At 43.5% G+C, this 72,089-nt stretch overlaps 2 long non-coding RNA genes across 3 annotated transcripts; one reads left to right on the top strand and one right to left on the bottom strand.

The window, feature by feature from the left end:
* Positions 1-16,868: 16,868 nt before the first annotated feature.
* On the top strand, positions 16,869-58,886 carry LOC122224803. Of its 2 annotated transcripts, XR_006204942.1 has the most exons (4): positions 16,869-16,957; positions 25,505-25,590; positions 56,724-56,864; positions 58,593-58,886. It is a non-coding gene; the product is annotated as an uncharacterized LOC122224803 (long non-coding RNA). The 2 variants fall into 2 exon arrangements; XR_006204943.1 differs by lacking the exons at positions 16,869-16,957; positions 25,505-25,590 and adding an exon at positions 46,944-47,013.
* On the bottom strand, positions 36,660-38,483 carry LOC122224804. Its single transcript, XR_006204944.1, has 2 exons — positions 38,269-38,483; positions 36,660-37,603 (listed from the first exon to the last, which is right to left on the bottom strand). It is a non-coding gene; the product is annotated as an uncharacterized LOC122224804 (long non-coding RNA).
* Positions 58,887-72,089: the final 13,203 nt, after the last annotated feature.

Below are 72,089 nucleotides of genomic sequence, written 5' to 3'. Positions count from 1 at the left end.
GATCCCACAAAAAGCTTGCGATGTGAGTCCCAGATGTAGAAGGAAGTGAATTTGCCAAACCATGCTGTCTGCACCTTCTTCAGAAGGCAGCACCCTTCCAGGCCTCTGATGAAGGGGTGAAGACAAGTCCTCTGTGGTGCAGGGGGGAGGCACCAGAATCTGGAGTCCCGGGTCCATCACAGCTCTCTTTGTTCCACATACACCAAAAGAACACAACGTGGATCCCGGGCACCTCACAGGACGGCTTGTGTCTTTCCGAGGAGCCCGCAAGTGCGTAAAAATGTTCAGGAGCACGTAAAACATTTGCTATAAAAGGGAGCTTTTCTATTCAGCTCCCTGCGGTCCAGGACCCAGTTCTTGGAGGCATGCCCCCCAAATAGTTGAACAGTATAAGCGCTCAGGTGTACTGAAGAGAAGCAAGAAAATGTAGTCTATGTTCTGGGTGAAAAATAAGGGAGAAAGCTCTTGCTCCCTACCGTGGTTTCTGTACATCCGGGTGCCGGTCAGACTTTGCCGGCATGTTTACCTTGAAAACACGGAACCGCTTTTGCTAGAGGTTTGAATGAAGCTGGTTTGGGACTGAGGCAAACAGCTGTGCAGTGTCCTCGGGCTCAGCACACAGATTCCTACAACCCGGGTGTTCTTTTCATACCCTCCTGCCGGAGCGTGCAGAGGCAATGACCCCCTCCCGAAGCTGAGGGTGTGATTTCTCTTGGGTGACTTGGAGTTCATGCCTGGCAAAGCCCCGTGAGCCCGAAGCAGGGTGGCATGGTCGCGGGGGGTGGCTGCCTCCATGAGGGAGCAGGGTTCTGAAACCAGCAATTTAGGATCCCGCAGGCTTCCCTTTGGCCCGCTCACCTCCAGCTTGTGGCTCCTGACGCCACAGTACTCACTCACGGGAGAGCCTCCTCTTGGCCTGGACGGTCCCATCACGCCTGCCCAGTGCCCCCAACAACAGGGCAAATGGTTGATGAGACCAGGGGCCCTGTGATAGGTCCCTTTCCAGCAGCCGTAGGACCCATCTTCTAAACCTGGCGCGTTCTTTGCCCTTAGCACACATGTACTTTAAGTTTTCTGGAACAGATTCCACTTTCGTACTACGGGTTGGTAAACAGAAGGCAGTCATCAGGAAGGTATTAAGACAAATGTCACTGTGCACGTCACTCTCCCCCAAAGCAACAGCAGCCTGTTCAAATGCCGAAGGATATCGAGAAATTGGTGGGGAGGAGCTGGAGGCAGAAGCCCAGCTTTTCTTTTCCTGGTCGTGCAGCAGACAGCTTACTGCCTTGGCAGCCCTCCAGCTCTGCTTTCTTTTCGGAAAGTTCTAGGTGCCCAGACTCTGCACTGTGCTGCCTGCTCATCCGGAGCACATTTGCACTCTGCTTTGAAGGGGACAGCCATAAGTAAAGCGACGGGGGGAGTCGTGGGCAGACTTCAGCACACTCTGAAAGAGGGGACCACCTTCTGACATGCGCTTGTGGCTGGCAGGTCACCTTTCAGTCTGCCACAGCTGATTGGCCAGAAGGCTTTCACCTCCATAGCCTCCAGCTAGGGTAGATCCATAAAAGTCGGCTTCAGAGTGGAGATGTCTCCCTGATCGACCGATACACGGTTTGGGGAAGGCATGCTAACGATAGTTATAGCCAGCTAGTTGTTTTCTCCCTCTTGCCTTGTATCTCCTCTGCCCCTGAGCACGTCTACGTGGCCCCAAGGCCCAGCTCAACCCTCCCTCCAAGATTCAGATCATATCCCTTCATTCAACAAATACGGCGTAAGCACCCACTTTTGAGCCATCACTGAGCTATCGGTCTACCAAGAAAGATGACAAGTAAAGAGTGTCATATGCACTTCCGGAGGATGTATCCGTTATGGGAGTGACTTCATTTGGGTGGGGTTGGGGGTCACAGAAGGATGCCGCCTCCTCTCCAAATCCTTCCTGGCTTTCCCGAGGCCACTGTCGCTCTTTCATTCCCATGTCTACTCAAAGGCAAGTATCATCCCATCGGGTTACTGCATGGTATTTCTAGACGATGCCTCCCCCACTCCTGCCATCCCTGCCATTTCGCTGAGGGGGCTTTAAGGTCACGGATCATCTCAATCAGTCCCCTCGGAAATGTTCAGTGAATGAGAGAAAGAAATCTCTACCCAGGTGTGATCAATACGCTTCAAATCTTGCTTAGGGCAATCTCAGAAGTGACAGCGTGTTTTACCATTTTGAACGGAAGCATGTAGATGAGCATGACTGAGCAGGTGAACAAAAGCTGAATTAGGTAGTGAGTGCAGGGGTGAGTAAATGGAGACAATGAGGTGAGGGAAAGAGAGCAGTGAATGCTTAGAGCGGCTGCTGACTCAGAGGGTAAACCAGCTGGCAGCAAGGGCTAAGACAGAGGCCAATGTAATGGCAAGTTTCACACAGGTATTTCTGAATCATTCACATCCTGACTACTAAAAACGTGTGAAAGTTATTTCAACGCCAGAAAGGCACTTGAAATCTTATTAACCTCCTTGCACAGAACGCCAAATGCTACCTCTCGACAGTAATTAGCCAAGCGAATGCTGTAATGAAACAGCAGTAACGAAACAATCAGCTGAGAGTGCCCCAAAACAGTGCTTCTCAAGCATCAGTGCGTATGTTAGCTGAGTATCTTGATGAAATTCAGATTCTGACGTAGCAGTCAGGCAAGGCAGGAGATTCTGTATTTCGAAAAGATCAGGAAGGACAAGTCGCGATTTTGACAAAAGACGCTATTACTCTCCTTTCACGTCTTTACTATTTATTGAAATTTTTCTAATTATGGAGTTAACACACAATCATTGTGGCGAATTTGGAAACTGTAAAATGTACAAGGGGAAAATCAAATCACCTTCAATCTCATCATCCAGAGAGAATCTGTATAAACATTTTGATGTGTTTCCTTTTCATCTTTTTGTTGTTGTTTTTACATCACGCCCTCCATAAATTTTTTAATCTTGATTTTATTTTCCTTTTAAATTGTGGGCGCTTCACATGCTATTATATTATTTGAAAACATATTTCTTACTAAGCCAATCAGTGAACATTTAGAAGAGTACATGGCAGTTTCTAAGGGTACAGCAGTTAAAGAAAGAGTCCCTGCCCTTATTTTGCAGTGAGGGGAAACAATCTGATATTCAATCTGATAATAAATGAGATCAAATGGATCTTAAATGACTGAAGTGTATTTTATTTTACAGCTGATCACAGTATAGTTAACCCATCTTTCCTTCAGATATCTAATTTCCTTTCTTTTGCTGTTATATATTTGTGCTATATATATATATATATGTACATATACATATATATATATCTTGCTGTCATATATGTATATATCAATTTTTGCATGTACTCCTGATTTCCTTCGGATAACTTTCTTTTAAATGGAATATCTGAGTCATCGAGTGTACACAATTTTTAAGTTTTTAATACATATTGCCAAGCGGATGCCCAGCAATGCCGTGCCATACACACTCCTACCTGCGATCGGGAGGGTGCCCCAAAAGCTTTATCACATGTTTTCCAGCATTAGTTGTCATTTATTTTCATATTTGTCAAGTTATTTTTATTTAAATTCCCTTTATACCCATGAGCTGAAACATTTTGACATGTGCATAAGCCAGTTGATATCTTCTTTTGTCAAGTGTCCGTTTCCTTTGCCCATTTTGCCTTTGATGTGTTTGTCTTTTCTCCTTATTAATTTGTAGCTGCTCTTTATATATTAAAGATATTAACCCTTTGTTATACATTTTGTAAATATTTTTCTAATTTATTGTTTATCTTTTAACTTTGTTTCTGGGTTTTGTTTTGTTTTGTTTTGTTTTTTGGAAAAACATTATTTCGAAGTATGTTGTTTAATCTCCACAGGTTTTAGGATTTTCCAGTTACCTTTCTGTTATTGATTTCTAGTTTAATTCTGTGGTCTGAGAGCAGGCATTGCATGACTTCTATTCTTTTAGATTTGTCAGGGTATATTTTATGGCCCAGAATGTCGTCTATGTTGGTGAGCGTTCCATGTCACCTCAGGAAAAACGTGTATTTTGCTGTTGTTGGATGAAGTAGTCTATAAATGTCCATTGTATCCCATTGATTGATGGTGCTGTTGAGTTCAACTAAGTCCTTACTGATTTTCTGCCTGCTGGATCTGTCCATTTCTGATAGAGGGTTGTTGAAGCTTTAACTGTGCTGGAGGATTCACACATCTCTCCTTGCGGTTCTATCAGGTTTTGCCTCTCATTTGTTAGGCACATACACATTAAGGATTGATGTCTTCTTGGAGAAGTGGCCCCTTAATTATTATGTAATTCCCTTCTTTGTCCCTGATAACTTTCCTTGTTTTCTTCTACGAAATTAATACAGCTACTTTCGTTTTCCTCTTATTAGCATGATATGGTTTTCTCCATCCATGTACTTACATAGATTAAGTGCCTTTATATTTGAAGTGGGTTTCTTGTAAAAAATACACGGTTGACTTGGTTTTTTTTAATGTTTATTTTTGAGAGAGAGAGAGAGAGAGACAGACAGAGCATGAGTGTGGGAAGGGCAGAGAGAGAGGGAGACACAGAATCTGAAGCAGCTCCAGGCTCCGAGCTGTCAGCACAGAGCCCGACATGGGGCTCGAACCCACCAACCGTGAGATCATGACCTGAGCTGAAGTCGGACACTTAACCGACTGAGCCACCCAGGCACCCCCCTAGTTGACTTGTTTTTTAATTCACTCTGACAACCTTGTCTTTTAATTGGTGCATTTGGACCATTAATGTTCAAACTGGTTACTGATATAGTTGGATTAATGTCCACCATATTTGTCACTGTTTTCTACTTCGTTCTTTGTTCTTATTTTGTCTTCCGTTCTTTTTTTGCCTTTTGCTGTTTTAACTGAGCATTTCATAAGATTCCATTTTCTCTCTTTTCTTAGGATATCGGTTATATTTTTACCTCTTTCAGTGGTTGCTTTAGAATTTGCAATATGTACTACAACTAATCTAAGTGCACTTTCAGATAACACTATACCACTCCACAGATAGTAGAAATACCTTAAAATAACAAAATAATCCTAATTCCTCCCTCCTGTCCCTTGTATCTTTGTTGTCATTCATTCACTCCGTACATATATGCATGCTTATATATGAACATACATAATAGAACACATTGTTGTTATTATTTCAGATAAACTGTTCACTGTTAGATCAATTAAGAATAAGAAAAATAGGGGCTCTTGGGTGGCTCAGTCAGGTAAGTGTCCAGCTCTTGACTTCGGCTCAGGTCATGATCTCACAGTTTGTGAGTTTGAGCCCCTCATCAGGCTCTGCACTAACAGCACAGAGCCTGCTTGGGATTCTCTCTCTCACCCCCCTCTCTCTGCCCCTTCCCCACTTGTGTGCTCTGTTTCTCTCTCCAAATAAATAAATAAACTTCAAAAATTTAAGAATAAGAAAAATAACCCTTTTTATTCTACATTCACTTATTCCTTCTTAGCTTTTTCTTTCTTTAGGTAGATCTGAGTTTTTGACCTATATTATTTTCCTTCAGTCTAAACTTCTTTTAACATTTATTGAAAGGCAGGTCTACTAGTAACAAATTCCCTCAATTTTTGTCTGAGAAAGCCTTTGTTATTCTCATTTTGAAGGAGGATTTCACGGGGTACAGAATTCTAGGTTTGCGGGGTTTTTTTCTCTTTAACATTTTAAATTTTCACTCCGCTCTCTCCTTGCTTGCATGGCTTCTGAGCAGAAGTCAGCGTAACTCTTGTTCCTCTGTAGGTAAGGTGTTGGTTTTCTCCTGATTCTTTCAAGATTTTTTTCTATATCGTCTTTTTCTGTACTTTGAAAACGATATGCCTACGTGTTGGGTTATTTTGTTTTGTGTTGCGTGGGGTTTTTTTTTTTCTTGGCATTTATATTGTTTGGCATTCTCTGAGCTGTGCTTTGGTATCTGACTTCAACTGAGGAGTAATTTTTAAGTCATCATTGTTTCAGAGATTTTTTCTGTTCCTTTCTCTCTTTCTTTGCCTTGTGGTCTTCCTATTGTGCATATGTTATATCATTTGTAGCTGTCCCACAGTCCTTGAATATTCTAGTGTTTTTGGTGGGGGCTGTTCTCTTTACTTTTCAGTTCTGGAGGTTTCTATCGAGATATCCTTGAGCACCGAGATTCTTCCCTCAGCTGTGTCCAATCTACTTATAAGCCCATCAAAGGCATTCTTTATTTCTGTTAAGAGTGTTTTTGATCTCTAGCATTTCTTTCTGGTTCTTCTTTAAAATTTCCATCTCTCTGCTTACGCTGCCTGTCCGTTCCTGCATGCTGTCTACTTTATCCACTAGTGCTCCTGGCATATTGATGATTATTGTTTTAAATTCCCTCTCTGATAATTCCAACATCTCTCGCATGTCTGGTTCTGATGCCTGCTCTGTCCCTTCAAATTGTGTGTTTTGCCTTTTGGTATGCCTTGTCATTTTTTGTTGGTAGCTGGGCATGATGGACTGGGTAAACTGAACTGCTGTATGGAGATGCCACGGATGGGGAGAGAAGCGTTCTATAGTCCTGTGATTAGATCTCACTCTTTTAGGGAGCCCATGCCTCTGGACCGTGAACTTCACAAGTGTTCCTCAGGTTTTTTTTTTTTTTTTCCTCATCAGGTGGGACAGGATGGCCAATGTGGGCTGAATCTGGGTATTTCCTTCTCCCAGGTGGAAGGCTGGAGCCAGCTAGAATTTGGTATTTCTCTTCCCCTGGGGTTAATTAGGCTCTGATAATATCCCGGCAGGCTAGGTGCCGGTTAACTCGTTTCTGCTGATGGAAGGCCTTATTAAGGAGAACAGAGGGCGCTGGCAGATTTCAAGATGGATCCTCTTCATCTCAGCCTCCTGGGGGCACATGAACTTTTTCTCCGCTATTTACCGTGAGAACCTGCTGGAGCTCCTGGAGGTAAATCCCACAAAACTGTGGGGTCCCTTCTATGACTGGACCTCCCTGGGGTTTTTGGCTCTCAGAGTCATCCACTTGGGGCATCCAACATTCATCAGGTGTTCACAGCCTGGCTTTTCCACCTGTGATTCTCTGCCCTGGTAAGCAGCGACTCCTTGCTTCTCTCATCCTGGGGGCAGTAGTCTGACCTGTGTCCTCCCCTCTCTTACGAATCCAAGAAGAGTTGTTGGTTTTTCAGTTCAGATTTGTGCTGGCTTAGATGGAGTGGCAACCTCTAAGCTATTTACATGTGGGACGAGAAACTGGACATTTGTTTGCTTTTTAAAAGCCTATATAAATTGCGGGGTGCCTGGGTGACTCAGTTAAGCGTCGGACTCTTGGTTTTGGCACAGGTCACGATCCCACGGTTTGTGAGTTTGAGCCCCGTGTTGGGGTTCTCTGCTGACAGCATGGAGTCTACTTAAGATTCTCTCTGACCCTCCCCTGCTCACACACACGTGTGCACTCTCTCTCCAAATAAGTAAACTCTAAAAGCCTGTATAGGTTATTAAGTTTTAAGTAAGTCCTAGCTATTAATCTTGTCCACTGTGAATTCGGTCTTTGTTTTTATGTTTGGAATAGCCTTGCCCTCAATAAAGTGAGAAAGTAACGGGTCCATGTTTCTATATAATTTGGTGGGGTTTTTATTAATTGTTTAAAGTGTATTTATTTTGAGAGAGAGACAGAAAGAGCGAGAGAATCCCAAGCAGGCTCTGCACTGACAGTGCAGACACGGGGCTCAATCGCACGAACCACGAGATCACGACCCGAACAGAAACCAAGAGTCAGACGCTCAACTGCCTGAGCCACCGAGGCACCCCTCCTTCTAGTTTTGTAAAAGTTTCTTACGTTATGTGTGTATGGGAAGGTTAGAAAGCAGTGTTGCAAAGATACTCCCCTCTCCTGCGGTATGGTTTGTCCAAATCTTGGTTGTGCAACAGGCTTCTCACTAAAGAACCAGGAACAGGGAAACACTGAAAGTCGACATGTTTCATGATTGTAATAGGAGTTGAGAAGCCAGCTTCTCTTTGTTCCATTAGCATGTGTACTTCTCCATAGGAAGGATATGATGGGATCTTTCATCTAACGTATGGTAGATGGAATCATATCCTCCAAAAATGTACATATCCTAGTCCTTGAAACTTGTGAATACGTTCCCTTCTGTGGCAAAGGATTTTGCAGATATGATTAGGTTAATGATCTTGAGATAATGAGATTATCCCAGAGGGCCCAAAGTAATCACAAAGGCCCTTGGAAGAGGGAGAACAAGGGTCAGAATCAGAGAAGGCAATGACAATGTAAGCAGAGGTCAGAGAGAAAGAAAGAAATTTGAAAATGCTGTGCTGCTGACTTTAAGGATAGAGGAAAGGGCCATGAGCCAAGAATTGCAGGTGTCTTATAGGGGCCTGGAAAAGTCCAGGAAATAGATTCTCCCTTAGAGCTTCCAGAAGGAATGCAGCCGTGCTGACACCTTGGTTTTAGGACTTCTAACCTTCAGAGCTGTAAAACAACAAATCTGTGTTGTTTAAGCCACTGTGTTTGTTTAATTTGTCACAGCAGCAATAGGAAACTAATATGGGATTGTCAGAGTACAAGTCAAGTGCAGGCCAAGTCCCCGCGGTGGTTCCTGAACACCACTGTTTCCTAGCCTGGGTCCAATTTAGTTGGCTGTTGCCAGGACAGTGGGGTTGATTTCACCACCATTGCGTGGTCTCGGAACCCTGCTATCTTACCCGGAAAGGGCCAGCTGGAGTCCTTTGCCTAAAAGTAAAAGGGCAGGAACTTGAGGCTTTTGGTTCTTCTCCTTGAATTAGCCCAGAAACATTCATAGGAGTCATCAGAATATGTCATTCTGATTAGTTTCTAACAGGGACAAACATCAGCCTCCTTTTCGGGTTACTATGAGGATTAAGAGTTAATACAGCCAGGTGTGGCCCTTAAAACATTGCCGGGCACTTTTTAACGTCTTTAGTAGGTGTTAGCGGTTATTTGTATTAGTCATAGTTCTCCAGAGAAACAGAACCAATAAGGGTGTGTGTGTGTGTGTGTGTGTGTTATACACATAGAGAAATTTACTTTAAGGGTTTGACTGACACAATTGTGAGGTCTGGCAAATCTGAAATCTGCAGGGCAAGCCAACTGACTGGAGACCTAGGGAAGAATTAATGAGGTCTTGAGTTCAAAGGCAGTCTAAAAGCAGAATCTGTCCTTCCCTGGGGACTTGAGTCTTTCTCTGAAGGCCTTCCACTGATTTGATAAGGCCCACCCACATTATGGATAGTTATCTGCTTTATTCGAAGTCTATGGATTTAAAAAAAATTTTTTTTCAATGTTGATTTATTTTTGAGAGACAGAGTGTGAACGGGGGAGGGGCAGAGAGAGAGGGAGACACAGAATCCAAAGCAGGTTCCAGGCTCTGAGCTTTCAGCACAGAGCCCAAAGTGGGGCTTGAACTCACCAACTGTGAGATCATGACTGAGTTGAAGTCGGACGCTTAACTGACTGAGCCACCCAGGTGCCCCTCAAAGTCTGTAGATTTAAAAATTAATTCCACTTCAGGGGCGCCTGGGTGGTTCAGTCGGTTGAGCGTCTGACCTCGGCTCAGGGCATGATCTCACGGTCTGTGGGTTCAAGCCCCGCATCAGGCTCTGTGCTCAGAGCCTGGAGCCTGCTTCCGATCCTGTGTCTCCCTCTCTCTCTGCCCTCCCCACTCTCATTTTGTCTCACCCTGTCTCTCAAAATTAAATTTAAAAAAAAAAAAATTTTTTAATTAATTACACTTCAAAAAATCATCATAGCAACATCTAAACGGATATTTGACCAAACGTCTCAGTACCATAGCCTCACCATGTTGATGTGTAAAATTAACTATCACATGGTTAATTGTTCCCTATCTTCTATCAGTGGCTAAAGCTTCCAGAAAAATATAAAATCCTAAAAGTAATCCTGGAGATCCGTATCCTGTTTCTAGTTCTGACAAGAATGCTGCCCAGGTCTTCAGTTGGTATCTCTATTAACTACAGTTAAGAAACTATTCTCTAACTCCACTTTAGTATATTTTTAATCCTAAATGGGTACCATCTGCTAAGATGATTATATAATTTTTCTCTTTTGACTTATTGAAGTGTTTTATTTATAGGTTTCCTATTAATAAACTATTCCTTGCATTCCCATGGTAAATCTTACTTGGTCAGATTGTAGTCTTTTCAAAGATGCTGCTGCATGTAATTTCTTAGTATTCCAGTTTGTTTTTAATTTGGATTCCTAAGTCGGTGTCAGTTGTCTGAGGGTTTGATTTTTCATGGTTTGGGCAGGAGGGTCTGTTTGTGAGACCTTTGTTAAAACGTGGTATTTCTGGGGGCACCTGGGTGGCTCAGTCGGTTGAGCGGCCGACTTCGGCTCAGGTCATGATCTCGTGGTCCGTGAGTTCGAGCCCCACGTCGGGCTCTGTGCTGACAGCTCAGAGCCTGGAGCCTGTTTCAGATTCTGTGTCTCCCTCTCTCTAACCGTTCATGCTTTGTCTCTCTCTGTCTCAAAAATAAACGTTAAAAAAAGAAAAAAAAAAAAAAAAAACGTGGTATTTCTGTTTTGCTCCCGTCACAAAGTGGGTTGGTCAGCATGCCGTGTTTCTGTGCCATGTGACGATTCATGAAGCATGGGACCAAACGTGTTCTTGTGGCAAGATACATAGACTGTGTCATTACGAAAGTAATCTGGTGTTTCCTTCCCTTGCAAATTCCCTTCCATTGGCTCTGTATTAACATTATATCAAGTTAATATTACGTTAAACACCAATATTTTTTAAAAATGTACCTTATCCTTACAACAACATGACCTTTCTTCTTCTGCCTTTTGGATCTCCTACATGCGTTCTGTAACTCTCTGTAAACCTCCCCGCTAAAAAAAAAATCCTGTAGGAATAGCCAGCCAGCTGTTTTTCAAGAGGGGTAGCCATCCAAACCCCCGGTCTCTTCATGAGTCGTCTTGTTTTAGGAATCCATCCTATGTTCTTTGACAAATGTAACTTTCCTCTTCAAAAGCACCACTGTGTGGAGCTTCTTCTACACTGAGACCAGCCTGGGCTGACTTGTTTGACACTTCATGTGGTTTCCTACAAAACGAACCCAAACAAAAGTCGAAAATATGTGTGGCCATTCCTGGCTTAAAAAAGAGAGTCAGTGTTTGGCCTGGGTGGTCCTAGTGAGGCTAGTGTAGAACTCAGGGCTTTTCTTCAGGGGACGGAGGTGCCACTTAGAGGTCTGGGTGGCTTCTGTTTCAATTTTTTTTTTAATGTTTATTTATTTTTGAGACAGAGACAGAGCATGAAGGGGGGAGGGTCAGAGAGGGAGACACAGAATCTGAAGCAGGCTCCAGGCTCCGAGCTGTCGGCACAGAGCCCGACACGGGGCTTGAACTCACGGACAGTGAGATCATGACCTGAGCCAAAGTCGGATGCTTAACCAGACTGAGCCACCCAGGCGCCCCTGGGTAGCTTCTGTTTCAGAGTGAAGCCAGCAGTTAAAACAGTAGATTCTGATTAACTAGTCACACAACTAAGAATTATTTTCACAAATGAGCATCATTGAAACAGTGCTCTGGGGCACGCTAGTGAGGTTAGTAGTTCTAAGAGGAAAATAGATTCCGTCTTCAAATAAACTTGGGACAAGGTGGGTTACACAAAACTCTACTGACCGCTTTACTGCACAACCCCACAGAGCTGTGAGTACGTTGATATTCTCTGTGACCTCTGAAACTTTTCCCCCACATTATGGTTGTTAACATACCCAAGTGCACTATTCCTGGGTGGAATATATTTTGAGGAACATTAAGTAATCGTCATCATCATCATCACCTACACTGAGTGCTTACTAGATATTGAGTACTGTTGGGGATTTTACACGCTGTGTCTCACTTAATCCTTTCAACATCTCTGGGCGATGGGCGTTATTCATCGTCCAGTGGTGCAGAGCACAATGACAGCACTAGTGAATCACAAATCCTAATATGCGTCCAGGTCTGTCTGATTCCAAAGGCTGCATGCTTAGCCAGTAAGCTACATTTGTTATGGCACTACTGAACTTTGAAATAGTCACCTCGTGGAGTAATACAGTGCATGGCATTGATATATACTTTCCTGATACTCTGAGAACTATCCTATCTTCTCACGCCCTGAGATCCAGCCTGGCAGATCCGTCTATCAGTGAGCACCTTCCCACCATGCTGCAGCCACTCAACCAATGAGAGCTGTATCAAGCATACTGGAAATGTGCGTTGCTTTCTTCCTGAGGGCCTCTCTGTGTGACCTCTATGTGCGTGTCAAGAGATGTCTAAATGATGGCATGCGACCTCCTACAGAAAAAAAAGCAAAAGACACCAAGCTGGATGTTAAAGTTTGATAGCGTGTCCGAGGACACAGTGGAGGAAACAGAGGGTAAAGATTAGTGGGCAACTAGGGGTTGGTGGCAATCCTTTGGCAAATGAAGGGCACCACTGTGGCCTGGGAGCAGTCACCAGCCATTGTGTGAAGCTCTGGCTGGAGGCTTGCCCATAACCTCAGGATCTGAAGAAGACAGAAAAGCTAACGCCAAAGAACTTGCTGGAAATCCCTCTCCACGGGGGCCATTCCGTGTACTGCCATGATTGCTCCCATTTAAAGACCCTACCTCCTGTGCTAATGGGACAGCCTTGTGTGGCTTCTTCTAATAGACTCCACACGTCTCAAAGCAGTGACCAGACTTCTTCCATGCTGCACTACAGTCTTCCACACCTAGGGATGAGAAGTTGACAATGATATAATTCTGCCTATCAGAGAACTACTCCCCGAGGGCCACGGCAATATGTTCTGTGGGAAGAACGCCCAGTCTGAAAATTTCCCATCTCAGGAAATCTGGGAATAAAAATGGCCAGACTTGGAAGACCTGGTTTAGGGGAACCCTATTCCTATTCCCCCCTCTCTTAAAGTGTCCCCTCATCTTCCCCATTCAAAAAGTTAGGACTTCTCCATGCATACGAATTAGGCTTTGTTACATAAGAAGCAGCCTCTAATGCTAGTGGCTTAAAATTGCTTGCACTTGTCTTTTATTATGAATCTGATTGGCTGGGGGAGTTCTGCTGATTCGAGCTTGACTTAGCTGATTTTAGCTGGGCATACACATGCATCTGTGGTTGACTGGTTAATCGTCAGGAAGCGGGCTGCCGTAGTATGGCCTGAGCTAGGAGAACTCCCCTCTATCTCTACCAGGCTAGCCTGGGTTCATTCTCATGGTGATGATGCGGGTTGAAGAGAGGAAAAAAGTAAACCCCCACATGTAAGAAGTTTTGAAGCCACTGGCTGTGGTACGTTTGCTAACCGTCCACCGGCTAACGCAAGTCTCATGATGAGCTCAAGGTCAGAATGGAAGGAAACAACTGTAGGGGGAAGGCCAAGGTAGGCCCTCTTAGACCTCAAACGAGTCTCTCGACTTGAATTTAAATCGTATGGTGAACAGAATGGTAAAAGTGGCTGGGTTACAGCTAAGAATCCTACCAACCGAGGCCCTTCGGTGACTTGTAATTCTAGAATTAGCCTAAAACCTCATTCAGAATACTGGATTGACCGCTTTGTGTAACTCTGACCAACTGAAAGAATGCAGTAATGCCAGAGACCAAGATATGCCACCCCCAAATATGCCATTTTGATATCAGAATTGTTTTAAACTGAAGACATTTGAATATAGCATCACAAATCACAAATCACCATATAGCATCACAAACCACAAATCTCTCTTGTTCTCCTAAAACTTCGTCATCCTAAAAAAAAACCTCTTTTTTTTCCATAGAAACGTTTTCTCCCTCTTTTTCCCCTATTAAGGTGTATGAGCCCCAATTCTAACCCCTTTAACTCCTCATCAAGCATGCCTCCATGTATCCACGTTGTGTGTGTAAATCATTTTTTTTTTCTCCTGTTAATCTGTCTTTTTGTCAACTTAATTTGCAGGACTCAGTCACTCCACCTAAGTGAGTGCAGGAAGGGCTTTCCCCTCTCATACAGCACCATCTCTATGACCCACCAGGTCGGGAACCATACTCTAAGAATGCCCTTGCTATTTAAACCATTTAAGTTGGAGTCTTCTGTTGCTCACAGCTACTAACATCCTATCTAATCGAATATTATGTTTGAGTTCCTTCTTGAACAACTAAAGGGAGATATCAAGGAAACAAATGGACATGTGAATCTATATTTGGAAACAGAGATAAGGGCAGGAGTTAGATATTTGAAGGTCCTAGGCATATAGATGTTACTTAGAGTCATGTGACTAGACGAAACCACATCGGAAGGATTGTAAAAAGAGCAGAGAGCTCAAAATGGTGCCATGGGGCACTCAGATATTTAGAAGTTGAGCAGGAGAAAAGCTCTCAAAGAGACTCAGAGTGACCAATGAAGTAGGAGGGAAACCAGAACAGGGTGCTACCAAAGAACAAAGGGGAAAAAAGGAATCTCAAGAGAAAAGAGGAGTTGGATTGCATTGAACATTTGTGAGAAATCCTGCTCTAAGCGCTTCGGGACCTACAGAGCTTCCTCTGTTCCAGAACCTCCACCCTTGCCCCCTATGCTCCAGGTTGCTGAACTTCCTCTTCCTCTGTGTCACATCTCAGGCTGTACTCTCCTTACCTCTGGCTTCACCTATGTTGCAACCTCCACATGAAACATTCGTCTCCCCTCTCCAACTCCTGCTGCTGTTCCAGGTCTCAACTCAGACACTGCTGCTTCAGATGTGGTTGTGGGGTCCCTACCCTATGCCCCCCAAGAACCCCACACTTCTCCTGTTGAATTTGTCTGGGCTGCCATAACAGAATCCTATAGACTGGGAAAATGGAGGCTTATTTTCTCATAGTTTTGGAGGCTAGACGTCCAACATCAAGGTGCCATCACTGTTGGTTTCTGGTGAGGACTCTCTCCTTGGCTTCCAGACGGCTGCCTTCTTGCTGTGCCCTCACGTGGCCTTTCCTCTGTGCGTGAATGCAGAGAATGCGGTGGTGTCTCTCTTTCTCATAAGGACATCAGCCCTGTAGGATGAGGGCCCCACTCTTAGGCCCTCACTTAGCTTTCCTCACCTCCTTAAAGGCCCGATCTCAAAAACAGTCCACTGGGGGTTCAGGCTTCAGCACGAAAATTGGTGGGACACCGTTCAGTTGATAACACCCATCGGACACGTATTGGAAGAGAACTTGTCTCTGTTGGACTGTAAGTGCTGTGGAGCCAAGTCCAGGCAAAGTGTATATTCTATTTTCTATTATCTTCACATACCACGGTGCCTGGAGGTGCTAAAAATATTTACGGCCCAAATGAATGAGATCATGAATGCAGGGTCCACCTCTGCTATACCATCTGGCTAACCCACATAGCTAGCCAAGGCTTTACCCTAATTGGGAATTCTCCCAGGAGTGTCCCATTTTCAGTGCTCAGTAAAATCTCACCCATTTGGAATAAATGGAGGGAAGCCTAGTGTGAATTAGGGAGAAATTATAGGATTTTAAAAGTTTTGGTATTTTCGAGGAAGCTCAAAAAAAAAAAAATACTGCTTTGTAATCTGTTCGCTGTTTGCCTTCAAACAAATGATATTACAATTGTTTCAAATGTGATGAAAACACCCTTTCTTTAGTAAATGAAGCAATCATCCCAAAATGAGTTTTTACTATCCTCTTACTTCGTAAATTCTACTTGCTACATACAGATGAGGCAAAGGTAAACTTAACCAGGCTTCCAAAAAAAAGAAAAAAAAAGTGAGTCCCAAATTCAGGATTCCAAAGGTCTCTACACTTTAGGAAAGCTAAAAATGATGAGAAGAGGGGATTGCAGATGGGCTCAGAACTGCAGTATTTCAAAGCTCTGTCTTTTGCTATATAAAGTCAAAGTAGTGAGTTTGATTTATAGATATTAGGATACTATCTTTAGAAATAGGAAGTCAGCAGTGGTATATATATTCTCCTTCCCTTGAAGATTGCACACACTTTTTTTTTTTAAGATACAAAGATGATTTGGGAGCATAGAGAGAAACTTGGTTTTGGTTTTTTTTTTAGGGTATCTCATTTCTAGGTTTTCCTAAACTCTAAAATACGTTAGGGGGGAAAATCTCTTAAGTTCCTAACCATTCACTGGTGGTAACCCTTCAAGGATGCCTTTCTTCCTTTTTCTAAAAATAGAATGTGTTTAGGTAAAGGCTGACTTGGGATGTAAATGCCTAGTTGCAGTTAGACAGAGAGAGAAAAGGCACTCAGCTCCCGGAGGGTTCCAGCTTTCTCTGTGGGGCTGGATTAGGGCTATTATCCCAGTGGTTGCCCGGTGAGGCTCAGTGACATGTGACAAACAAGCTGACACGCAGCCCGTGCTGACCCAGACGGTACTAACAATAACACCCGGGCTGCCACACTCAGGCCTGCCCCTCCCTCCAACCAAGACCGTGTCAAGTGGAAACATGGCTCTGAGACGCGGCACAGACAATACCTCTGGCTTTAAGGACCGTCACACGGAGCCGATTCCTTAAACAACTGTACAGCATCACAGGAAAGGGACAGAGGCCGGGAAAGAACTACTACACTTGTGTAATTATTTCAGCGCAGCCCCAATGCAATGTTACCTTGACTACTTTGACCCTTGGCGTAAACGCAGATTTGTGGATATCTCCTATTCCATGGGCGAGTTCTTGTGATATCATAAAGAGGAACACTATGGCCCAGGGATTTGAAGAGATTGCCCGGAATCAATAACACCCAAAAGGAAAGAGTACAGTGACCACGTGCGCCATGGGCAGATTCAGGGGTGGCCTCTTTGTACAGATTTATTGATAATTGTTCTCAGAGAAAAAGCCTCTGGCAAAAGCCACCTTATAACGAGTATTTTTCTCTTTGGCCCACAGGCAGTTCCCTAACGTAGCTGTAGCCCGCAGGCCCTGAATTATGAAAAGAGCCTTCAATTTCGTCACAATGCAGAGTTTGAAGGTAAGCATGACGCCATGTTTGAATTGAGAGAGTGTGAAGGTTTGGGGGGAGACCATTGGATCTGGTGGATATCTGTAGGTGAACGCGGTATCTTAAATGTCTGGATGCTCTTGGCAAGGTCCAATTTGGCCCCGGAAGAAGATGATGAGTCCCTCTCAATCACAGAGTCTGAGACGATAAGAAGCACACTCTGGTCCTGGCAATAACCCACCGATAAGATTGCCTTTCCTTGTCCTGATGGGATAAGAAAGACCTTGGCACTCTTCAGGCACTCAGGCTGCCAGGATAACACTGATGTGCACACGCGCGCGCACACACACTCCAGCCTTACATGTGCACCGGCCCAGCTTGCTGAAAACAGCAATCCTTGCTCTCCTTTGGCCTGGGACTCTCTCCTTCCTTCTCACTGAATTTATAGGCTGTGGAGACTGTTCCAATTTTAGTATATGTGCTGCCGAAGCGAGCACAAGAGACTGTTAAACTTATTTTTATTTTGCTCCTATCTGATAAATCAGAATCCCCTCTGGAGAGGAGCCTGTTCAATCAGCTTCCCCTTAGGAAATAGAGCATCAGTGCTTAGCCAGAGTATACTCACAAACGCCCCTAGGATTGATTTGCTTTCACAGTTTCCTGAATTTGGGCCTTAGTTTTTTCATTGTGCGGTGGGATTACAATCACTTCCTCACAGAATTGTTATGAGGCTTGAATAAGAGGAAACGATGTATATGACAGCTTTGTAAGCTGGGAGGGAGGGGCAGGCTGGGGGCAATAACCGTCATTAAGAAGATCCATTGATCAATAGCCAAGTTTATTCATGTAGATATAAGAAGAGGATTCTGGGAGCATGCATTCTCAGCCATTTTCTAGCGGTATGAACTTTAACAAGCTAATTAAATTCTTAAAGGCTTGATATTCTTACCTGTATTATTAAGAAAACAATGTCCACTCTTACCAAGCTATGGCAAGAGTTAAAAGGATACCTTCTTGGGGCACCTGGGTGGCTCAGTCGGTTAAGCGGCCGACTTCGGCTCAGGTCACGATCTCACGGTCCGTGAGTTCAAGCCCGCATCGGGCCCCTGTGCTGACAGCTCAGAGCCCGGAGCCTGTTTCAATTCTGTGTCTCCCTCTCTCTGACCCTCCCCCATTCATGCTCTGTCTCTCTCTGTCTCAAAAACAAATAAACGTTAAAAAAAAATTTTTTTTAAAAAAAAGGATACCTTCTTGCACTGCAATGCCTAACACATAGTGGAGGCTTTCTAAATGGTCGTTACGGCTGTTGTGTTCACCCAGAAGAAGTTATGGCTGTTGTGTTCACTGTACAAATAGAATATTTCTTTCTTCCCTAACTTGCTAGCATCCTTCTCTGCTCAAGAATTGAATCCTGACCTCAGTTATTGCTATGAGTGTGTAAGACTGTGGCCAATGAGACTGATGTTTGGGGCATGAAAAGAAATAATTCACGGACTGCGCTCTGAACACTTTGTTTGCATTTATGTGAGGTTTAGTATTTCAACTTCCTAGATTGAAAACAGAAAAGGTACCAAGAAACTTAAAATAAAAGATGGGGGCAGGGGGCGCAAACCAAAACAACTAACGAACCTTCCTAGTACACAGTTTGCTAAATTTTCTGTCAATTTTGCGAGAGGTTGGGTTCTTTCCTGACTCCAAGGTGAATGGGAAGAGTTATATATTAGGCCTACCAAATGATAAACTGTAACTTTCAACTTCTAAGTTTAGTAAAGGAAAAAAGCCCTGAATTCTTTCAATAAATAAGGTAGCTCTCAGAGCCATATTATGGTCTGTTGAGAGAGAAAGAAGAAAAGAGCAACATCAGGAAGCAGTGGGTGAGCTACAGGGAAACAGTCTTCCCTAAGGTAAAGATCCCATCGTAGGACCCTGGGATATGGCCGCGTCCCATATTTGCACCCACGTGCTTATGTGAGGCTACCTTGTCCCTCTTCTCACCGAAGTTACGTGAGACAGAACTAAACAAGTTCCTAGATGAACTTTTGTACATTTCTGCTATTATCCAGCACCCAAAAGAAGCTGGTGGGCCTGGGGACCAGAGTCCCCCATGGCTGGGCTGACACTGGATTCCATTATATCCTCCAAAGAAAACAGGAGCTACTGTTGAGGTGAAATAGCAGAAACCAAGGAGGCAGGAGTTAGAATTGCAGTGGGCTGAAAAAAAAAAAACAAAACCAAAAAACTGTAGCGCCTCCATTCCCCAGGCTCAGAGCTCCTCTCTGTCTCTTTCTCTCTCACACGCACTGAAAGGTGATATCCGCTCACTCTTGCCAGGATAGTTCCATCTTGGTGCCATTTTTGTGAACGCAGATAACACGGCAGTGCAGCGTTGGGTGCTGCGAAACTTTGTCCAGGAACGTAGTAACCTGATGCCCAGTTTAGGAGTTTCTCTTTTAACAACCCTGAATAGCGCTTTCTTATTTGTCGCTTTGCAAACAAACATATGGAAAAGACCGAAAACACTGTAGAGACTGCAAATAGATCTCCCCTCCCACGCCAACCCGCATCACCGAATCCTGCGTAGAGAATGGCTCTGAGGCCATTTTCATGTCTGGTGGTGGTGTGGTCTATCAGAGAGGTTCACGGAGGGCTCTGAACGGGGGAGGGGGGAGACACGAAGAATGCATTTGCCATCTTCGAACTACAGCTGTATTAAATAGACGCCCAAAATAATCACATGTGCATAACAGTAGTGTTAGTGTCACCTAAAAATTACCTCCTCTGCAGCATGTTCGTCTTTGGGTTATCGGTTGTTCTTCAAACAGACTTGCCCCACCTCCAGAAAGGTATCACCCCTAGGATTTTCTCACACTAAGCTTGCATTACTTGGAGTTTCTGCCCTATCTGGTTTGGGTGTTGTTGCTGCTATAATTCTCTCTCTCTCTCTCTCTCTCTCTCTCTCTCTGTATCTGCAAAATCTCACTTGAATTCCACTTCTGGGTTGGAGAAATACCTCTGGCTAGTTATGAAAGTTGATAACTCTTTATTTGAATCTCACACACTTTGTCCGTGATATCTTTCATTTAGGTTCACTTGGCTCAATTTATCCTGCGCAACCCTAACCAGATAACGAATCTGTGCCTCTAACTGTGCTTTTGCATCATTTCTCGAGGTAGTGATTTGTCTTTGGCACCTGCTCCCTTAAAGTAAGTCTAAGGTCTTTGGGTCCTTTAACACCACAAGCTTGCCCAAGCAACTGCCAAGGTAATGACTTCACTGACTACGGAATATTTTACCCCAGGCTCCAATAACCACAGCATCCATACTGGCCATCAATAATTCTCTGTGTGTTATTGTTCAGGTCCCGATTCCCAGGAGGGGCCACCCTATGACGCGGTGCAGGAAAGACCAGCTTCTAGGCAGACTGCCAACAAAAGTTCTTAAGAAACTGACCCATTTCAAACACGTCCCCTTACCTAATTAAAATGACTGCTACCTCTGAGGAAGAAGTCCTTTGAACCTTCAAGACCTTTTCAGACTCTTGCCTAACTTTGGGCAGGTAGCAGACAACAGCTTCAGTCCTATCTTAGGGCGGCCACAAGTGTAAGGAGGCAAAGAGGAAACAGAAGAGGGATTTGACAGGTGACAAAGATACCTTCCCTTGTGCCAAAACTCTCCTTGCTTTCCATCAGCTATGCCTCTGTTTGTCTCAAGTGCCAACCAACCCCGCACTGCTTTATGCATAGAGGCAGCCCAGAGGGGGCAGAAACCCTTCTTCACAACGGGGAGAGAGTATATGGAGCTTGTTAGCTTGAAGGGGGAGAAATGAAAACAAAATAGTTTTGCGACTGTCACCTGCCCCTTTATATACATCTGGCTACATGAGTACACTCCTTCAGACTCTTTCTGGATGTCTTATTTTTTTTTTAATGTTTATTTATTTTTGAGACAGAGACAGAGCATGAACGGGGGAGGGTCAGAGAGAGAGGGAGACACAGAATTGGAAGCAGGCTCCAGGCTCTGAGCTGTCAGCACAGAGCCCGACATGGGGCTCAAACTCATGGACTGTGAGATTATGACCTGAGCCGAAGTCGGATGCTCAACTGACTGAGCCACCCAGGTGCCCCGATGTCTTCTTATTTAAAAATGACAGTAACCATCTGATGGTGCCATTATGGCCACCAAAAAAAAAAAAAAAAAAAAAAGCATAAATTCATGGAAATGAATGAAAAATAGATTATCAAGCAAAAATTAAGCGTGCACTTGGCAGATATCAGGGTGAGTAGCTCCCAGGTTGTCCAATATTATTAAATTGATAAACAACTGTCAGAATGGAGAGTGAAATGGGTGACTAATTGGATCCTGAGAAAAATTAAGGTATATTTATTTCTCAGATAGATTTACCTTCCAGTCTTCCACGTGGGAAAAACATTTTGCTTTCTTTTCATTTTTTCAGCCACTTACGACAAGTACACAGTCTCGAATTCCCATGATAGGATTACACCACTATAAATAGACCTTGGAAACTCCACTCTGACTTTTAGACCCTGCCATTTACATTCAGAAATTTCCCCTCTCCCTTCCTGATATTTAAAAAGAGAAAAAATCTTTGCTATGCTTTTTTGGTCTGTGAGTTTCTCTTCTACATGGTTTTCCATGCTACATGATGAAAAGTCTGCGGAGGATCAAGAATGCAGAATTGTGTATCGTTTCTTAAAGTGAACAGAAGCCTTGGAATAAATGCCTATGTGTGATCCTCAGAGCCAGTCAATAATTCCAGGCACCTGCAGGCGGCAAACATAAATTTGATAATCTGAGAAAATCCTATTCTAACAACTGGCCTATTTAAATTAATTTACAGTGTGCTTAAATCATATATCCTATTCAAATTACAAACAAATAAATATGTAATGCTAACCATATCTCTGAGAGATGGGTTCATGTAGCTCCTACCCACTCAGAGGAGGTAGCTGTGGGCTTACCGAAAAGCTAACTTACCTTAAATTATGCAGATGTCGGGGCCCCTGGGTGGCTCAGTCGGTTGAGCGTCCGACTTCGGCTCGGGTCGTGATCTCGCGGTCCGTGGGTTCGAGCCCCGCATCGGGCTCTGTGCTGACAGCTCGGAGCCTGGAGCCTGTTTCAGATTCTGTGTCTCCCTCTTTCTGACCCTCCCCCATTCATGCTCTGTCTCTCTCTGTCTCAAAAATAAATAAAGGTTAAAAAAAATTAAAAAAAAATTATGCAGATGTCTGCTTGGACACATTGATCTCACAGGATGGAATAAAATAAAAAATATCAGTTCATTGTAACCTGGTTTTAACGGGGCTCAATCGAACTGAAAGGGAAGAACGTGAATCACAAGAGACACAACTATTATACGAGAATCTATACCCTGAAACTTGAGTGTTAATAAAAAGGGGCTTTGCCATTGCTCTAAATTGGTGATGAATATTATTTTTAGGGACTAAATTTTTACTGTTCTTACTAGGTAATCTTAGTTTAAGAAACTCTTCAGTTGACATGCACATGTATGAACTGTGTGTAGAGATAGAATTCCACCCTATTATTCCTACACCCAGTGCCCCAGTGAGAATGTTTAATCCTGAGTATTTGGCACTAACTTGGTAGGCTAAATACATTGTTGTCAATACAGTAGTTGTATGTTAGATTGTAAACTCCCTCCAGACAAAATATAATGTGCAGTCTAGAGGTGTATATTGTTTTGGTGACAATGATGGTTGGGTGTCTTCAATATTTTACCAGCTACTCCTATCAAACGCATTAAAAGAGGGGCGCCCGGGTGGCTCCGTCGGCTGAGCGCCTGACTTCATCTCAGGTCATGATCTCACAGCTTGTGAGTTCGAGCCCCGCGTCAGGCTCTGTGCTGACAGCTCGGAGCCTGGAGCCTGCTTCGGATTCTGTGTCTTCCTCTCTCTCTGCCCCTAACCCACTCGCATTCGGTCTCTGTCTCTCTCAAAAATAAACATTAAAAAAAATTTTTTTAAAACGCATTAAAAGAGTTGTCATAATATGGCTTTAAATTTCTAGGGGACATAACTTTTAAAAAATTTTTTGACAATGTTAGTAGAAAAATCATCAAAGCCAGAAAATAGAATGAGCCCTGGAGTCAGCAATAAAGACAGGAAAATATTTCGTGGGGATGATACAAAGCGATTCCTATAGGCCCATTAATGCAAAAGGCCCAAGATTGGGATGAAGAAAGCATGAGTGGAGTCTTGTGAGGAAGCGATAGGATGGGAAATAAAAATCCTCTCGGTGTCTGAAATGAGGCAAGTCTAGGTTAAGAATGAGCATAAGGTTGTGTTTTTCTTCAGGGTGCTCTGGAACAAGGGGAGAAATATTGGTGTGCAGGTGCAGACCCCTGCACCTCACATCCAAAACTGGACCAGTAGGTCCCCGTCAACAGCATGGGACCTATGAGCATAGATGTTACTGCTACCGTCTACTGATGTCACAGCTCGTGATGCCTGTGACCATGTGCCTTCTAAATACGTAGGGGCTGCCCTCTGGTATATTCAGATCTGGCCACTCAAGGCACACTGGTCGTATGGCAGACAGAAGAGGTCAATAAACCTCTGCATGTGGAGATCTAGGTTTTCATCCCCAGTGTTTTGACTCTGAGTGACATGAAGAAAGTGAGGAGTAGGTCCTCCTGGCGGGTTTTGCTGAATAGGAAGAACAAGTCAAACCAAATAAATAATGACCTCCCTTTCAGCAAGTTGAGGTATTCACTTCAAAGACACCAAAGCATCCTTCCCTGAATCCCTCCCATTCCTGCTCCAACCACAGTGGTTGCCTGTTTACAGAAATAACCCTGAAGGGAGGGGCTGGGAAATGAACATGACGGCTGCCGCTGTGGGCCGTGCTCGCTCGTTCCCCACAGTTGGGAAAGTCTTGGTTTCTCAAGAGTTCCGACAAATCTTGTGGCCTATGTTCCCGCTCCCGGGGTTCTCTTCAAGATCTGCTACTCCGTCCCTCAGTAATGGAGAGTCCTTCATATCCTTCCTGGGTTCTGACCTTCAAGTCTCACTTAGTATTGTGTCCCAGTGACCACATTTTAGGGATTAAGCATTCTGAAATGTAATTGTAAATCCTATTGCCAGGCACTCAAGAAGCCAGTCAGGTTAGTCTAAACTTTAAGAAATACACTCACCACTATCTAGAAAACAAGCAAGATATAAATACTCCAACGGCTAAATTTTGTCAGCTGGCTTTTTTTTTTTAATGTTTATTTTTGAAAGAGAGCAAAAGGGAGCAAGTGGGGGAGGTGCGGGGGGGGGGGGAGACAGAACCCAAAAAAGCAAGCTTCTTGCTGTCACTGCAGACCCCGACATGGGGCTCGAACTCCTGAACCATGAGATCATGATCTGAGTCAAAGACAGATGCTCAACCAACTGAGCCACCCAGGCACTCCTGGAGCTTTTTTTTTTTTTAATGGAAAAATTTTGTCTAGAACACCCCATATATGTATTTGATACTTTAGAATATTTCTAAAAAAAGAATAGTATTAATGCTAGGATGGCTATAAAAAAATTTTACAACCCTTTATTTCCCAGATTAAAAAAAAAAAAAACAGACACAGAGATTAAGTGACTTGCTCAGGGTAATTATACTCCAAAATTCCTTTTAGGTTCTTATTTAATCAAATAAATTTAATAAAAATTGAAAACTCCAAGCCCGATATACATTTTATCAATAAGCCTATGGCTCTGACTTTTGTCACAGTGTGAAAACCACACTGTGCCTGGCGGATCCTTTCTGCTCAGGACGGTGTTTCCTCTCTTTCGTTCAGGAAACGGTCCTCGGAGTGAGCAGACCCTGCCCGCAGATGGTCACGGGGTAGGATTTTCCTGCTGCACAAAGAGAACTTGTAGACCCAAGAGAAGGATTCCTTCTAGATCAAGCCTTCCTGGAAAATTCCACTTTAATCCGTGAATCAGAGAAACACTGGAGACAGGCCCAGTCTTAAAGTATAGCAGTTCTTAACCACTGCTCAGTATGCCCACCTCGCATCTAGCAGGAGATGGCAGGGGAGTCCGCTAACAGACTCAGTCTTGCTTAAAACAGCTGCTGTCCCAGCCACTGTTTTCCTGGCTCTCCCAGGACTTGGAAAGGGCTTCAGGGAGGAAAAGGAAGGCCCCAGTGCCAAGCGTGGCATTTTCTAGGGACACTGAGCACATGGAGAAAGCAAGAGAGCCACAGTGGCCGCTCCTGTCCCCCTCCAACCTCACCCTCACCCCTACCTCTCCCACCCCCTCAAAGCTTCGCAGGAATTCTTTGGCTTCCTAATTTAACATCCTCCAGGGCGTCTGGCTGGCTCAGTCGGTGGAGCCTGTGACTCTTGATTTCAGGGGTTTAAGTTAGAGCCCCATGTTGGGTACAGAGATGCCTTAAAAATAAAAAGACAAACCTTTAAGGTAAAGAGATAAGATAACATCCAGAGAAATTCCCAGGGAGGCCACACCCCCAGTTATCTCTATTTTCCTTGCTTTCCCAACAATTACACAGAAGTTAAGAAAACCTTGAAATATTAATCACTGTTGTTTTCTTTCTTTCCAGCACTTCCTGACCTTTCCCCTAGTGGGCAGAAGTATCTACTTTGCAGAAGAACTAGCGTTGTTGTGACTGGAAGGCTGGAAGGAAAGGTTAGTTTTCAGAAGTTTTATTTCCACTCAACACAGATCACAGATCTACCTATAACAATGGATATTTTGCTACTACACATACTGCTGCAATGAACTTGGACATACATTCCTTGCTCACTAGTCTATTCCTTGTGACAATTCCTATAAACAAACTTTGCTAGATCAGATCATATACATTCTTTTCAAGGCCTCTGATACATATGCCAAAATCGCGTCACCCCTCCCCCGCCCCCCAGAAAACTTGGCCTCGTTTTCAACCTCACGACTTCATTAGAGTGCATTTAAAAAAAATTTTTTTTCAACGTTTATATCCACAAAGATTAGTGGTGGTCTCTCCAGGCAGGCTTCCTGCTCCCCCCGCCCCCACCCCCGCCACTGGTTCCCTTCCTGGCTGCGTGGGGGCCTCCCGCCCTCCCAGGACATGTCCCCATCATCCCACCTGATCTTGCCCTGACCTGGGCAGTTGTCGAGCCTTCCCGAACTGCCCCCCACGTGGCCGGCCCTCTGTCCACAGTCCAACAGCACTCGCAAACTGGACCCGTTGACCCCTTGGCAGGCGTTCGTGAAGGGGAAAGACCCAGCCTCGTAGGTCAGTGGACATGGGGTTGGAGTGGAGGAATTTACCCCGTAACACAACAAGCTGTAGGGATTCTGGATGGGCAGAGTATTTTTAAACAGCTCACCACCACAACAAAAGTTGCCAATGCCGGCCTTTCTAAATCCCAAAGAATTCTGGGAAGGTGCTTGCTAAGGTGGATTGTGACCCTGCAGCGGTGGTGGTATTTACTACTGGCCACCATTAATTGGTCTGTGCCAAGCCGGCAGTGTGTACTTCCAAAACATTGTTTTATTTCGTTTTCACGACAACCCAACTATCTTATGGATGGAGGAACAAAGACTCCAGTGCTTCTGACCTTGACCACCGGACAATGCTCCCTCCTAACGAGAATAAAGATACTACTTTCCCCAAATACTCTACTCCCTAAAATATATTTTTATGAAAGATTCTACTTTAAATAAATACAGGAAGCTGTACTTTTCATTAGAACTTGAAAGGTTCCCCGCCCCCCCGAGTAAAATAAAATCTGGCCTACCAGGTGGTTTAAGACTCAGCTTCTAAGTGGGCGAATACGTTCATTTAATACAAATGTGTACGAGGAAGGGTCTCCTTGGTCACCCAAGTGAAGGCATAAGAATCAAAACTGATTCTTTAAGGGACTAGTGAAAGCAGCCATGAACCTTGACCTCCCCTTCAGGGCATGGAGGTCCTAGTAGCTTGTCCCGTACAGCAAACTGGTCCTGTCACCTCTCCCTGGACCCCCACTTGAGAAGTCCTGAGAGGCAGTAAGCTTTTGGAGAGTTTGGCTAATGGCAAGAAAGTGGCAAAGCAGACATGTTCCTCCTCAGTGTTCATGCCCCGTCCTTTCCAGGGAAATTTGCTGGGGAAGTCCCCTTCCATATCAGAAGTAAAGAGGACAGTTCTCCATGTGACCCCTCCCCTCTCAACACAGATTAGTGCAACAGAATGAGTGGGTAAACACTGACCAGGTCTTAAGGCTAATTTTAGGAGGTTTTAGGTTATTTGCCAATTAGGTCCTTTGATTCATTTCCCCCCGTGTGCGTAAAGCAACATATTTCTGCATCATTTAAGAGAAAAGAGAATTAGTGTGAGTTACCAACAGCTGGCTGACAACCTCGAGCCCTGGGTGTGTTGGCACTGATCCAGATTTCACATGAGGAGTTCGTTTTTGGTTAGTCAAAAAAGGGAAGGGGTTGGCCCAGATCCTGTTTCACACATTCAGGAGCAAGGATTCGCCATTCCCTTCAGAAATTGCTGGAGGGTGGCTCTGCAGGTGCACTTGTCTCTCCACCTGATACAAAAAGGACCGTTCAGCTGTCTGGGTTCTTCCTCCGACAAGTCTGTGCTTCAGTGCAGCAATTACACCAAGCAAAGGTTAATTCCCCTTTTTCTCCAAATCCCCTTTTATAAAGATCTATTATGTCTGCAGATTCCAGGTTTTTTCTTAAGCTTCTTTTTCTTCCTCATGAATCCTACTCACCCTCACTTCGAGGTTAGTTTTTAGACTGAGGCTGAGTTTACTAGCACAATCGAGACCTTCATATTTGTTGGAGAATGAAATCCTCTTAGTTTCCCAATCTGTGAGTCACCATTTCAGAATAATAAAAATTTCATGTTTCAAAATGGTCCTAGCCTTTCTTATTTTCAATGTAACAAGTAATCAATGCAAAAAAAAAATTAATTGGGATAAAAAAAAATCCTCCCAAATCCCACCACTAGAGAAGACTAACCACCATTAACATTTTAATGTCTATGATTTTCATTATTTTTTCCCCACAAATTACAAGCTATTAATAATTTGATTTTTTTTTTTTACATTTTGGATGTTAGATGAAAACAGAATAGATAAATGTCACTGTTTTTAAGAGGGGCAGAATACTGCAAAATATTAACATGCTTTAATCTACCTATAACAATGGATATTTTGCTACTACACATACTGCTGCAATGAACTTGGACATACATTCCTTGCTCACTAGTCTATTCCTTGTGACAATTCCTATAAACAAACTTTGCTAGGTCAGATCATATACATTTTTTTCAAGGCCTCTGATACATATGCCAAATCACGTCTCCCCCCCAGAAAACTTGGCCTCATTTTCAACCTCACTGACTTCATTAGAGTGCATTTAAAAAAAAATTTTTTTTCAATGTTTATTTTTGAGACAGAGACAGAACATGAACGGGGGAGGGTCAGAGAGAGAAGGAGACACAGAATCTGAAACAGGCTCCAGGCTTTGAGTTGTCCGCACAGAGCCCAATGCGGGGCTCGAACTCACAGACCACGAGATCATGACCTGAGCCGAAGTCAGACTCTTAACCGACTGAGCCACCCAGGTGCCCCTAGGGTGCATTTTAAAATCCAACTCTCACAAATACTAAGTAAAATAGGTCTTTTTAAAATTTTTGCTCATTTGAGAGAGAAAAAAAATGGTACCTCCATGCTTTTTTTAAAAAAAATTTTAATTCTAGTATAATTAATATACAGTGTTATGTTAGTTTCAGGTGAACAATACAGCAATTGAACACTTGTATACGTTACTCAATACTCATCATGCCAACTGTGCTTTTAATCCCCTCCACCTCTTTTACCCATTCGCCCACCTGCCTCCCCTCTGGTGGCCATCAGTTTCTTCTCCATAGTTAAAGAGTGTTTTTTGGTTTGTGTCTTTTTTGTTTGTTTTGTTTCTTAAATTCCATGAGTGAAATCATGCGTTATTTGTCTTTCTCTGACTTATTTCACTTGGCGTTATACCCTCTAGATCCACCTATGTTGTTGCATATGGCAAGATTTCATTTTTTATGGCTGGGTAACATTCTATTATATATATACCACATCTTATTTGTCAGTTCTATGGATGAATAGACACTCAGGCTCCTTCCATAATTGGCTGTTGTAAACAATGCTGCAATAAACATAAGAGTGCATGTATCTGCTCGAACTGGTGTTTTTGTATTCTTTGGGTAAAGAGTAGTGGCATTACTGGATCATATGGTCATTCTATTTTTAATTTTGGGGGGAAGCTTCATACGGTTTTCCAATGTGGCTGCACCACTTTGCATTCCTGCCAGCAACGCAAGAGGGTTCCTCTTTCTATATATCCATACCAATATCTGTTGTTTCTTGTGTTGTTGATTTTAACCACTCTGACTGCTGTGAGGTGATATCTCAATGTGGTTTTGATCCGCATCTCCCTGATTAGTGATACCGTGCATCTTTTCATGTGTCTGTTGGCCATCTGTATGTCTTCTTTGGAGAAATGTCTGTTCACGTCTTCTGCCCATTTTTAAATTGTGTGTGTGTGTGTGTGTGTGTGAAGTTGTATAAATTCTTTATATATTTTTGATACTAACCCTTTATCTGATATGTCATTTACAGATACCTTCTTCCATTCAGCAGGGTGTCTTTTAGTTTTGTTTATTAGTTCCTTTTCGGTGCAGAAACTTTTTATCTTGATGCAGTCCCAATAATTTATTTTTGCTTTTGTTTGCATTGCCTCAGGAGACATATGCAGGAAAATGTTGCTATGGCCAGGGTCAAAGAGGTTACTGTCTGTGCTCTCTTCTAGGGTTTTTGTCAGGATTTTTCATGTCTCACAATTAGGTGTTTAATCCATTTCAAGTTTATTTTTGTGTATGGTGTAAGTGGTCCAGTTTCATTTTTTGCATGTAGCTATCCAGTTTTCCCAGCTCCATTTGGGAAAGAGATGGTCTTTTTCCCACTTCTCATTCATGTCTCCTTTATCAAAGATAATTGACCATAACATCATGGTTTTATTTCCAGATTCTCTATTCTGCTCCATTGATCTATGGGTCTATTTTTAGCTAGTATCATAGTATTTTTGATTACTATAGTTTTGTAGTATATCTTGAGATCGGGGATTGTGATACCTCCAGTTTTGTTCTTTTTTTCCAAGATTGCTTTGGCTATTTGGGGTCTTTTGTGGTTCCACACGAATTTTAGGATTATTTGTTCTAATTTTGTGAAAAATGCTGTTGGTGTTTTGACAGGGATTGTATTAAGTCTGTACATTGCTTTGGGTTGTGTGGACATTTTAACAATATTTGTTCTCCCAGCCCACGAGCATGGACTATCTTTCCACTTGTTTTTGTCATCTTCAGTTTCTTTCATCAATGTTTTTATAGTTCTCAGAGTACAGGTCTTTCCCTTCCTTGGTTAAGTTTATTCCTAGATATTGTTTTTGGTGCCATCGTAAATGGGACTTTTTTCTTAAATTCTCTTCCTGCTATTTCATCATTAATGTATATAAATGCAATGGATTTCTATATATTGATTTTGTATCTTGCAACTTTATTGAATTCATTTATCAGTTTTGGAAGGTTTTTTTTTTGGTGGAGTCATTAGGGTTTTCTATGTCTAGTACCATATCATCTGCAAATAGTAAAGGCTTTACTTCTTCCTTACCAACTTGGATGCCTTTTTTGCTTTTTCTTGTCTGAGTGCTATGCCTAGGACTTCCAGTACTGTATTGAATAAAAGTGGTCAGAGTAGACACCCTTATCTTGTTCCTGATCAGTTTTTTGCCATTGAGTATGTTAGCTATGAGTTTTTTATATATGGCCTTTATCAGGTTGAGGTGTATTATTCCCTCTCAACCTAAGTCACTGTGTCCTTGTTGATTTTCTGTTTGAATGAGCCATCCATTGATGTAAGTAGAGTGTTAAAGTCCCCTATTATTTTATTACTATTGATAATATTCTGTTTGTTTGTTATTAACTGCTTTATTTATTTGGGTTCCTCCATCTTGGGTGCATAAATGTTGATAATCGTCTATATCTTCCTATTGGATCGTTCCATTTATTATTATGTACTGTCTTTCTAAAGAAAGACTAAAGACTCTTGTTACAGTCTGTTTTAAAGTCTATTTTATCTGATGTAAGTATTGCTACTCTGGCTTTTGCACTTCCATTCGCATGGTAAATGCTTTTCTGTCTGTTCCCTTTTCATCTGCATGTGTCTTTAGGTCTGAAATGAGCCTCTTGTAGGCAGCATGTAGATGGGTCTTGCTTTTTTATACATCCTATCACCCTATGTCTTTCCATTGAAGCACTTGGTCCCTTTACATTCACAGTAATTATTGATAGCTACATACTTATTGCCATTTTGTTACTCATATGGTTGTTTTTGTAGTTCTTCTCTGTTTCTTTCTTCTCTCACTCTCTTCTCTCATGGTTTCTTGGCTTTCTTTAGTGATATACTTGGATTTCTAAATGATAGCCTCGACAGATAGAGTATTCTTGGTTGCAGATCTTTTTTTTCTCTCAGCACTTTGAATATATCATGCCACTCCCTTCTGATCTGCAAAGTTTCTACTGAAAAATCAGATGATCGCCTTGGAGAATTCCCTTTCCACATAACTGTTTTCTTTCGCTGCTTTTAAAATTCTCTTTTTATCGCTACCCTTTGTCATATATTTTTTTAACATTTATTTATTTTTGAGACAGAGAGAGACAGAGCATGAACGGGGGAGGGGCAGAGAGAGAGGGAGACACAGAATCCGAAGCAGGCTTCAGGCTCTGAGCCGTCAGCCCAGAGCACAACGTGGGGCTCGAACTCACGGACCGCCAGATCGTGACCTGAGCTGAAGTCGGACGCTTAACCGACTGAGCCACCCAGGCGCCCCACAATTATTATGTGCCTTGGTGTGGACCTCCTTGAATTGATTTTGTCGGGGGCTCTCTGTGCTTCCTGGATCTGGATTTCTATTTCCTTCCCCAGATTTAGAAGATTTCAACTACTATTCCTTCAAATAAAGTTTCTGCCCCTTTTCTCGCTCTTCTCCTTCTGGGATCCCTATCATTACACTTCATGGTGTTGCTGAGTTCCTTTAGTCTATTTTCATTTATTATTACTATTTTTTTCCTCTCACCTGTTCAGCTTGATTGCTTTCCACCCGGTCGCTGATCCACTCTGCTTTCTCTGGTCTACTATTTATTCCCTCTAGTGTATTTTACATTTCAGTTATTGAGTTCTTCACCTCTGATTGGTTCCTTTTTATGTTTTCTCTCTCCTTGTCGATGTCTCACTGAGGCTCTCCACTATTTTCTCAGTCCATTGAGTATCTTTATGACCATTACTTTAAATTCTCTGTCAGGCATATTAGTTATCTCCATTTCATTTAGCTCTCTTGGGATGTTGTCCTGTTATTTCATCTGGGACATAGTCCTCAGTCTCCTCATTTTGTCTCACTCTCTGTGTCTGTTTCTATGTCGCTTGCCTTTGAAAGTAGTGGCCTTATGAAAAGAAGAAGTTCCTGTAGTGCCCTGCAGTACAGTGTCCCCTGTTCACCAGAGCCTGGCACTTCAGGAGCATTTCCTGTGTGTGTTATGTGCACCCTACTAGTGTGGCTGAGCCACGTTTTCCTTCAGCCCAGTCATCTACAAAGGCTCTCTTTGCCTATTGGCAGGGTTTGGTCCCTGTGCTGTCAGTAGGCCAGTCCGAGGCCTCCCCCTTGGGCTTGAGTTGAGTCAGAAAAGGCATTTGCCAGAGCTAGATGCTTTCCCTGGGTTATCCCCCCGAGAAGCTTTTATTGGTGGCCATGACCTGGAGTCAGACCACATGTCTTCCCCCAGTCCAATGCTGGAGCTACAGTTGGATTGGTGTGTGTGGTTATCTTCCCCTCTCCATTTTGGAGTGGCGCTGACCCTTGTCGAGGTTGCTTGCACACTGCCAGGCTTATGGCACCCCTTCGGATAGACTCCTTTCAGTGGCAGGTCCATAGAAAAAAGGCAGGGTCAGAGCTGTGATGCCAGCAAGGTTCATGCTGGTCTGCTATGGAGGGGGTTCTGCAGTCACCCAGGAAGACTCCTGCTGAGGCCAGGAGGGAGGAGGCCAGTCTGCAGGAGAACACAGGGGCAGAACACATCATTAGCAAACTAGGTGGAGAGTTTTTGTGCTAAGCTGGTTCCCATGGGTGTCTGTGTATCTAGGTTTGGGGGTAAGGGAGGGAAATGGCACTTGCCAGCTCCTCTGTTCTTAGGTCTCCCAAGGATCCCTGCCTCTCTAACACAAACTCTTAGATCGGTAAGTAAATCTCCCTCCCGTATACTCCAGGTATTTTTCAAATTGCTTCTTCTAAGCTATATCTTTCTTGGACCGCTTGTTTTGCTCCTTAAGGACAGGGACTCAGTTTCCTCTCACCATCCCTGGTCTCACAGAGATAAGCCCGCTGATTTTTAAGCTTCCAGGTGGTAAGCCCCACTGATTATAAGAACTCAAGAAGTTAAGCCTCTCTGTTTTCAAAACCAAATGTTAGTGGTTCATCGTCCCTATGCAGGTTCCCCATGCCTGGGGTGCCTGGGGTGGGGTATGCTCCTCCCCCTTCTCTTGGCCCGTGACATCCCTCCCTCCAGCAGACAGTCCCATGGGTCCCTTTAGTTCCCAACTGTATCTCAATTCTTTGTGGCCTCTTCTCTACATTTTGCTCTGGAGAGTCTGTTCTGCCAGTGTTTGGGTTGTTTTCTGGGTTATTTACACTGATGTAGGTGTTATGTAGGTGTAACCATGGGACAAGGTGAGCTTAGGGTCCTCCTACACTGTCATCATCCCTGAGAAGTTTGTGGGGTTTATTATTATTATTAACAAGGTTTTCATATGCTAATAACTGTTTGTACTTTTTTTTTTCTTTTTTGCATTGTCTATTCTCTTGTGCTCATTTTTCTTTTGGGATATTCATATTTTCCTTCCTGATTGTAGGAACTCATTACACACAAAGATGACATTTTCTAGACTGTATTTCAGGGAATTTATTGCACTTTGAGATGTTAATAGGTGTGTTGAGGGGAGGAAAAGACTTCCATGGTCAGATTTAACACATCATTTCCTAAGCTTAGTTGACCATCAAACATTTTCTTCTCCTCCTCCTCCTCTTCCTTCTTCTTCTCTCCCCGCGCCCCCCCCCCCCCACAGAATACCCTCTGGCATCATTCAGGACACGAGTGTTCTGGGCAATAACATTTGAGAAAATGTTCTATGTAAGATATTAATGCTTTATGTGTTAGGTATGTGGCATGATTTTTCCCTATTACCGTTTGTCTTTTACTCTGCATGATTTTTTCCATACACTGTTTAATTCATGTATTGAAATCTCTCCCTATTTTCCTTTGCCGTTAAGTAATTTAGAATATGGAGCCTGAAGTCACAATTATTTGCTTTGAATCCTGGCACCATTACTTGTGGGGATCTTGGGAGAATTACTTAACCTCTCTATGGCTCAACAGTATCATTGAGAAAATGGGAAAAGTACATATAAGTACCTATAAGCTTTTGTGAGGATTAAATCACTTAATACAGATAAAGCTTTAGAATTGTTTTTGACACAGAGTGTCATATAATGATGATGGGTTATTTTTTGGATGATGGAGAAAGTCTTTCCCCATTATACATGTTGTAAAAAAAAGAAAAACTACTCAGGGGTGCCTGGGTGGCTCAGTCGGTTGAGCGTCCGACTTCGGCTCACATCACCATCTCGCGGTCCGGGAGTTTGAGCCCCGCGTCGGGCTCTGTGCTGACAGCTCGGAGCCTGGAGCCTGTTTCGGATTCTGTGTCTCCCTCTCTCTCTGACCCTCCCCTGTTCATGCTCTGTCTCTCTCTGTCTCAAAAATAAATAAACGTTAAAAAAAAAAACACAAAAACTATTCATGGTATTGTTTTGGAAGTTAGTATTTTTATGGAAATTAATATGGGTATTAGCTATAAAGCAAAGAGTTTACTTTTTCCCCCAGTGGTTAAGTTTTTCCAACACCATACGTTGATAACGTTTCCCTTTATCATTTACTGTTACTTTTTCTAGATTTTTCTCACCTGATCAGTCTGTTCTGATGCCAAGACCCCTGCTTTCCTATTTCCTTTCAGAAAAGTCACAGCTACGTTGGCCGGAATCGAGAGCACATGTTGGATTCCCTCTTAGAGTTGCCCCAGGAGACACTTGGGCAGGGTGTGAGGGACCTTGAAAGTAGGATTTGGTTTTCTAGGATGCAGATGGGAAAGATAGGCCCCACGGGCCTTTGATTTTAACTGTTACCGTGCCTGCCAATACTCATGTTCTGCTGAGGCCTAGTTGGGATTATAGCCTGTTGGATTCCCTCAGGAATGTTTGAACCCTGTGTTCATTCTATCACAGAAAAATTAGTGTCTTCAAATTCCATCTGGTCTTTCTCCTTCCTGTGGCCTCAGCCACGTAGCCTCTAAATTACTAGGAAAGATGTGAGAGGAAGGAGATACTAACCTGATCCATCCCAGGTGGTGGGAGGAGAACCAAGTGGGTCCAGTTGGAAGGAAGATCTGATACTGGGAGGCTTCACAGAGGTGGGACCAGAACAGCTTTTGAGGACATTTCAGTCACAGCTGAGGGAAAACCAGAGCGTTCAGAATTATCCACAAGGCCCAACGCAGGCGCCTTCTTCTCTGCACCCCATTATCTCTTGTTCACCCTGTTCCCAACAGCCTCTTTACTGTTCCTCAAACATATTCGTACCTCAGGGCATTTGCGCGTGTGCGGATCCCCCTGGAAGTTTCTTCCCCCAATACCCACACTGCTTGTTTCCAAGTCAGTGTGAGTGCTGTGCTCAAACGTCAGCGTGGTGAGGCCGTCCCTCACCATCCCATTTAAACCCGTGCCGGCCCTTCCTGCTCACTGATTTACTTGTCTCAATAGCCCTGGTCACTGCTCAACACGCTATTTTACTTTTTGTTTATTGTCTGTCTGTCCACCCAAGAACGTGAACTTCCTAAGAGGGTTCGCTGGGTGTTGTTCCCCGATTTCTTTCAACACCTGGAACACTGCCTGTCACGTACAGGGCTTCGCCACTGACTGTGGATGAGTGAACAAATGAGCGTGCCGGCCGGACGGCATCACTTGCACAATACTTTGGAACGTGTCTAGGTCTGCTACCAACAACGTGTTTCCTCAGAATGCAGCTGCCTGAAGGACTCTGGATTTTCAAGCTAGCCTCTGCTCTGCAAACAAGTCATTTCTAAAGCGGGGATGAAAGGCTGCGGTCTCTTGAAAGTTACAACAGGCACGCGCCTATGGTGACTTCTTTCATTAGATACCTGAACTTCATACCTGAGGCTTCCACAGAAGCCAAGCAAGACGAAATGTAAGCTGAAACCACCGTGCGATATCACCACACACCCACCACGCTGGCTAACATGAAAATACAGAAAATGCCAACCGTGGCAAGGGTGGGGAGGGGAGAATTCTGACACGTGTTGAAAAACCGGTAGCACAGAGCTGAAAGGTCGACGAGTGCCCCTGCGAAAGACAGGCGACACGATGTTCACAGCAGTACTGTTTGCAGTGGCCGAAATCTGGAGCAAAACAGGAAAATCGATTTTTGAAAATGTGCTATGTTCCCGTAGTAGAATACCGCACCAGACATGAAATGCATGATCTATAACCCCGTGCAATCATGTGGATGAAGTGCGCAGACGGAACGCCGAACGAAAAAGACACAAAACAGCGTCTCGTGTGTGTTTCCATCTATGTAAGATTACAAGCAAGTAAAACTAATCCGTTCTGCTAGGAAGTCTGGAGAGACTAGGAAGGCATGTGAGTGGCACTCTGGGCTTCTGATGGCACTGTGCTTTTTGATCTGAGCGCTGGTTGCACAGGGATATCCATCTTTTGAAGATTCGTCGAGCTGTATACTTATATGTCGACTCTTGTGCACGTAAAATTTGCTGAAAAGCCTCAGAGGTGCGGGCCGCTCATTTGTTAAAGCGACTTGTCACTTTCTACAAACTGAAACTATTCGGGGAAGCCCTGCTCCAGCCCTGTGGAGGTGGAATAGGGTGGGGTGGAGGGCACCTTCCAACTGTGGCAGAAACACACTGCTGAGATGCTGCCAGAATGCAAAATGGTGGGAGCCTGATGGGGGGGAGGGGGGAAGAAAGCCGGTCGAGAGCCTTGAGTACCTGCTGTCTTAGGTCACTTATGGCCCCAGGGCAAACGCTGCCTCCCGTCAGGGGCAGAATTCTGAAGACTCTCCAGCCAGCCTTTGGGAGAGCAGCCACAGGCTGTGCAGGGCGCTTTTCTAACCAGATATTGAAGGAGAATAGCCTCTGCTTAGAAGCTGAATGTGGAAACTTTGTTTTAGAAGGCGGCAGAAAAACAGCAGAGAGAAAAAACATAGCTAGAGGGCGGGTCCTGAGTAATTTCCGAAGAGACCGCTGCAGCAGAAACTGTGGCTGACAGGCCAGAGATAGCCCCATGTTTCTTCCCATTAGCAAAAATAAACAGGAAAAGGAGGGCCAGAACATATAGGAACTACAAGGCCCCACTAGGGTGTTGATGGCTCACCCCACCGCCGACCTACACGCTTTGGAGCACGTAGTGCAGCGTCCCCGGCAAAGCTTCGAGGATCCCACTGCTAACACTGGAGAGCATAGGCCTGGGAGCAAGGCAGGACCTGAAGGAAGAAAAAGACGATCCCGTGACATTCAATCGCTGTGGAAAGGAAGGGGACAAAGACCTGTAGCCGAAAGAGAACCTTTCTTCAGTATTGCAGGGTTATAGGCCACTTGGAGAAGGTTGGGAAACAATGAATTAGCCAAGGATGTGCATCGTTGCCAGCCTTCCAGGAGCAGGCTCTTGCTGGAGAAAACCTCCAGCACTCAGTCCCCCGGATCTGGAAAGGCCCAGCAGAAAAGGCTGCCAAGAGAGGAGATATTTGGATCTCAGCGTTGCTAGTTAGGGAGTCTTTAATGACACTCAAGAGCCAGCACCTGCACCATCATCCTGGCCTCGGATTCTGCAGCCGCAGGGCAGAAGACTCCCAGCACTCATATACGTGAGAGACGGGGAAGGAGTGGGAGTGGGTGGTGGTCAGAGAAGAACACGGCAAATGCAGGATGTTTGCAAGAGGTAGATGGGTGCACAGGGCCGGCTCTAGCATGCTTACTGTACGTGTCCGGACCTATAGGCAGCATATTTGGGCAGTTAGCATGGCTATCCTTAAGCACGCCCCATGTGCAGAAAGCTACACAAATATTCAAGCACTGGCTTGTCCCATTTCCTCTTGCGAGAGTGTCCCAAACCGATCCCTCAGAGGATGGAAAGCTTCGGTTGTTTTACCTGAGGAAATGCAGATGAGGCTAATAAGGAGGTTCCAAGCCGAGGTCAAGTCAGTTGACCTTCTGCGAGCGCAGGGTTCACTGTTCCTAGGCTGAGAGCAATGCAAAACTCCTGACCATTTAGGGAATTGCACTTCCTGAGGAGAATAAGAGATCGCAGCTACTAGCTCTGAGCCTCACCGCATGTGCGTTGGGAAGAATAAAAATTCAGATAAAAGTGACATTTGGGTAGACTATTGCTTCCTAAAGAGACACCAAAAGAGACCCGAACCCGAAACCTAGGTGGAGAATGCCCAACACTGCTTACCGGAGACAGTTTTTAAAGCCAATTTTCGGGAGCAAACAGAATCAGACCCAGATGCTACCAAGAACAAGGAAAAGACAATTTTGCTGCCTGGCGGGTTCTCTCAGTTTTAAGTGATATTCACAAGATATCCTGGGGCTCCTGATACTTTCAAGGGGTTGATAGAAAGGATGATGCTGATATGAAATATACGGAAGTACTGATTTCTTTAGATAATAACATTATTTTACAAGGCCTCAGGAGCACAGGAATTCTGATCCCCCAGATTCAGAGCTGCCTGGAAGAATCAGGGTTGACCTTGTCCATTTTCAAATACAGGCTCCACCGGATGCATAGCATCATAACAAGGTACGGGCATATCCTGAGTGGATCTTTCCTAACACTCATTGGCCATTTCCCACAAATCTTGGAGAATCAAAGAACTCAGAGGCTTAGTGGATGTTATAGGAGATTTGAGGGTAGCCATGCCATTAGGACAAACCCTTTCTCTGACCTGACCCAGGAATATCAGGCCCAAGCTAAAAAGAAAAGGGGCCAGAAGAGGCATCCGTGGACAAAGAGATGCCAGAGCGGAAGTCTTTGAACTCTGGTAAGGGAAGACCTACAGGCAGACGCTCAAAGCCTTAGTGGCCCTTTTTCAACCAGGTTCTTGGCTAGTATCGGCTGATAGCACCTGGTTTTAAATCCCTTAGTTTAAACACACTGACACCTCTATGGGGAGCTTCAGAGTTGGACTATCTCAGGAAGATGCTGAAACATGGCTAAATTTTGCTGCAGAAGCTTGAACTCTGTGGGATCCAATATCCCGTTTGCAAATCAGAGATTCTGGCCCTAAGTTAGGCAGTGAGATACAAGTTTTAGGAAGTGTGCGTGTGAGGTACAAGGATAATCAACAAAAACCCTCTCACCTCTGGGCCCACCATGCCAAGCAGGATATGACAACGGTAGCAGGTGGTAGTGTTGGGTGACTATTTTCAGGGCTGCTGTCCTCTTGTAGCTTCATCCACAAGACGCCACATCTCTTGAAGGAATCAGAGCCCTGTGAGATCCCCAGGGTCCAGGGAGATACAGTTTTCTTTATGCGACAGAACTTGGGGGCTTTCCAGGATGGAGCCAGTGGTGGTTCTTACTTCTGGGGCTCTGGTAAATCTAACGGCTCCAGCAGGGAGGGGCCAAAGGGAAACTCAGAATAGCTAACGGTCAAGGAAAGAGACCCAGTCCTGTTGGACTGACCAGAGTTTTCTATAGGTGAATTTGAATGTGACGTTGAGATGAGCACAAATTCCAACTATGTGATGGTGTGTTATTAAAATGGGTACTGGAATGTCCTCTATGAAGACACTGTCTCTATGAAGACAATGTCCTCTATGAAGACTTTCCCAAGAGTCCTATAGTATGGTTCTGAAAGACTTACAGAGCTTTGAGTGGAATATATGAATGTTGGAAAGCTTTACACCTGTGGAAATCTTTAGTGGGCAGAACTCTGGTGCAGTGTCCTCCTTATACATCCCACCCTAACAGTTTTGATGGTACTGAAAATAATTTTTAAAATTATATTCAGTTCTCTAAACTAAAATCTGAGTTTTGTTGCTATGACTATTATCCCAGAACTCTTCCTTGTTTTCTCCTAGGCGTCACTGAGAGGTCTCCAATTTCTTTTTTTTTTTTTTTTTTTTTTTTTTTTTTCGGATAAAGTTCTAGCCATTTATTTCTTGATACCTATCTAGCTCTGCCTCCCACCCCGCTGGCACTTTCATTCCCATCAAATTTCACTTTATAGATCCCTGTATCTGATCAGTGAGTTTCTTGCTTAACATCTTTCAAGACCTCCTGGAAGTATCTTGCCAGAAACCCACTGTCCCATCGTTTAAAAAGATAGGGGCGCCTGCCTGGGTGGCTCAGTCGGTTAAGCGTCCAACTTTGGCTCCTGTCATGATCTCATGGCTCATGGGTTCGAGCCACAAGTGGGGCCCTGTGCTGACAGCTCAGCGCCCGGAGCCTGCTTCAGAGTCTGTGTCTCCCTCTTGCTCTCTTCCCCTCCCCCACTTGTGTTCACTCTCTCTCAAAAATAAATAAACTTCAAAAAATTCAGCTAACTCTTCATTTTCCATATTTTTTTGATTCCGAGGGTAATAATACCAACCAAAGTGTACGTAACCTGTGTTTCCTAAGGCCTCTTCAGCCTGGGATTGTTAAAGGATCATATTAAACCCTTAATTATTCCTCTTTGCTTCTCCTTTCCAAGCCAGTGTGCCTGCAGAGAGATCACGGAGGGGAATGACTGTCAGTCAAGGAGCCACTCCCTAGCTGGCTTGAGGCACTCCTAATCTACTTCAACCAGTTAATCTCAACCCTAGTTTTTGAATACAATTACCTGGGAATTTAAAGAAAAATACACTAATGTCAGGTCCTATCCCACACCTTAGCATAAAGCTCTAGCATCAGAATAATTTTTTTTAGGGGTGCCTGGGTGGCTCAGTCGGTTGGGCGACCGACTTCGGCTCAGGTACTTCGGCTCAGGTCATGATCTCGCACTCCGTGAGTTCGAGCCCCGCATCGGGCTCTGTGCTGACAGCTCAGAGCCTGGAGCCTGTTTCAGATTCTGTGTCTCCCTCTCTCTCTGACCCTCCTCTGCTCATGCTCTCTCTCTGTCTCAAAAATAAATAAACGTAAAAAGAAAAATTTTTTTTAATGATTTTTTTAAATACATTATTTAAAATATATATATATTTATCTTTAAGAAAGAGAGACAGCATACACAGGGGAGGGCCAGAAAGAGAAGAAGACACAGAATCCCAAGCAGGGTCTAAGCCCTCTGTGCAGAGCCCGATATGGGGCTCGAATTCACAAACAGATCATGACCTGAGCCAAAATCAAGAGGCCACTTAACCGACTGAGCCCCCCAGGTGCCCCCCTGCAAATGATTCTGATGTGCACCCGCAGTTGTGAGGAACCACTATGAGCCGTGGTAGCCGTGAGTCCTTGCTGAGAGCATCTATGTGTATCCAGATGTCAGTGCATATGCAATCACGGCACGGAGAAGTAGCACAAGGAATCTCCAAGTCATCCAAATTCCCCCACTCACTGCTTTCTGCCTTTTTTTTTTTTTTTTTTTGCCTTTCCTACTCTTCAAAGTAGCGCTCCTGTCATTTAAGTGACTTCTGAGAACACAAGGGTGCTGTCTGTTCTTTCATGAACTCCTCTGCAAATTTCTTAGCAATTAGCACTTCAATCACTATCATCCATTCAGAAAACGTAAATCACCTTTTTTGCTTTGAGTTAATCATTTTCCATTTTCCCAAGGTGATTCAGAAATTCAGAGCTCCCTGAAAGTGAGTGAGCAGGTGTGGGGGGCTGTGGACACACTTCACTGTTCCATTAATGGCAGAATACACCTTGAGAGGTAACTGGCAATGCCAACAACAACGAAAATGAGTATTTGTCCAGCTATGATAAAATAGAGAGCCTAAGTCTGAAAACAAATTTTCATTTCTCTAGATTTCGGGCAGCGTTAAAACACACAATCAGTTCTAACCTTGTTTGCGTTAATCTCGACAGAAATTGCCCATTTGTTTTCAAAGCATCGGGTTGGAACGTTTTGCTGCTATGTGGAAACCATGTCAACGATCATACTCAGGACATGAAATCCACTTGCACAGGGAGTCCGTGCAATTTTAATAATGTCTGCTAACCCGTTGATAAGCATACAGGAAGGAACATAGAAGAACTAGAATAGAGAACCATTAAGCCAGCAAATGTGTACTTTCTAAGAGTCCTCACTTTCTGTGATTAATTAGTACCCTCACCAGCCCTCTTACCAGAGGTTAAGTCATTTATTTACTCATTCATTCATTCAACAAACATTTTCTAAGAGATCTGTTTGGGTGCCACGTTCTGTGCTTTGAGTTAGGGCTGGACCAATGAACAAAATATAGTCTCAGCCTCCAAAATCTATGGTCTATAATCATATAAGCAGAAAATGACCTTTGCAAATTCTTTTTTTCTCCCTGGTATGCTCTTCTCCCATATCTTTGGCTAATTCTATTCAACTCTTTAGAACTTGACTAGGATGTTACTTCATCTGGAAAGCTTCCCTTAACACTTCAAGTCAGGGGGCACCTCAGTGGCTCAGTCTGTTAAGCATCCAACTCTTGATATCGTCTCAGGTCATAATCTCATGGTTCATGGAATTGAGCCCTCTGTCAGGCTCTGTGTTGACATTGTGGAGCCTGCTTGAGATTTTCTTTCTCCCTCTCTCTCTCCCTCCCCAACTTGTACTCTCTCTCTCTCTCTCTCTCTCTCTCTCAAAATAAATAAATAAACTTAAAAAAAACACTTCAAGTCAGGGTTAGGTGCCTTTTCTATATATTTCCATAGCAATCATATCTTAGGACTTTGTACTTTCTAGTATAGTTACTTGTTTACATATCTTGTTTACATATTCCCTTACTAAATAATGAGGAACTTGAGGACAAGTGTCATGTCCATCTTTGTGTCTTTGATGTCTAGCACATAACAGTAACTCAATAGATAATTAAATGAGTGATGGATATGTTCACAGGGTATTATGAGAATGCAGAGAAGATACACCAAAAGAGACCTCCTGTAAAAAGTGGCTGCTACGTGAAGTCGTAAATGCAGCATCAGAGTTACCCAGACTTGGGAATGCTTGGGAGGTAGAAGCAGGAGGGCAACACGGTCTATGTTAGAAAACCCCAGCAAAATGGTGTTGATAGAGGGCAAAGTGTGAGGTAGAGTAGAGTAGAGGACAAGTTGGGGCAGCTAGAATAAGGTCATGGAGCATGGAGGGTTGTGACCAAACCAGACTCAAACTCTATTTTCCCTTTTGTTGCCATTGAAACAAATGAACACACAGCTTCAAATAGTCTCAGAAGCTGATTTCCAGGGGTTACCCATTTGTTCCTGGCATAGACAAGAGTCCCTGAGACACAAAACACACTAAAAACTCTTCTCTAAGAACCATTCTATACCCTGCCCCATGAGATTCAGTACATGGGTGGAGGGGAGCTCCACGGGGGAGTTGCCATGTCACCTGCTTGACACTCGTGGAAGGTTTCTGTCCTTAACTACAAATTATGGGTAAAACACCTTATCAAATGTGATGGGCCCATCTTTGCTCGGTGTCCTCCTCAAACCCAGCTCTTTTTGTTCAACCTGGGCAGGCCTGGAAAGAGTATGTTGCCTAATTTCTCCTTATTCCATTGTGTTTTTAATATAAATCTTAGTAATTTAATGATTTACAATCAGTGCAACCCATTGAAGGCAGTCCCAGACCTTTAGAAAACCTGCTTCTGTGTTAAGATCAACTGGTAGGATTCAGTCATTAATTAACTCAACAAGCATTTAATGACTACTTTTTTTTTTTAATTTTTTTTTAACGTTTATTTATTTTTGAGACAGAGAGATACAGATCATGAACAGGGGAGGGGCAGAGAGAGAGGGAGACACAGAACCCAAAACAGGCTCCAGGCTCTGAGCTGTCAGCACAGAGCCCGACGCGGGGCTCGAACTCACGGACCGCGAGATCATGACCTGAGCCAAAGTCGGACGCTTAACCGACCGAGCCACCCAGGCGCCCCTAATGACTACTTTCTAGGGGCACCTGGGTAGCTTAGTCGGTTAAGTGTCCGACTCTTGGTGTCAGCTCATGTCATGATCTCATAGTTTGTGAGTTCAAGCTGCGCATCGGCTCAGTCCTGACAGTGCAGAGCCTGCTTGGGATTCTCTCTCCCTCCCTCTTTCTCTGTCCCTCCCCCAATCTCTCTCTCTCAAAAAGAAATAAGCTTTAAAAAAATTTAATGAGCACTCTCTCTGTGTCAGACACTATGCTGGATTCTGGAGACCTGATAGTGAAGGAGGCATGGTCTCTGCCCTCAGACTGCACAGTGGAAGAAGCTCGAGGACATGGAAACTGCTTATGCACAGACAGTGTTGAGGCCACAGTTGACCTGCCCGAGCTAATGCTTCTTGTAATATGGTCATCTGGGAACTGCTTAGAAATTCACAGCCTGTGGTGTCCATTCCAATTGAATGGGGACCCCCAATTGTGGGGTGACAGTTGGATGGAAGTCGATGGCGGGTCCTGAAAGAATTCACCCAAATCAGAACAAAGGAGTTAGAAGTTTCTTGAGTCCACCACAAGCGGAGCAGCGGGCAGGACAGTGAGGGAGAGGCTGTCTGCAATGTGCTAGTGGGTGGGGGCTGTATCTAAAGGAGGAAAGTGAGGGGGTATGGCAACGTATGGGATTTCCCCTTTTTTGATAACTGTGTCTGGTTGTAAGTAGCCCCTTGGTCAGTTAGGGTCTATGGGTATTTTGAGGTGGGTCACCTGATGGGCCTGTCTGTGTTCAGCCAGGGGTTCTCTATGGGCCCCTGCCTACATTCCATCCCTCAAGTCTGTTTGCCTAAAAGCAGCCTGTACACGACCTTGGGCCCCTCTTCCAGATCTACTGAATCAGAACTTGGGACGTGGGGCCCAGCAATCTGGGTGTTAGCAGGCCCTGCAGGAGACAACAGAGCTCATTTCTGTTTGGGATTCTCTGGCCTAAGCTCGGCATTGAATCATTAGCCATTCCCAGACTTCCTGTCCACAATTCCCCTTCTCAAGGAACTCCTGACAGAAATGGAAAACACCAACCCAGAGTGACACTACCCAAAATAAAGTAGAATGCTGTTTTATCATGTAATGGCAACCCCAGACCCTTCCCGCTAGAATCACAGAGGTGGATAGCTTCACAAAGATTGTTGTGGTATGGACTAGACGGGTCAGAACCATTTCCGTGTCATCATAGAAGGAATCAACAAGGGTAATGTCATTCTCGTCTCCATTCTGCTCCCTGCCACTTAGCGGTGGAGAAGAATTTTTTTTTTTTTTTAATTTAAATTTCATTAAAAAGATATTTTTAAAGACCAACCATATCAGCTCGGCTGCACAAACCAACCAACCAACCAACCAGGAGCTTCAGAGTTATTTCAGCGCATGGGAATAGAAACAGGATAAACTGAAACCGTAAAACAAGCAACTTAAATGCTTCGGAAAATAAAGGAAGGGGGAGTGAGATCACAATCTGAGCATGTGTGTTTTGCAATCCTGTGGTTGTTCTAAACAAATTCAGGCAGACTGCTTTCTTTCTGGAGTTCCAGCAAAATGGATCTTGCCACCAGTGGACGGTTCAGAGATCCTGGCTGAGGCTTTTTGGCTTATTGCCATGTGTCATTAGTGACCTAGTTTCAATGCGGTGAGACCAGCCATGTCTGCAGGCCCCTGAATCAGCAGTTTCTCTTCCACTCACTAGCTCCAAGCTGGCAAAGCTGACACTACTTTTCACAGAATGTGCCCTCCCCTTGCCCCTGCACTCCCCCTACGAGCAGGGAAAGCACCATTTTTTCATAAAGATGTCGGCTTTGACCGGAGGCTGCCCTGAGAGCCCAGCTGTCATGACTCCTTCAAGTAAGCTGCTAAACTCGGAATTATCTTGGCCTAATAATTAATCAGGACTAAAAATAGCCCCAAACTGCCCGAGCTTTGCTTAAATCCCACCCAGGTGGGAGAGGTGGTTTTAAAAAAGGGCTCATCAAAGCATAAGAGACTGTTAAAAACTGAGAACAAACTGAGGGTTGATGGGGGGTGGGAGGGAGGGGAGGGTGGGTGATGGGTATTGAGGAGGGCACCTTTTGGGATGAGCACTGGGTGTTGTATGGAAACCAATTTGACAATAAATTTCATATATTAAAAAAAATTTTTTTTTAATTTAAAAAAAATAATAAAACTGTTGGGCTCTGAAATTTAAAAAAATAAAAAATAAAAAAGGGCTCACTGCAAAACCATACTTTGTGAGGCTTTGCACAAAAATATGAAAATAATTAACCAACATGCCAGCGTGGGAGACAATTCACATTTAATCTGACCCTTTAAAAAAAAAATAATGCAACCTTTTCCATTGCACACTGACTTGAGATTATCAGCTCGTGGTGGATATTAAAAGCAGCTAGGAATTGTACTCAGAATATTCTAAGAATACCCTCAAACACAAATTCAGGGAAAGAAAATAACTATTGGTTTAGAGCTACAAAATATAGCCTGTTGTCAGGCAGATTAGAGGATGAGTAGAGTTCCACCAGAGGGCGCCCTTGCCACCCTTCCGTCAAACCCAGTGCTCGGCATTTCCCAGATGGTTGGCAGGTCTTTGCCCTCTACAGTGTGTGCTCATAAAAGCAAAGGCTCTGTGTCCTGAAGAATGCTGCTTCTGTGACAGCTTTCTGGCTGCGACCGGCAGGCAAATGCTATCTCTGTGACATCACAGCAGCAGTTTCAAATGAGGGGAAAGCAAGCAAAACTTTAAAAGGGAAAAAAACGAATACATCTAGGTTGACTTCTCTCCATCGTGATCTATGTGTGTTCACTTTCTTGACACTCTAATGGTAAGAGCATGATAAAACGGAAGTACATTTATCACAGTTATCTGTGTCCAGCCCAAAGTCAGGAACCGCCATGGCACCAATCAAGCAGTGACAATTGGCAGGGCCAGGTGTATTTCAGCACACCCTTCACCCTCATCATCATTTCCCTCCTCCCCCTAGACACACCTCTGCCTCACACTAAGCTGTGCCCCTAGGGCCGTTTCTTCCTGATCTAAATCCCATGGCCTCTATCCTACTCCCTCATCCCCAGTTCTAAACTCACCTCCTCAAAGACAGGCAGGGAGGACTAACTGATGAATGAAATAATAGATGTGCCCCATCTAGCCACAAGTGAAGACCATCTAGCTTTGGTCTCTCCTGACCAAGGGAGTGACGTAACATACTAGGCAGGCAGCAGAGCTTTGCGAAAAGACCTTTACTCCCACCCCCACCTAAACCCCCCACTCCCCCACATATGTGAATTCAGAAACCAAGATTCTACCGTGTACCAGCAGCAGAAATTAGAGGGGTCACTCATCCCCTCTGAGTTCAGCCTTCTTATTTGAAAAAAAATGATAATAAAAATATCTGTTCTACTGTATAGGTTATTCTGGGGCTAGCGTAAGATAATGTACGTGAAATTTTTTGTGAGTTATAAGGAGCTATGTAAACATACTGAGTACCTAACCCTGGAGCTGTTCAAACATTAATTGAGTCGCAGGAGTAAATATGAGAGGAGGGAAAAGTTAAATTAGGTTGTATTATTATTTTCACATTTCAGCAAAGAAAGGATCACTGAGTTTCTTCTTGAGAATCTATACTATGAATCTCTCTTGTCATAGATGAATCAGTGTTATAGACTGAACGTTTGAGTCCCCCTAGAATTCCCATGGTGAAACCATAACCCACAATGTGGTGATATTAGGAGGTGAGGGTCTTTGGGAAGTAATCAGATGAGGTCATAAGAACAGAATCCTCATGAATGGGATTAGTGCCCTTATAAGAGTCATGAGAGTTATTGCCCTCTGCTTTCCACCATGTGAGCATACAATGAGAAGTTGGTAGCCTGCAACCCCCCGCCCCCCAAAAATGGTTGTCACCAGAACTCAACCATGCTGTTACTCTGATCTTGAACTATGAGAAATAAATGTGTTTATAAGCCACCAGAGTGTGGTATTTGTTATAGGCAGCCAAAATGGGCTAAAACATCCAAGTTGCCTTGACTCAGAGAAATGTCCCTAAAGATAAGTATCTAGAGACACTTTGCAAAGATTTTTCTGTGAGAAATGTTTATTATAGACTTGTGTAAAATTGGAAACTCTATCCCACAATGGAGTGGTTTCATTAAATCTCTCTACATAATGAATTATTATGCATCCATTAAAATGACATAGAGCAACATGTAATAATATTAAAGAGTCCATAATAAGGAATTAACAGAGAAAAAATAATCAAACAACAAGTATATAGTAGACATTTAAAATGTGTGCACATACTCAGGTAGAATGCATACTGAAGAGTCCAGAAGAATACATGTCAACAAGCATGTTTGTTATAATCTAAGAAGGTTGGAATTAAGAATTTTCTTTAATTTTTATACTTTTGGCCTTTATTTTTTACTGTTCTATAAAGAACATATATTATTGGGGTATTACAGGAAAAAAACCTATTAATAGTTATATTAATATAACTATATTAATTAGTTATAATTATATATAAACATTATAATTGTATTATTAATTATATGTTAATTATATTAATATAACTATTATATATAATATATAACTATATTAATAATAAATATAATAACCCCTATTAAGAGTTATATATAAAATAAATAATTCTGGCCTCTGGAGAAGACCAATGGGAGACTTTTGAGGCCAGGGTTTCTTTGAGGACACCCAGCACTTCTATGGAAGAAGAGGCACCCCGGCCAGAGCTCTACCCCACTGGAGCCCTTATCTAGGATGACTCAGGCCCTCATCTGAGATTTCTGTTCAATCAGCACTATTGTGCTCACTTATCAGAGGAGGCCTAAATTAGAGATAAAGAGAGAGTTGCCCCTAGAGTGTGGGTGGAGGAAGAAATAACATCAAAACCTAATAAAAAAATTTAGTCTCAAGCCGATGAGTGACCAATGGGTGACTGAGCAACGTAATGATTCTGTAAAAGGAAGAAGGTCTCTAGAATACAGCAAAAGTGTAAACTCCTCATTCATTGCCTTTGACATGGGCTGGGTAAGAATCACAAAGAATAAGAGAAGAACTGTGATAGTTGTCACAGAAATACTATTCATCTTGAAAAAACTCTCGCTCTCTTCTCAGAAGTATCTAATAGACTTTATTAATGCATTTTCCCTACTTAGTATCGTCAGTCAATGTGTAATAAGAGTCCTAAAGGTCACAGCTTATATTATTAAAATTCTAGTAAGTATACCAGGTCCTGGGCTTGGAAATGCATGCAAATCTCCTCATTTTAATAGTTGATTTATTATTGTTAGTTCTACCCTATATCATCTGGTTAGAGCTCAGATCTAATGAAGCCTCAGGAGCTTATTTTATTCCCATACAGGCTTGTTAGCTTCAGAGAGAGAATTTTCCCCATAGCCATAAAACCTAAGCCCTTAACCTAGATATGTCAGAAGGAGCATGAGGCATCATAACTCCTGGGAAAACAACCCTAAATCCTTGTCCCACTGAGACAGTATCCCTGTGTTCCCATAAACAGGAAGTCATTGGTCATTTGTTGTGGGGTGGCCAGAGGAGGCTAGGAGGGAAGCTTGGTTTGGCAAAAATGAGGCAGACGGAACAGGAAAGGTGAAAAGATGATGTCTTCAAACTACCTAGAGAGTCAACCAAATGAGCAGTAATGATTTGTGGCCTGTGGGTCTGCAGAGGCAGGGAAAAAGAAGAAAAGGCAATGGAAGCACCTAGAAGAGGAGACTGGCAGAAGTACAGAGAGGCTTTTCTGCCCCTCTTCAAAATAGTAGCATCCCTCCTTTCCCTCCTCCGTGTTCCCCACACATCCTGTTTTACTTCTATTAAAGCACTTGTCACCCCATGTAACTCCTGCCTATTGGTCTGTGCCTCTTAGTAAATTTCAAGCTTCCTCTGAGTAAGAGCCATATTTACTCATCCGTAATGGTGGGTAGGTTGGTATCGTCCGAGCCTTGCACACTGCAGGTTCATAGTAAATGCTTGATAAATATGAATCAGTGAATGATGTATGCAGAAATTAGTCCTAAAGTAGGAATGAACAACACATCCTAACAAAGATGTACACAGCACAGAACTTGGAGATCAAAGTCAGCCCCTTGGGTGGACTTTAGGGACAGGTTTTAACAAGGAGGCAGAGAGAACTCTGGCATTACTTGTTGATGAGATGAATGAGCCTCTGGAATTGAATTGGCCTAGAAATCTCGTGCACTTGCAGCACCCACTTTGTGTGATATGAGTTGTAGAATATTTTCTTTGGTTCCTTATGCCTTTTTTAAAAAAATGTTTATATATTTATTTTGAGGGAGAGAGAGAGAGAGAGAGCAGAGGAGGGGCAGAGGGAGAAGGAGACAGAGAATCCCAAGCAAGCTCCATGCTATGCTGTCAGCACAGAGCCCAACACAGGGCTTGATTCCACGAACCATGAGATCATGACCTGAGCTGAAATCAAGAGTTGGATGCTCAACTGACTGAGCCACCCAGGCGTCCTGGTTCCTTATATCTTTTAATTTAACTCTGTGGGAAAAAGTGGTTGCTATGTATTTTAAATACTCCCAGGACTGATGGGCACATAAACAGAAAAAGGATGGAGAGAGAGAGGCCATGTCACCAGGCAATTTCTTTTAGGCATCTTGGGGCAAGTGTATAAGAACGCTCTCATGGGGCATTACATTGCAAGTAAGATAGTTCTTAACGTCTAGCAAATAATTTTCCTATCTGAAGGCTGCTTCTCTTTCTCCTACATCACTGACTTATAAAGGGAGTTTTTTCATTCCCAATTCTTCTTGATAAAGCCCATCAATACAAACCAGGAGGCTGGTGTCTGTTCACAGGTATCCTTTCTTAAATGGGCATTCTTAAATCCCATTAAAAGTTCCCAGACTGAGGTCTATGTCTGAAGATTAAAGGTCACAATGTCTAGTAGAGGAGGAGGTGGGGGAAGAGTTAGGAAAAATTGTATACCAACTTTGGCTTCAGTAAGCATTGTAGACAGAGATCTCTGCAAAGGTTTAGGGAGCTTAGCTAGAAATAGGGGTAATTGAGGAAAGGCAGTAACTTGAAGCCCATTATACCATCTGTGTTACTCTCTTTGTTAGAAAAAGCCTGGCAAAAGGGGAGAAAATCAGCAGCGAAGTAGATAGCCCATTTTCTTAAACATACGGGTTTAAGTGACATGGTTTAGGGAGCAGAAAACATCTGGGAGTCTGTACGCCCAGCTGTTTTTAATGTCAGTGAAACAGCACTAGTTTCTCAGCACGTGAGCTGGGCCTTTTCCGCCCTCACGCTTGAGTTCCCCTAACAGAGACTGCTCTGTCCCAGATCCCCTTGTCCTCAGGTCTCAGCTCAAATGCACTTCTTCAGAGAGGCCTTCCTAGGTATGCCCCTCCTTGGTCATTCTCTAGCGCGTCACTCTTTCTCCTTCATTCACTGTCTGAAGCTGTTTTGTACACAGGCTTGTTTGTTTTATTGACTGTGTCCTCCCACTTCATAAAAGAAGGGACCCTGTCTCTTTTATTCACTACTTTATTACAAGCACTTAGAACAGCATCTGGCACATAGTAGGCCCTCAATTTACAAGTAAACGAGTGAGTGAATGAAGGGATGACTGAATGAATGGAATAGCCTGAATATGAGGTTCAAAATAGCAATGAGAAAGTACTTTCCATTACCAGTAGGGTAGGTCTCTTCCCTTGAAGAGGAAATAGGCATTTCCTAACGGTAAGGAACCAAGTGGATATTTACATCAAAGGGAAAGCCCTTTATTTCCACATTGAAGCGCTAATATTTCCTCCCCAGAGGAAATATTTCCACACCAGAAGGCAGCTGTGAAGCTGGGATGGGAAGGGAGCGGGCTGGGGGCCAGGCAGTACGGAGTTACAAACTCGCTGAGTTATCACTGTGATGTAGAACAGAGTGTTTACATACAGCCCCAAGACAGAGGCTGGCTTTGTCTTACCATTTGAGCGCAGTGAGAAAATATAACTAATCAAAACTCTCTGGGAGCTTGTGTCATTCCTTTGAACAACTGCTGTCCACGGGAAGGTGCTCAGGAAAGGGACACGAGCAAGCCTAGACAGCCCTCGTTCGGTTGTTTTCCATCTATCCGTGCAGCTCAGAAGACGAAGGAGAAATGGGTCTTTCCACGGTGGCCCTCACTCATGGTGCACACCCTCGGGCCAGTTCTTCCTGGAGCAGTGGTGGCCTGCCCCCTCTGTCCAGAGGTGTCCCTGCTCTAGCCTCCTTCTCTCTGAGTACCTTTATTTGGTGGAATGAGGGAAGATATTCACCATGACTACTTAACAGTATGGAGTTAACGCCTTATTTGTCAATCACTTCACTTATAGAAGATGCAGTGTTCTAACGAGAGGGGTGGGGGAAAGGCATGCTGGGAACAGTAACCCTCCCAGGAGGTTGTTCGGTGCCTGATGCAGTTGATAGCTCGCTCATACAGATCGTCTTGTTTTCATTGGAATCCTCATCACTGCCCTTCATGTAAAAAGGAGCAGGTATTTTTCCACCATCATTTTATAGAGGAAAAAAAATCTGAGGTCAAAAGAGGTGAATGAGTTGCTCTAGGTCCCGGAGGTGGGAGGACTCAGGTGTCCTCATCTCCAGATGCAGCATCAAAAGGCAAATTTCTAGGGAACAAACAAAGACTGACAGTCTCTTTTGTCACAACCAAATTATCTCTACGTAAAGTGTATTTTTGTTTAAGTTTATTTGTTTATTTTGAGGAGGAGCGTGAGTGAGCCAGGGAAGGGCAGAGAGAGAGGGAGAGAGAGAATCCCAAGCAGGCTCCTTGCTGTCAGCACCCAGGCCAATGTGAGGCTCAAAATCACGAACCATGAGACCATGACCTGAGCCGAAATCAAGAGACGGTCACTTAACTGCCTGAGCCGCCCAGGCGCCCCATTATCTCTACATAAAGTTGTATGCAGATACAAGAAGAACCTGTCTTATAATTTTGTTGTGTCTGATCAGGATCAATGGCTAGACAGGCTTAGTGTGGTGCCTGGCACATGAAGCAATTATTGAATGGTGAAAAGAAAGAAGGAGGGAAAGGGAAGAAGAAAGTTCTTCTGTTGCAGGGAATGACATTGGCCACACAGTACACCCAAACCCTCCTTATGAGAATGATGTTATGGCAGAAACCCACTGCAGTTGACTCACACTCAGTAAATAGGAACTGACTAAGCAGAATTCTGGAACTGACAGAGACCTTAGAGGTCATACTAAGCCATGCAGTTTTGTTTGCTAAGTTACTTACGCCCCTCTGCGGGCACTTGTTTGCCCCTGACTATCAGCTGATCTCAACTCACATTCCACATACCAATATTTAAAGCAAATACTTCCTGGACTAAAAATAAAGTACACATAAAAGTCTGTTTAAATGAATCATTCTTCTTTTGGAAGCTAAAAAGGAGAGGGAGAAGAGCAGCTGATATGCTCTGGGACTACTGGCAATGTGAACAGTCTCTCTTTGATCCTCTGAGAATTTCCAAGTTGAAAACACCATGTGGAGATGACTCCTTCCCTCGGGATATGGGCTGCGTCTGACCTTCCCCTATGAGTGTTAGTTTTGACTCTCTCTCCCTCTCTCTCTCCTCCCCTTCCCTCCCCCACCACTCCTTCTCCTTCCCCTTCCTCTCTCCCTTGCCTGCCTGTAAATGACTTACTCAGTAAATTGTGGCTGAGGAGATGAGAGAGGCTGGAATGTGTCCTAGCCTGGAGCCAAACAAGGAACCTTATTTAAAATAATGTTAGGGGCGCCTGAGTGGCTCAGTGGGTTAAACATCCAACTTCAGCTCAGGTCATGATCTCACAATTCATGGGTTCAAGCCCCGCGTCAGGCTCTGTGCTGGCAGCTCAGAGCCAGGAGCCTGCCTCGGATTCTGTGTCTCCCTCTCTCTCTGCCCCTCCCCTGCTTGAGCTCTCTCTCTAAAAAAAATAAACATTTTAAAAAATAAAAAATAAATAAAATGTTAGAAGTTGGCCATTAAGCCTGTGGAATGGCCTTCCTTTTCCTCTCACTTCCCATCACATGTTCGTTCATTCATTTGTCCTACAAGCATTCATTCATTGTCCACATACAGGTACAGATACGAATAAGAAATCATCTCTACTGCCAAGGAGCTCTAGTCAAGTAAGGGGGAGCAGGTATGGGGGGAAGGTGCAGGAAAGAGGCTGAAGAGTGGTAGAGAGAACACACAAGGGCCTCGTGTGCTATTCTAAGGAATTTGCACTTGATCCCACAGGTCGGTATTTCCTGAACATGGTGTGGAAAATTGTGTTGATCAATATTCTAAAAAAGAGGGGCGCCTGGGTGGCTCAGTCGGTTAAGCGGCTGACTCTTGGTTTCAGTTCAGGTCGTGATCTCATGGTCCATGGGTTCGAGCCCCACATCCGGCTCTGGGCTGACAGTGCAGAACCTGCTCAGGATTCTCTCTATCCCTCTCTCCCTGCCCTTCCCCCTCTCACCCTCTCTGTCTCTCTCTCAAAATAAATAAACTTAAAAAAATATTCTAAAAGAGAACGTATCACCTACTCTTATGTATCCACAACTTATTTTTATTACAACATCATCCAGATGTATACAAACACAAACCAGGTATAATTTCCCAATGTTTATAACCATGATACAATAATAAAACCAAAACAAATTTATAAAATAAAACCCAATCTAATTCAAATTAACAAAACCCACTCAAGGCAACGGATGTTATTATTTAACTGAAAGCAAATGACTACTGGCATGTGAACACGGCACTCACTACAAGCATGTGCGTTATTTTTAATTCAGCATACCTACATGACCACGCACTAACTCTTCCAATCCTTCTTTCTAGTCAAACTAGCATGAAACTGTCATCAAAAGAGACTGTGGTGATGTCACGTGGCCACCACATCCCTTGCCTGTGCGTCAACTGCACTTCCTTTCTCGGTAGCCTGGGACAATAAAAATAGGACAACTTGGCTCCTTGATTACAAGTGGTCATTAAATGTCCTAGAAGATGCTTCTATTTACATTTTAAACTGTCCTTAAAATTAAAAAAAAAAAAAAAAAGATTTTTAAAAATGTCTGAGAGAACCCATCAGCCCCAAAAGCACTTTACTAAAGACCATAGTCTGAAGTTTGAGGAAATATTACATAAGTGCTTGGGGCCCATCGCTGACAGACTTTGAACAAGAAAGTGATGTGATCAGATTTCCATCTTAGGGCAATTATGCCAGGGGCAGCAATGATGGCACATTAGAGGAGAGAGATACCAGGAGAGAGGAGGTCACTTGGGAGACAACTATGATCATGTAGGCAAATGATGATGAGTGACCTTGCAAGCATAAGATGAGTGATGAGGTATAAGAGAATAGACTGGAAATGTCTGCAAAAGGCAGAATTCATAGAACTCAAAGACTCATTACTTGTGATGGGTGAAAAAAAACAGGCGTTTCTAGCTTAGGCAACACTGTTAAACCTGGGGGAGGATGTAAAGGTGAGTTTAGTTTCAGACAGGGCTCCTTTGGAGAGGCTGTGGACACAGGCAAATACAGCAGGCTCGAACTGAAGAGAAAAAGCTTCTGGGTGAAGCTGGCATGCCAGGATAGCCAAGTGGTCACCAGCCTACCAACTGTAACTTCTACATCCAAGATTATCTCAGTGCCCACTCCCCCAATTCCCAAACACAATGTTTGTCCTGCCTCCTAGTTGCCACCCAAAGTTCCAACCCCATGTGATCATGGCTGCAATAATCTAATACTCTGATACTATTTAAAGTACAAAATCTGAAAAGACTGACACTTAGTCTGACACTTAATCTGACATTTAGTGTGTGATTGATGGTCTGAATCCTGAAGTGCTATGGTGGACAGAACATGAAATTTGCAATCATTCAGACCATGGTTCCAATTCCTACTCCACCACGTAACTAGTTGTGAAAGCTCAGCAAGTCACTTACTTCTTGTCTTCCTTTTTTGCAAATTGGGGTTATAAAATTTTATATCAAAAGCTCATTAGGAGCATTAAGTAAAATAATGCTTATGGTATCTCGCACAGTGCCTTCAACATCTTGGTCAATGAATCTTTCCCATTCTCCTTATATAATAACTAAGATCGTGGACAAAACCAGGCTCTGTGGGTCCAAACCATGCTCTACAACATTCTACTGACATGACCTTGGGTAAGTAAACTAACTTATCTGTAACACAGAGGGATAATTATATTCTCTAGTGCAGAGAGTTATTAGAGTAACTCATTAACTCAACATTCACAAAACTCTGGGCACCATGTGTCTTGCACATAGTATGCACTAAGCCTAAGCTCTTATCAACATAATCACTCCTTCCTCTCTTCTAATCATTAAGTGTGAGATTCTTTCTTGGTCATCATTTTGATGGAAGAGGATGAACATTCAACGTGGCGCTGGGTACCTAAGCCACTCGGTGTGAGGCCCCACACAGAGAGGAAGAAGAGGAAGGTTGATAGCCCTAAAGACATTCTTTGCCTATTTCTCGATACAGGCTGGGCTCTGCAGTGCAGCAGGGAGGGAGACATAGAGTGACTGAAGTCCAAGGTCCAGTGTGGTGAAATGAAAAGACCGTCAGCAGATATTTGACCCAAGAAGGAGGCATCTGGATGGAAATACTGTGAGTTCTTATGAGGTATGACAACACTCATTGTTTTCAGCGAACTTTATTTTTCACTTAATGGTAGTTAAATGCCACAATTATGCAGGATTTTGTCCCAAACTAGGAAAAGAAGCAAAACACATGCACACACACACACACACACACACACACACACACACACCCTTCAAAACCAACTTGCATATACCAAGGGCTAAATCCAGAAAAGTTAGAGCTGGAGAAGACTAGTCAGGAACATGGGCCAGTGAGCAAACATAGATTTTTCTGATATATTCAGCCTTATCATGTCAAGTTTCTGACCCTAATCAACCAAGGTGATGAACAAACTAGTCCCTTTAAAATGTTTATGAAAGAAACCGCTGTGCATTTTTCTCTCTGGACTCTCACTTGGAATTCAAATGCAGCCTGGCTTTTGCAACAATTTAGGCCTGAGAACTGAGCTGAGTTCTCGGTGATTTGCTGCCTCCATCAGGATCAGAGAAGAATATTCTTTACTGCATTTCAATCTGTTTAATCCATAGAGGAGGGAATGACTTCTGTGTCAAAATGGAGCAGAGGGGTCTATTGGAGATGGACACATTGTTTATTCGGGTATAAATTTTAATTAGACTTTTTCCCAAATAAAAAAAAAAACATGCAGAGGAATAATGTAAAGGTAGTTCTGTCTTTGGGTGAGGCAGATATTATATCCAATCCCAGTTCTGCCACCCACTGTGTGATTTGGGGCATGTCACTTAACCCACTGAGCTCATTGGCTGCAAGTGTAAAATTACAGTGCTACCTGCCTTATAGGCTAGTTATAAAATCCATCATGCTCTGTCCCTAACTCCTGCATCTGTTTTCTAGCCACTTCCCATGGGCACAGTGTTCTTTAGTCATAACAGGCTACTCAGGGCTCCCTCTGGTCTCTGGTTCTCATTCAAGTCAAGATTCATCTGCCTGAAACAATCTCCCACCCCACACCCATTTTCCAGGCTGATAGCCACTCATCCAACAAGCCTCTTTATAGATGTCACTTCCTCCAGGAAGTCTTCTTTAACACGACCTCCCCCAGTTAAAGTTTAAGTTGTGTGCCCTCCCATGAGTCCAGGGCATCTATGCATATTCCATCGAAGCACTTGTTACACTACCGTATTGATTTTCCATCATGTCCCTGGACTGTGGACTCTGTGTGAGCAGAAACCGTGTCCTTCTAATGGCATAGTATCTCTAGGGCTTAGTGCAAGACAAGGCATATATGATGCATCCAATATATGTTTGTAAAATTAATTGAAATTTTTAAAAAATTTAAAAAAAAAAGTAAATGCTGTTCCGTTGCTATTTATATGGTTCTGAGATGAAAGTTAGTGCGTTAGAAGTTAGACATATTAGAGCATGCTCCAGGATATTTTTCCACGTTGCTGTGGCTAATACTTGCAGTTGTCCTCATGGCCAGACCCTCCTCCCCCCTCCCCCCCACTTTAGCCCAGACTCCACCTTCCCTTGAAGCTCAGACTTCTGGCTTTCCTTTTGAACACATTCTGCCACCTACCTATGACACTCCAGCCAAGACCCCAACCAAAGCTCAATGACTGATCTTCTCCTACCTTTGTTGATATAGCACAGTCCCACTCAAAGGGTTACATAAGATTCACTCTAACTTGCTATCTTTGAAACCATGTGACTAAATAACAGTTCTATTGGTCTTTAGTGAAGAAAGATCTAACTCAAGTATCCTCCTTTCTTCCTCTTCCCCTCCTACAGGTCAGATTTTCTAAGAACATATTGGAAGGGGAGATATACTTCACATCACTTCTCTACTTGGAACTTGCTTCTTAGCACCCTGTTCTCCTTCCCATTCTGCCATGGGCCTCTGCCCCTCCTCACTGATCACCACTGGGAACTCACAGTCAGCTCCCTTTAATGGGTTCCTCTCCCTTCTCATAGGATCAGACAAGAGGTTGATATGGGTCTGACCACACCTCAGTCAAGTGTGTGGACCTTCCATTCTACATTGTGTCAACACAAAGGAGTAGAGGTATTTTGGTCTTGTCTGAAAACCAGAGTAATTCAAGAAACAAACAACATATTTTCCTATTACAAAACTCAAGTCTGTACACTGCTCATGATTCTTTCTATGGCCTAAGGGAGAAATATCAAATAAGTAGATGTTTCTCATGGGGTTTCCATCATGGGCACATGCCTATTCCCGAAGAGGCTCTCACTTCTTCAAATGCCTCATTCTTCCCACTCTGCAGAGCAATGACCCCAAACTGAAAAATCTTACTCACTACCCAAAACTGATCCAGAATCCATCACCTTCCCAGTGATACATTTCTCTAAGTCTGGTAAGGAAACTCAGAGGCACTTCATCAGCAATGGGGGAACACCCTGATTCCAGTGAAGTCTGGACCCCAGAGTAGGAGAGTGCTGTGGCTCCAAGCAGGATTTCTGCACCCAGGTGACCAGGGCTTGAATATGGCTCTGATTTTCCCAGCTGTGTGACTTTTGTCACGATTCTTTTTTTTTAATGTTTATTTATTTTTGAAAGAGAAATAGAGCACGTGAGAGCTGGGGGTGGGGTGGACAGAGAGGGGGAGGACAGAGGATCCAAAGCAGGCTCTAATGTGGGGCTCAAATCCACAAACCATGAGATCATCACTTGAGCTGAAACCAAGAGTCAGACATTTAATTGACTTGGCCACCTAGGTACCCCTGGTCATGTTTCTTAACCTGTCTACACCTCAGCCTCCTTATTTGTGATATGATGATAATAATAGTGATACTTTGCAAGTAGTGAGGCTTTAAAGAGTTAAGACATAAATAGAACAGACCTTAGCAAAGAAAAAGTGCTCAATAAATTTTAGCTACCGCTATATATACATTTCCCCATTAATGTAGACATGTCTATCACTTTTTCTGTTTAGCAAGTAATTGTTGAAGCAGACATAAACACATTCACAGGCATCTTCTGAGAACAAATACTAATTCCCAGAGATAGCACAATCTGGAAACATTTTTCTGAAGGACTCATGAGGAAATCTCAAAGTGGAGTCAGTACATAGAGTTCACTCCTTATGAACCTTCAACTTACAGGGGTCCATTAGGTGCAAATAGAACTTTTCCTGCTCTCTGCATTTTGGCTGGAGCCCCTAAGGTGACAACAATAAATAGCAAGCACCTCCTTCCTCAGTTCTATAGGGACCTACTGGATACCAAAACTCACTAAAAGGTAGCCCACCTGGTCTTTCACACCCAGACTATATAAAAGGAGACTAAGCCACACTTGCTAAAAGCCTGGAGAGACTAGAAAGGGACATGAGGGGTGCTTTGTGTACTGATAATATTCAGCTTCTTGATCTGGTGCTTGAATCTTGAAATTCTCAAAGGGAGCTCATCGAAGGGAATTCCTAGGAATAGAGATCACTTGGTTATTTTTATTTTGCTTTGAAGGTTTGAGGACATAGTAGTTGAACAGAGGCCACAGCCCGCCTCATGTGCAGACCATTTCTGAAGGCAGGAGTCTGCCTGAAGCTGCCCAAGAGAGCAGGCAAAGACAGCAGCAGCAGGGGAGCATGTTCTCATGATGGTGGAGCATGACTGTATGAGTCCTCATGAGCCTTGTGGGCACCATGGAATATGTATTGAGACATCTTAAAAGGACCCCACCCTACAAGGTGGCCTGCTAGAGCAAGGAGACTCCCATATGGGAGGAGACTCCTCCCATAAGAGGCGGGAGATAAGACCACTGGGACAGGAGTTGAGATGGAAGGAAGAAAGTGGGTCACAAGAGGTCAGCTGAAGAATGTATCACCCATTTCAGGAACCAGTACAGCACAACAGTCTCAAAGTGGAGGATCCACAGATGCACATCGTGAAAAAAGGTATCAAAGGGCCCAGCACCTTAGCAGTGCCAGCCAAGAGAAAATCAAAAAGAGCCCCAATTATATAAAAGGCTATTTGCCCTTCTTTCCCTTTTGCCTGACTCCTTAACCTGGAGAAACCAAAGACAGCAAAGAAAGTGGAGGAGGGGGAGTGAGTCAGAAAGAATATTGTTTAAGCAGACTCTAAGATCAGACCCTCCTTCCCCATTTCAGGACCCCCAGTCAATGGTCAGGCCTATGCTATGGAAACAAGAGAAGTTTTGAATTGGATCTGAGATCCAAGATTTGATTTAGACTCTACTGAGTCTTTTAATACTTGAGGAGTCACAATTATCAAATTAAGATTTGTTTGTTTTTTTAATGTGAAAATGACCAGACTTTAGAAGGGGACAGGGGAAGAAAACTGAGCAGCATACATTTTCAAGGCGGTCGTGGTGGCAATAATTTGGCAGGTTCCTGTGCGTAGCTGTTGGGCAATGCATTCACAATACATTAGTCAAAACAAAACAAAACATATGCCAAGCAAAATTTCATCAGTCCTGCCCTCCACCAACAGAGAGTTCTGAGTTGTTGCTTGCACAGGCTTGTCATAAATTGACCTGATCCTTGGCAAAAAGGTCTTTGTCTGTAAGACTGTTATGAAGGACCTAGTTCATTCCTTTCTTTTACTCCCTTTTCCTCCAGCCTGCTGGGCAGAGGAAAGTATACCCTTCAATCACTCCTTGAACCCACAAAGACCTACCCATAGGTCTCAATTTCTCTCTAGGGAGAGAGAAGTGGCATTTTTATTTTTCTGGCCACAAAGACTTTGGGTATTTAATGCTGGGTGGAGAAGGAGAGGTACAATTTAGTTTGGAGAAAAGTAATTTAAGGACCTTTCCCAAGAAATAAAAACTTTCTCAGAAAGAAGCAAATTTAGAAATCCAAATGACTTCAAAGAGGGCTCAAGAATGGACTGGAATGATCCTTCCTTTCTCAAAACAATAAAACAAATCACAACAAATCACAACAAAAAAACCCATACCATGCCAGTAAAGATCAAGAACTCAGGGATGTATGTGGACATCCCCTTTTCTCCTTCTTTCCTCTTTTCTATTCACTTCACTCTCATCCAGGATGAACTCAAATTGTTTCTCCGTCATTTATCCCACCTTGTTATTGGTTCCACCATTCTTTGAAAGCAAGCCACTTGGTCAGCCATATCTTCCTTTCACAGAGACTCAGGGAAGCAAATAAAAATTCCATGTGGAAACCAAAAGAGCCCAGAGGAAAGTGCTGTTCATTTTCTTCTGATAATCTACTCTCCTGAAAGCTTACAGTTTGGTAGAAATTCTGAATTTTCTTTAAGTAACTAGAGGTAGCACAGCTGGAATAGCAATATCTAAATAAAAATGCTGCCGACCTGCTGATATTAACTAGTCTAAAAATACCATGAAGCATGTGGTTTTCGTTATAGCAACAAAGCAACTATAGTATGACAAGCAGCCTGCCTTCCAAGATTACCCTCATTTACATGATATTATGTTACACGTGGAGCTGGACTCTTGGGCTTAAAGAAAAACAAGAGTTCCACCGCAAGAGGTGAAATGAAGAGTCAGGCACTCCGCCAGAGGTTTGAGATTACCCAGAAATGACTGAGCTCACAGTCACATGGCCTCCCTCTGCTCAGCACTCTAGCCTCACGTCATTTATTCCATTCATTTGGAACTTCTCACACGTGGCTCTTATCACAGGCCATTGTATGTAAGATCGGGGCAGAGACTACCTCTTGATCAAAACCACATAGAACCTTCCACATAGTCTTCAGCACCCATGGAGCTCACGGGCAGTGATGCCGTGTAGTTAGATGCAAGATGGGTGGAAGGAACACAGACTCTGGTGCCCCAGAGCTGAGTCTCAAACCTAGATGGCCTCTTTAAAGCTGTTTAACCTTGGGCAAGTTTTCCACTACCCCAAGTCTCATTTTGCTCATAAAAAGAATATTAGTATAAAAGTGGATTAATGCTATTATATTCAGACGTAAGATTCATCGCATGCTTATAACACACCATGGGTTCCACTTCACGTTGTCACGTGCACTATTTTATTGACCATCCACAGTCCTCTCACGAGGAAAGTAGTAGTATTAACCCCATTTAGAGATAAAGATACTGTGAGCCAAGGAAATTACAAAACTTGCCAAGATGACACAATAAGTAAGTAGCTGGTTCAGACCCAAGTCTGACTCATGTCAAAGCTTGTGTTCTCATCCACAGAGTTTAAAGTCAACACCTAACATGACTACACCAGGCAAGGAGCAAAGTGGTTAAAGCAGAGACTCTGGTCTCTACCAGTTCCTTGATGGTACTTGTCTGAACTTCAGTTTTCTCACCTGTGAAATGGGGACAACAGGACCTACATCTGAGTATGGCTATAAGGATAAAATGACTTAATATGCATATGGCTATGGGATAATTCCCAGTACATAGAGGTGAGTCTGCTATGTTTACTGTTTTTATTTTGATAAACCACTGACATATCAGTGATGATGGGGGCTGAAATAAGAGAATAAGAAAGAATAAGCATGGGAAGCCACCAGATGACTGCTCTGTGGCACTTGTAAAACCCCCATGGGAAACTTGCAGAGATGACTAGGAACAATTTCAAGGGTGCTGAGTTCATACTTACGCAGAAGGAGGGATCTCGGAGATATTAACATTTTACCATATTTATAGGATTCTAGCTGGTACAACCAAGAGACATCTAGAAAGAAATGTAATGCTAAGCAGATGTATACTTCACGTATGGCCTCACAGTTGAAGTCTGGAGAGTCAGGCTAGAGCAGTGCCCTGATGGCTTTGTCCCGGCTGCACCCCTGGAGGTACCGCTCCAGCCATGATGTCACTATGTGAAGTCATGTGGTGGTCATGAAGCTCACATGCCAGTTGATGCACCATGAGGGAGCTGACTTGCCCTGTTCGTCAACCCCATAAAATCATGTTCAGATCACGCCCATTTTGGAATGCTAGAAGGATACCTAGTGGGAGGTTTCCATGATGATAAGATGTTGTACCAAAACTGACCTGGGAATTTCGTAACAAACCATGCAAACAAGAAAAACAAATTCTCTCTAAGATGTGAGGTGAGGTGGGATTCAATGATCAAGGAGAAAATGCAAACCACTTCCAAATAATTATGGAATTGCTGTCAACATTAAAGCTGTGGAAACTGATCAACTCTCATGTCCCAAATAAGATCTGAAGGAAGAGCTTTTTAGTCTCAAGATGTAACTGAGGGACCAAGAAAAAAACCCTTACGGCGCAAAGCCAGAAACAACTTCATCTTGGAGGGTGTACCTGGATTTTGGTTCCATGTGTGAACTTCTGGCTGTAACAAAAATGATAAGCAAGTAAGTAAGCATTTTACCTTTTTCCAACTCTTTATTGCACAATTAGATTTAACCTCAGGTCTATTATTTTAGTTTTAATATCCATCACCAGCTAACTCACAGCGTCCTGGATATAAAGCCTTATATTACCAAAAAAAAAAAGACAAAAATCTAAATAAGAGGATGGCAAGGCTGCTTATGGGAAAGGCCCTCAGCCTTAGGAGGCAATATGTAGAAATGACCAAAGACAATGGGAAAAAAAAAAAAAAAAAACAAGAAATAAAATCTGGCCATACTGCGTTTTATGTCTCCTGACTCAGTGATTTTAAATTATCGCTTTATTTTGGCAATACTATAAAAGTAATGCTGATAAGCTAGTTACTAAAATCTGGACATGACTTTAATAGAGCAAGGAAATAACAAAATTTTATTTTTAAAGCTGTTGATGAAATTTCTCTTAAGGAGAAAGCACCTTTGGCTTAGCAAAATGCCTTGAAGAGCCATTTGGTTGTGGAAAAGTAGGCTTTTGAAATATTGTTCAGAAGGAAGACCATTAAGCCCAAGAAAAGTATATTTTTGTACCCAATAATATAAGAACAAATAAGTTTCCAAGGGCAGACTGAGATGGTAGGGACAGAATAAGTTGATAGAAGAAATAGGTAGGTAAAGACACAAGGCAGGAAGGAGAGGGTCCAGGAGAGGAGAGCTCAAGAGAAATTCTCACACTGGTGGAAAGAGCTGGGAATATCTCAATCTAGAAATCAATGGAGATATCTCATATGTAGTTTTAAAGAATTTGCTGTGTTCTGAGGCAATGCAATCCCCGCTGTCTCAAACTCTTTGTAAAAATGGGCTATACACAAACGGCATCAAAGAAAAAAATAACTGTGTTTGAGATTGAGGAAAGAAAAAAACCACAGGAGGCAAGTTAGAAGTAAGATCAAGAATTTAGTAGAAGCAGAAAAGCTAGAAGAGTTACCCCACCCCACCCCAGCCCCCGAGAATTTCCATAGAGAGTGAGTAGAAATGTATGCTGGATTTCCCTTTACGTGCATGTGATGGGGGTCTCAAGCCATTTTTTTATGTGAGTGCTAATGGGTAGGGTGATCTATAAGCCTGGCAGAATTGGGGAACACCCAGACAGACGGTATCTGGATTACATTCAATAAGTGTCATCTCGCCTGATGCAAAAATCTCCCTTATTAAAGATTAGGTAGCATCACTACTGTCCCTGCAGCTGGGGCCATTACCAAAATATTCTGATAATCATTAGGAAAGCAGCTGGTGAAATTCAAATATAGCCCTGACAGCTAGAAAAATAGTTCTATCTCAAAAGTGATTACTCAGGATACAGCTGCCAGAGCAGGATTTCTTTATGTACAGAGAAAACTTTCCTATGAGCTTTTGGGGTGGCAATGGAAAGAGCAATAAATCTATGGGCCTGGAAATCTGCACGACTGTGACAAAGACATGATTTTAAGGGAAGAGTCAAGTTGTTCCTCTGGAAGAAGGATGAACTTTCTACTCTGGAAGTGATGTCCTCTGAAGTCAGTGTATCTTAAAGATCTGAGAGGCACTATTAGACGTACCTAGCTACAGATCTTACATTGCTGAAAGAGGGTATTCTCTTAAGATTTCTACACCCACGATGGCAAGTATTATAGAAAGTTCTGACAGTAACTGTGTGTCAAATTGTTCCGCCATGGTCTATTGCAGACCATTGTAAAGAATTGCTTTTCAATACGGACCTCCCCATCGCTTTCCTCTTCAAGTCCTTCTGGGGGTCATTCTACGTGTAATCTGCCCTTACTTCCTGTTCTCTCCTGAACTGTTCTTTCAAAGGCCAATAGTGGCCCCGCTAAGTGAGAATTGAGCAACCTCTCTGCAGGCTGAGGCCTGCCTTACCTCCCTACCTTGCCTTACCACCTAAGGTAAAGTGAGAATAACACAGGGCTGAACTGACCAGTCTTGAGAACTGTGAAGGCTCCGTGGGATCTCTCCTATTCATTTTTATTTACTGCCATTGACAAAGCTCTTTCCTTTGACCAGTTCTGAGGCAGGCTCCTGTAAGTCCGATCTCTATCCTTGGCTCACTTAGCCCAGTTTTAACAAGAAACCTGCCATGTCAGTTAAGTAAAAATCCCTCACTCTTAGTATCTGATCACTATCTGATCACCCTTGACGTCTGATCAAATTCCTCACCCCGCACCCTCGATGTCTGATCACACTAGTCTGCCTTCAGTCAGAGGCCCGTCACATCAGTTTGGCCAGACCGCCCTAGCCTTGATGTTTTCTCTCGGTAATTTTCTATCCACTGACCCCTACTCTGCTCCTTGGCTATACATTTCTACTTTTCCTTGTGGTATTTGGAATTGAACTTGATCTCTCTCTCCTACTGTGAAACTCCCATTGCAACAGTTTCTCTTAATAAAGCCATCCTTTTGGTCTTTAATAAGTATCTGAATAATTTTTCTTTAGCACCAACCATCCGGGCTGCTTCCATGGTACACTTCTGGAAAAGCCGCCTTTGCTCCCTTCTCAGACCTCTCAGGACCCTGAACTCCAGATCCACTCTCCCTGATTTTTGCCTCCAAATCCCTTCTCCATCTCGTTGCTAGTCGCTTAGATCAGGCACTGTTGGCTCTCCTCTGACCATGTGATCACTCTTATCTCTGGCCTTCTAATGGTTTCACTGCTTGTTGCTGGATCATTCCCACCTCCCCTGATACCCCCCCACACACATACACACACCATACTTCCTCCACACTGATGGTCACAGCAACACAAACACAGCTCTGACCTTGCTCCCTGATGTAAGTCCTTCAGTGTCTCTCCACATACACCAAGATACAACTCTGCGTCTAATTCTCCAAACATTTTTTTTGCTGTCCCCCTTGCTCAAAAAGGTCACTGCTGTTTCACGCTCCTGGACCTGATGCTCCCCCTCCTGGAACTATCCATTCTTCTCCCTCTGCCTTTCTAAATGTACTTCTAAAGTCAGTGTAGCCATCACCTCCTCCAGGAAGCCTTCCCTAACCCTGCCCAGTGAGAAGTGGGGTCCCTCCTGTGCCTGAAAGAATCCTAAAGAGGACTTGGTAGGCTTGGTGAACTGAGCCCCTCACACATACATCTCACAGAAATGAGAAGTGAGTACGATAATGGCAACGTGTGCATTCTCACCAGGGCCACACTGTTCGAAAATCAGACAGGGAGGGAGTTGGTGGACGTGGATTCCCAACGTCCCCCTTAACTTATGGACACCTACTCACATTGGTGGTGTTATGGCGATGTTCCGTAAGGTTACGGTGAGTCTCGAGTCGTGCCCTACAGTCCTCGTAGAACCCTGACCACATCAACGCAAAAGTCCAACATTATTAATTTATGTGACTTGGAAAAACAGCCTGTACCAAAACGCGCCTCCTGCATCAACACCCTGGTTCGTCCAGCACAGCGCCACCACCCTGCCTCCTGCGCAGGCCCACGGCGCATGCCCACGGCGCATGCCCGTGGTGCTGCGGCTGCGCAGTGGGGATCACCGCGCGGGCGGGTAGCACCAGTTTTGCCTCCATTATCATGAGAGCTAAAAGGAACTGAAAACAGCAGGTTGGCCAGAGGCTATGGCAGTGTTCTCATGGAATCCTAATTAACGTGTCAGAGACGCATTAATCTATGAGAGCCTTTCGTGGCCTGAGAGTTGTAGTAGTTGCTTTTCTCGTCATATATCCTTCAGCTGTGTATCAAGGAATTCCGCTTGGTAAGCAGTCTATAAACTTTGTGTGGAGGGATGAATAAAACTGAACTAGGAATTCCGTGAGGACAGGGTCCATGCCGCGCATCTTCCTGGCACTTAACGCAGTGCCAACACTTAATACGTCAGATGTTCTCAATTAGGAGGCTCCAAAGGTAAAGATATATGTGTGTGTATATATCTATGTCTATATCTATATCATCTATATATATCTATGTCTATCTCCACATTTTTCATGTGTCATTTTTATAACATATTGACAATATATGTAATATTACAAAAATCTTAAACTATAACATTACACTCAACATTTCTGTTCATAGCAGAAATTGTAGGGGCGCCTGGGTGGCTCAGCCGGTTGAGTGGCCAACTTCGACTCAGGTCATGATCTCACGGTCTGTGAGTTCGAGCCCCGCGTCGGGCTCTGTGCTGACAGCTCAGAGCCTGGAGCCTGTTTCAGATTCTGTGTCTCCCTCTCTCTGACCCTCCCCTGTTCATGCTCTGTCTCTCCCTGTCTCAACAATAAATAAAACGTTAAAAAAAAAAATTAAAAAAAAAAGAAATTGTATCAGTTTGATGTAGAAATGCTGGTTTTAGCAAATGACAAGCTGTTCTGATTCATTGCTTTTTATAAATTGATTTATTTCATAGAGCAAAAACAAATCCATAATTGTTTAGTACAGTGTTTTGGTAAGCAAAATCTTGCACACAAAGAAGAAATAAAAGGGGTTCTTGGTGCTGAATAGCTTGAGAGCCAGTGCAGTGCAACTCAATTTTGAAAAATTAGATATCTCTAGTATTTACTTTCGTCAAAAACTGCGGTCACAACAGCTGTGTCCTTAGTTATACAGACATGGCTACGTGAGGTGGATGGAGAAGAATCAGGAGACCGAGTTAAAACTTTCAGGTACTCCATATGGATGACAGAAAAGCAGGAACAAAGCAAAGTCTTCATTCGTTCATAGCTGATACCAGGAGCTAACTTACTGGCCCTCACGAGGTCCTCCTTGGGATGGTACCAGTATGGGAGGTAAATGAATCCTATTTGTGTGACCAGAAGTTTCTGCGTATGTTGTTGTATTGGTCAAGGCATTGCCAGTTTCAAATGACGAATATCCAACTTTGTTGGACCCAAATGTCAATTTATTCGTTCTCATATTTGAAAAGATGAGGAGGAACGGGTCTGAGTTCAGGTGTGGCTGGATCCAGGACATCAGATTATGTCATTAAGATGCAATTTCTCCAGCTCCCCCTTTAAGCTCTGCTTCACTCCTCCCTAAGCAAGTTTTCTCTACTTGATGGCACAGATTATCTCAGCAGCTACAGACTTCAATGGGTCTTTGCTCTGGCAGTCTTCAGAAGGAGCAAACTTCTCTCTGTGAGCCCCTAATATGACTCTGAATGAATGGCTCTGCTTGAGTTGGATGTCCACCACGGGACATATTGCTGTATTAGAGAGATGGGGTACGACTGTCCAGTCTGGTTCAGATGCCCAACCCTCGGGGGAAATCTCCTTGTGAGGGACAGACCACCAAATATGGGAGGAGAATTTCGCAACTGAAAGATACTGGGCAGACAGAGTCAGAGCCAAGATCTATGTGTCGTGTCTCCTCAAGCACTGTGTCTACAACCTCCCTCTATGTGGCCTAATCGTATATTTTTCCTGAAAGGCCTGAAAAATTTACTCCTAGGTGTAGTTCAAAGTAAAGCAAAGCAAAACAAAACAAGACAAAAACCACTTGTGGTTGGAGAAGCCATGAGGTTCCAGACGCTGTAACAAGATATAAGACTTTGAATGCTCAACTTCTGATGAAACTCGCTCAACTGTGATGCGTCAGTTTCAGCGAAAAAGTGTGTGTTCTTTAAAACAGATTTACCTCTTCAGCTAAGATGGAGATTCTGAGGCAGGATAATTTAAGAGCCGGAAAAAGCCAAATAACCGTTTTCATCAGGGGAATAAGATAGCATCCGTTCTCTGGACTGGACGCCACCCAAGAAAAGCCATTACCCAGCAGTGACACGTGAAAGATCTGCTTTGATTTCATGCGGGAGAGTATTTAGCAGTGTCAAGACAAAACATGCCAATTCCCATGGGTTGTCAAAAAAAAAATGCCATTATAAGCACAACCCTGAAAAAAACAAATCCCCTCCCATTGCAAGTGTCGCCAAGCTTTTGATGGAAAATGGATACATTTGCCAGCCTAGAAGAATAAAGAGAACGCTGGAAGGAGTGAGAGAAGGGAGGGTAGGAGGGAGAAAGCGAGAGAAGGATGGAGGAAAGAATAAATGAAGGAGAAGAAGAGAGTGTGAGAGAGAGGTGACCCTTTAGCCTGCTCCAGATTTGTGTGAAAAGTGTAATAATTAAGAATACAGGCTTTGACCAGAAACAGACAAATACTGTGGTGTGAAATATGTGAAATAATAAAATAGTCAGACTCCTAGAAGCAGAGAGTACCATGGTGGTTGCCAGGGGTTGGGGGGAGAGGGAAATGAAAGGTGATGGTCAAAGGGTACAAATATTTAGTTTTGCACGATGAATAAATTCTGGATATCTGCTGTACAGCCTGGGGCCTGGAGCCAACAATACCATTTTGTATACTTAAAATTTGCTAAGAGGGTAAATCTTATGTTAAGGGTTTTTACCACAATAATAATGATAATGATAGTGACAATGATGATAATAAAGGGGGCAGGAGAGGGGGCAGGAGGAAAGTTGGGGAGGTAACGGATAATGTCTGTGGCCTTGATGGTTGTGATGTTTTCACATGTGTCTGCTTATCTTCAAACTCATCAAGTGGTACACATTACACACGTACAGTTTTTTAACGTATCAATCCTACCCCAGTGAAGTAGTTTTTAAAAAAATTGATTGCCTTGGGGCGCCTGGGTGGCTCAGTCGGTTAAGCGTCCAGCTCAGGTCATGATCTCACGGTTTATGGTTCAAGCCCCGCGTCGGGCTGTGTGCTGACAGCACAGAGCCTGCTTGGGACTTCTCTCTCCCTCTCTCTCTCTCTCTGCCTCTCCCCTGCTTTCTCTCTCTTAATAAATAAGTAAACTTTAAAAAATAAAGTAACATTTAAAAAAATTGATTGCCTTAGAGAGTGATCGTTAACGGGCTCAGGGTTCCCTTTTGGGGTGATGAAAATGTCCTAAAAGGGATTATAGCAATGGTTCTACACTTCTGTAAATATAAGAAGTCACCGAATTGTATACTTTAAATGGGTGAATTATGTGATGTGTGGATTATATCTCCATAAAGCTGTTCAAGAAAAAATATTTCAATTGAAAGAAGAAGAAGAAGAAGAAGAAGACGACCGGCTTTGGACTCAGGATATCAAGGTCGGACCCTGCCACTGAATTGTTACCTAAAGTTGGTCACTTGACCTCCCCAGGTCTCCGATTCTTCACCTGCAAAGCAAGGAGAAAAATAATAGTGTGGTTAACGCTTAAAAGCAGCGATGGCTGGCAGTGCTGAGCCAGGTGCCAGGGCAGGGCTTGCAGTAAATGCTCAGGAAATTAGATGTGTTGTCACTATAGGCTGATGGAGACCGCGTATCCTGGCGCTCCGTGGGGAACACTTCCTGTACAGAGAAGGTATTTAAATTCACCCACTTCAAAATGCCTGGATGGGAATCCTGAATAGGCTTTGCCTCTGTATTTCATAGGTAGAATGGCAGGCTGTAAATAGAAGTACACTCTTGTTTGACAGCTGGAAACTAGGAAATGACATCTAAAGAATCTTCTGCCTTATGGAGCTCGACTTTTTGCAGAACACTAGAGGTCCCTCTTGGCACTGAATCTTCCAGCCCTCGTGATGTAGAATTCAGAGTGACAATTTTCTACCTCAGCCCCACTAGATGTCTCTTCAATAAAGTTGTAAGACAGTGCTCTGACATCAGTCCGGTGCCCACATATCATCGCACAGAGAGGACACAGTTTAAAAGCCAAGCAGTTGGCCTGAGCATGCATACATCCTAGAAGCCACCTTCTGCTGCCACACATACGATCCCGATGGAAGAAGTCGTTCTCCGGAAGCATTTTCTGGTAGTAAGATATGGGGGGTGGAGGGGCAGAGGCAACGTTAATTAGGAACCATAGAGGGTACTTTGAAGTCATAGAGGAAGTGCTCTGTAAGAAATTAAAAACAAGGTTGCTCTCCCAGAGTCAAATTATCAAATCAGCAATGGAGGTGTTAGAGATGTGCAGTTACCTTAAAACAGATAAAGCAGTCCACAGGCCAGAGCAAGACTTAGCTGTGTGTG

Source organism: Panthera leo, chromosome B4, assembly GCF_018350215.1.
Source record: "Panthera leo isolate Ple1 chromosome B4, P.leo_Ple1_pat1.1, whole genome shotgun sequence".
Lineage (NCBI taxonomy): Eukaryota > Metazoa > Chordata > Mammalia > Carnivora > Felidae > Panthera > Panthera leo.
This window is presented reverse-complemented; position numbering and strand designations above follow the sequence as displayed.